At 34.6% G+C, this 72,089-nt stretch overlaps 4 protein-coding genes and 2 long non-coding RNA genes across 10 annotated transcripts; 2 read left to right on the top strand and 4 right to left on the bottom strand.

The window, feature by feature from the left end:
- Nucleotides 1-12,182: 12,182 nt before the first annotated feature.
- Nucleotides 12,183-22,831, bottom strand: LOC148625084 (carboxylesterase 1D-like). Of its 2 annotated transcripts, XM_088568359.1 has the most exons (4): nt 22,673-22,822; nt 22,400-22,438; nt 14,089-15,646; nt 12,183-13,230 (listed from the first exon to the last, which is right to left on the bottom strand). In XM_088568359.1, exons 3-4 carry the CDS (start codon nt 15,642-15,644, stop codon nt 13,041-13,043), a joined length of 1,746 nt encoding a protein of 581 aa, XP_088424485.1. In that variant the 5' UTR covers nt 15,645-15,646; nt 22,400-22,438; nt 22,673-22,822; the 3' UTR covers nt 12,183-13,040. The 2 variants fall into 2 exon arrangements, with proteins under 2 accessions (XP_088424485.1, XP_088424484.1); XM_088568358.1 differs by lacking the exon at nt 22,400-22,438 and having other exon boundaries at nt 22,673-22,831.
- A 298-nt stretch (nt 22,832-23,129) lies between these two features.
- On the bottom strand, nt 23,130-27,274 carry LOC148625085 (uncharacterized). Its single transcript, XR_015919853.1, has 4 exons — nt 27,171-27,274; nt 24,302-24,368; nt 23,541-23,614; nt 23,130-23,205 (listed from the first exon to the last, which is right to left on the bottom strand). It is a non-coding gene; the product is annotated as an uncharacterized LOC148625085 (long non-coding RNA).
- Nucleotides 27,275-28,403: 1,129 nt separating this feature from the next.
- On the top strand, nt 28,404-32,677 carry LOC148625086 (uncharacterized). The gene is made up of 4 exons (XR_015919850.1): nt 28,404-28,672; nt 29,049-29,157; nt 29,653-29,756; nt 30,328-32,677. It is a non-coding gene; the product is annotated as an uncharacterized LOC148625086 (long non-coding RNA).
- Nucleotides 32,678-39,571: 6,894 nt separating this feature from the next.
- On the bottom strand, nt 39,572-47,414 carry LOC148625087 (fatty acyl-CoA hydrolase precursor, medium chain-like). Of its 3 annotated transcripts, none has more exons than XM_088568351.1 (3): nt 47,260-47,414; nt 41,446-43,005; nt 39,572-40,581 (listed from the first exon to the last, which is right to left on the bottom strand). In XM_088568351.1, the coding sequence occupies exons 2-3, from the start codon at nt 42,999-43,001 to the stop codon at nt 40,398-40,400; spliced, it is 1,740 nt and encodes a 579-aa protein (XP_088424477.1). In that variant the 5' UTR covers nt 43,002-43,005; nt 47,260-47,414; the 3' UTR covers nt 39,572-40,397. The 3 variants fall into 3 exon arrangements, with proteins under 3 accessions (XP_088424477.1, XP_088424476.1, XP_088424478.1); XM_088568350.1 differs by lacking the exon at nt 47,260-47,414 and adding an exon at nt 46,683-46,786; XM_088568352.1 differs by lacking the exon at nt 47,260-47,414 and adding an exon at nt 46,485-46,630.
- Nucleotides 47,415-53,800: 6,386 nt separating this feature from the next.
- On the bottom strand, nt 53,801-58,984 carry LOC148625088 (fatty acyl-CoA hydrolase precursor, medium chain-like). 2 transcript variants are annotated; one of them, XM_088568363.1, is made up of 3 exons: nt 58,832-58,984; nt 55,401-56,960; nt 53,801-54,536 (listed from the first exon to the last, which is right to left on the bottom strand). In XM_088568363.1, the coding sequence occupies exons 2-3, from the start codon at nt 56,954-56,956 to the stop codon at nt 54,353-54,355; spliced, it is 1,740 nt and encodes a 579-aa protein (XP_088424489.1). In that variant the 5' UTR covers nt 56,957-56,960; nt 58,832-58,984; the 3' UTR covers nt 53,801-54,352. The 2 variants fall into 2 exon arrangements, with proteins under 2 accessions (XP_088424489.1, XP_088424488.1); XM_088568362.1 differs by having other exon boundaries at nt 58,822-58,977.
- An 8,589-nt stretch (nt 58,985-67,573) lies between these two features.
- On the top strand, nt 67,574-71,428 carry LOC148625089 (neo-calmodulin-like). Its single transcript, XM_088568367.1, has 5 exons — nt 67,574-67,625; nt 68,380-68,416; nt 69,281-69,424; nt 70,088-70,330; nt 71,237-71,428. Exons 1-5 carry the CDS (start codon nt 67,623-67,625, stop codon nt 71,260-71,262), a joined length of 453 nt encoding a protein of 150 aa, XP_088424493.1. The 5' UTR covers nt 67,574-67,622; the 3' UTR covers nt 71,263-71,428.
- The last annotated feature ends 661 nt before the right edge of the window (nt 71,429-72,089 follow it).

A 72,089-nucleotide genomic window follows, 5' to 3' on the forward strand; every position in this document is an offset into this window, starting at 1 on the left:
TAAAAGCGAAACATGAAAATAATGTGTGTTAATATCGTTTGTTAAAACCTCTTTTCATTATGATTTAATAAATAAAAAAAAACACATAATACATGCGACTCTGGAAAAAAGATATTGCAACAAGGTTCCATAAGGGTCTGAAAACAGTGTTTTTTCAAGTAACTCAATTACCGTTGCCTTTAGCAAAGTTCTGGCAAAAATATCATTGTAGATTATGAGACGGAGCTATGCAAAAATTTTCAAAACGATTTGTCAAATGATGTAGGAGTTATGGCCCCTGAAACTTCTTTTTTTGGCATTTTTTGCATGTCCAATTTTGAAAATCTTCTGCTCAAAAACCATTGCACAGAGTTCAATGAAAATTGGCATATTTGTCCTTAGGGTATACCCATATATCATACAAAATGACCTTCGGAATTTTGATCCATGAAAGAAATTATAAGGTCAACATAGTCGTTTTTCCTGTTTTTTTTTTGTAACTCAAGAAACATATAGAAATCATATCTTCAGGACTAGAAGCAAAACATGATAAACATATATATAAATATCGTTTGTTAAAATCTGTTTTCATTATGACTTAATAATTAAAAAAAAACATTTAATACATGCGATTCTGGAAAAAAATATATTGCAACAAGGTTCTATATGAAAAAAAAATCAATACAGGACTTAAACTTATTAAAAAAAATAAATTACACTTTTTTCTGTACAGTAACATATCCTTGCGAAAATCGCCTTTATTTTTATCAACATAAGTTGAGTGGTGTTATTGAAAAAAATACGAACTATAAAGAAGAATGAAATAGAAAATAACAAAGCCTTAAGTTCGTAATGAATACTTTGTGTCTGTTTTAGGCATCTGTCGTAACCAAAGCTCCACTATATCGGCACTTGCGTTCTACTTTAATGACATTTCCCAGTTGAAATCCAAATAGTTCCTGTCATTCATTTCAAATTATTTCCATGCCACTGAAACTTCATCTGCGTCAGGTACTCTGTTAATAAGAAGTTTTTAAAACTTAAGGACCAAATGATACGAATTTAAAATGTCAAAATCACTTTTATTCGTGATTCCTGATATCTAAGGCCTTAATAGCTCACCTAAAACTCATTTCCTCGCCTTATAAATATTCTATGATAGAAAGAAAATTCCAGCAATTGAAACCTTTTGAAAATGGCAAATTTATCTTTCAAGGACAATAAAAACTCATACTAAGAGTCTTTCAAATCATGACTTAGCTGAATCTTCTGTAGAGCTGACCATTATGATCAATTCAATAATCGAAGTATTCTTTCCGTCTATTACAAGTTTCACGATATTGGCTGAAAACTGCATTGTAGTCAGATCTTTAAAGGCCTTATCAAAAGGAGCATTAAATATATTAAAACATTGTTTTATCTAAATGTAATATTGAGTTGAAATGAGCAAACATATTTTTTTTGTACTTAAAGCGCAATTTCTGTAACCAAGAGTCGTCCTACGACTCCAATAGAGCCCCTCGGGCCAAAGAAGGCAAGTCTCCTTATTTATTCTATCTCCCATAGATTTTGGTCTCACTAACCACTTCTAACTATTCCATTACTTTACATGTTAAACAAGTAATTTTCAAGTTTCACATTGAAAGAGTAATCAAGGGAACCAAGTTTATAGCGGTAATCAAAAGAATGTAATCCAGGAATTCATCTCAGTTGCATACCATTGGAAAATAAGGCTTTCAAAATAATTATGATAACGGTACAATGATCGTAGAAATTCTTCACAAAATTCACTTGAATAAATAATATTGAAGATCTACATTTTTACTTTTTCTGCTAACTGACAGCATGGAGGCAAATTACTCATACATGTAAATAATGTTCATACACTTTTGTAGTAAATTACGAATATTATTTAAAGGTACACATTCTCAGCTTTATTTTGACTACTTTTGATCTGGATACACACAAATAATGCACTTACAATGCATATTTCTAGGTTCAGTGTGTTTTTGGTGCTAGATAGGGGCGGCCATTTGACACGGAAGTGGTTAGTGAGACCTTTACTCATCTTAAGATGAAAAACAATTTCTTGATGTATCATCATATTCGTTTATATAAGCTAAGACACAAAAAGGTCACATTGCCAAACAAAAGAAAGCAAGACAATTATGTCGCCCATGAAAATGGGAAACAGGATTTCAATCAGAAGGTCTGACATCACAAAAAAAAAAACGAAAAAAAATCAGAGGAATATGACAGCGTTTTCTGCTTTTCTTAAAATCAGTCGAATTGTACAAGTCATATACATAATGGGTTATTGTTCATAAATTCTTGTGCATACGGAAAAAATAGTCTAGACTTATTTTCCAAGTCAAATCTAGTGAGTAACGATTGAAACTTAATATGTCACTAAAGGCGCACTCTGTTTGACGTGGAATATTTGATCACATTTTCTGACAGCCTTTTTTCATCCTCAGAAAACGTACTGGATGACTTATTTAACGAGGGTATGAAAACGCCAATTTCAAACATGAAGTGAAGTTCGTCACCATATCCACATCCTTTAACGTATTTAGGGAGAGGACCAAAGAGACCCATTTCGGATTCCTTTGAGAAGACATATTGGAAAGTTTTTCCTGATGATCCAGAGGAACTATGAAGTGGAAGCATCTTTAGAGCGGGCGAAACAAATACCAAATCATTCATGAAACTAACAGATCGCATGCTTTGCTCGTCCACTGCATCCTCTATAATGCTATAAATACTGCATAGTTTTTCTTTAAGTGCGGACTCATCATTGTACATCCTCTGAACAAACGGTTTAATAATGCCTTCACACAGAAATTCAAAAGGAATGGATTCACTTGAATTAAACTTAAAATATTTCTGTGTCTTTGGAGGAATACCCAACGTAGCTTGAGCCATTTCATTAGATGTATAACCTGTCATAAAATCGAGCGACCGATAAAGCGTCATTCATTCAGTTCTATAAATGGATCATTTTTAAATAGTTCACCATCGACGATGGGCGAGTGCGGTATATTTTGTTTGTTTGTTTGTTGGGGTTTAACGTCCGAGCAGCAATATTTCAGCTATATTCAGACGATGAACATGAAAGTGATGATAAAATGAACATGAAATGATGATGAAATGAAAAAGGGATGGGACACAAGGATAATGGGGGTCAAAAAATTTTTGATTGCCACTGGAAATAGGGAGAGGTGGGTAGGGTCGGGCAATTTAGCCTCCTGTGGCGGAGCCCTATGGTTCCTACTCCGGGAGAATACCACAGTAGAGTTCTTTTACATGCGAGGAACGTGGCACATTTCCCAACACGGTGCACCACTATGGTTTGCGGTCAGATTTTCCGTATTATAGCCTGACAACCCCAGCATGTAACACGCCAGGGGTACCCCATTCCACCACCGGGGGCACACATCCCAGTTGCTCTGTGGGCAGAGCGCCAAGCCCCCGGCTAAGGTTCTGAGCACTATTTAGTCGTCTTTTACGACAAGCTTAGCGCTGCTGCAGGCCTATTCTTTTAACACCCCGACCTGCACGGGGCGCGAGTGCGGTATAAAGATCACATCAAATTTGTTCTTTGGCTTGTTTGCAGTGTCAAACATACTACTTAAAATGTCCTCGTAGTCCAACTGACGGAGACGACTTACAAACTTATTCATGTCATTTACAGGACATTACGTTTCCTTGGCAAAATTGATCAATCGTTCATTAGTAAGTTCCGAGTCAATGACATTTCACTTACTGAACCACTCTGAGCTATAGCTCTGTGAAAAAGACCTTTGTTGGACGGCATAACAGACAACTGGATAACACTCCAACCCCCAGCAGACTCTCCAAAAATTGTAACAATGTTTGGGTCACCCCCAAATGAAGCTATATTGTCTTGAAACCCATTGTAAGGCGTATTTCTGGTCCTAAAGTCCGTAATTACCTACTGCTGCGGGATGATCTAATGCAAGAAGTCCTAAAGCGTCTAGACGGTAATTGATGGTAACAACAATACCATCACTCGAAGTTGCTATTCATGCGCCATCATATTGATGGGAATATCCAATTATTAGACCACCTTCGTGTATCCAAGCCATAACAGTAACCTTTTATTAAAATTTAATGTCTTAGGAACATACACATTCAGAAAAAGGCAATCTTCTGACATCACCTTTGGTTTGAAGTCCTCTAACAAAACAGGTATGTTTTGAGGACATCCAGCACCAAAAGACGTCGCATCGAGTGCGTTAGTCCATTATCTACCGGTATCGGCTTCCGAAATCTTAGACCTTCGACAGCAGGCTTTGCGTATGTAATCCATCGGAATTCATAAACATTTTCCCCAGTTTGCGTGCATTGGAGTTCGAGCCCTTTAATATTTCCCTTTTTCGTTTTAACTATAGGTGATTCTGATCGCACACCTATTGATGCTACCAATAACAATGCTGCGTAGTAAATTACACACTTCATGTCTCTAAAAGAAAAAATGACATCAGATAGCGGAACATCAAAATAGGGGTTTTTAGTGAAAAGTTTAGCTTACTCATGAAAGGGCTTATAGTTACTTATTCCTGTCGTTTCTTGTTTTAAAAGATGAGTTTTGTTTGTTTGTATGGGTTTAACGTCCGAGCAGCAATATTTCCGCTATATTCAGACAATGAACATGAAATGGATGATAAAATGAACATGAAATGAAAAAAAAGGATGGGTCACAAGGATAATAGGGTCGACAAATTTTGATTGCCACTGGAAAAAGGGGGATGGGTAAGGTCGGGCAATTTAGCCTCCTGTGGCGGAGCGCAAAGGTTCCTACTCCTATCGAATACCACAGCAGGGTTCTTTAACGTGCGAGGAACGTGGCATCTTTCCCAACACGGTGCACCACTATGGTTTGCGGTTAGGTTTTCCGTATTATAGCCTGACAACTCCAGCATGTAACACGCCAGGGGTACCCCATTCCACCACCTGGGGCACACATCCCAGTTGCTCTGTGGGCAGAGCGCCTAGCCCCCGGCTAGGTTTCTGAGCACTATTTAGTCGCCTTTTACGACAAGCTTAGCGCTGCTGCAGGCCTATTCTTTTAACACCCGGACCTGCACGGGGCTAAAAGATGAGTAAATCCAGATTAAAGTTTAACGAGGTGTGTATCATTTACGTGTGAAAATGAGTTTTATGCCACTTCCAAATATAATTTATAATGTTCGTTGGTTCTTTAGTGCATAGTGGTATAAAATTTTTGAATTCATCAAAAATTAAAGAAATAGAATTTTTTTAAGAAATTGATACCAGCTTGCACTGCATTATACATTTAAGAACAGAACTATATCTTGATTTTGACAACTGTAGATTTATTCTAAAATATGTAATTTACATTTTTGTGTGCTAATGTTATAAAAAGATATAAAACATTTTGTCCTACGTTTGATTTGTGCTTTATGTTACTTACATATGATGATGCATTTAGCAATGCTTCAGTGCTAAATTTAATGTGTTATTAAAACTATGAATGAAAACATTTCATGTCCTAGATATTGACATAAGCTGCATCATAACTATACATGTCACAACAAATACATCTCGGAATGTGACGACTCTATTCGCAACACTGCTCGATACAGGGGAGACACACGACGGTCTGAAAAATTATCAACGATGTTAGAACTGTCAAATTTACGAAGCAAATTTTAAATCATTCCAAAAATTTGAACGACCAAAAATTTGGGTAAGCATTCAACTGTGATAAATATCTAATCTCTACACACAAGTTCAATAAAGTATTTCTTTCAGTACACAGATCGCTCGTTCCTTTAAGGTAATGCAAATAAACATTACAACTGTAATTAAGAACTGAATCTTTCATTTTTTATATATATTTAGGCGTTTAAAGACTTCAATATGTTATTAACTTCGTTTATTAGACTTTTATATTCACAAATAGAATTATCTTAACGCAAACCATGCTCAATAAAAATTCTCCTAAACCCTAGATTGCAGAAGTATGTCAAAGTTCGCCCATTCATTGCCGCATCTCAGTACTCAGTAGTCTATTATTGAAAATGAACATGCATCAAAAACGGTGTGCATTACAAAGAGTAATCAAGGGAACCAAGGTTATAGCGGTAATCAAAAGAATGCAATCCAGTGACAAAGACCGGATATAGAAAACTGACATACATAGCAAAGAACGTGAAGTAACTAAAATCATACATTACAAAGTAACAAAAGCAAATGAGCAACTCGGACTCCACTAAAAACTGGGAGCATGGACCAGGTGCACCGGTAGGGTAAGCATCAGGGGCGTGTCCAGGATATTTGAAAGGGGGGCGTAGAATAAAATAAAATAAATAAAAAAATTTTTGGACCTTTTTTGGCTTAAAAACATAAAATAATAGAGAATTGCACTAATGTAACGGTTCCTGACTTGGAGCATGTATATTTTATAGTTAAAGTGTCAGGGTGTGACATTTTTTATGCCGAGTTTTCTCCATTAATTGTCTATGGTATATTCTTTATCACATCAACAACAATGGATACTAATCGCAGAGTCGAACACGCCGGACTCCGAGAAACGAAATTTTACGGTTGATGATGACCCATCAAATTGGGGAATCAGTATAAAAAGAAATCAGAGTATGTGTTTAATTAATGAATATGATAAATTGCCATCATTCAATACAATACTAGCAGATTATAACGATAGTTTTTTTTTGTTTTTGTTTTTTTTTTAAAGGGGGGGGGGCGTACGCCCATTACGCCCTTACCTGGACCCGCCCCTGAGCATCCTCTGCTTTTCTAGAAACACACGACAAGTTGCTCATAAAAAGTCAAGTCCGGGGTAGACAAACGAGGAATGGAAAACTATGACCCGTTGAATAAATCAGTTTTCATGGTGTAGATTGATACACCATAAAGAAAAATAAGCTATTATTGCTACTGTGATTAATTGTCTTCGTGGAGACGATTATAAAGAATTGAAAGCAGATAACATGCACGAATAAATTGAAAACCATCATCTCATTGGATAAAAATCTCAAATAACGCAGAAGTGAAGCGCCGATTATTTATGATTGGCTGACAACATAACACACTCTAAAATCAATACGTAGAACCATATGCGCTTACGGTATATTATCATTATTTTAGCATCATATTCAGACTGATACTGGCTAAACGGAAACCGGTCTTAAATCAGAAGAATCGGTAACGATGAAATCCAAAAAAAAAGTGGTACGATATACATTCAATATGGTATTGATATGTAACAATAATTTCAAGAAGGTTTTGATACTATCAATGTTATTTAATATTCGCTACATTATCTATCGCGTATTCCCGTTTGATTTTCGCGGGCTTTTCGCGCATGAATAATTTTGTCGTAAACATAGAAGAAAGTTTGATCATTTATGATTGACTTTGGTTACGTTTTAAGTCAATTTCTAAGAAACTATGTACCCTAGGATGATGTAATGAGTTGTGGGAATATATCTTTGGGAGTCTGTCAGCATCAAGATAGATAATCAATGTAAGAAGCATGAATGTAGAACATTCAAAGCTCTACCTTCCTGCAAAATTTCATCAAAATTCATAAAGTTTGATAGAGCTACAGCTCTTAAACTATACAACATAGATAATCAATATAAGGAGCCATAATGTAGAGCACTGAAAAGTCTACCCACCTGCAAAATTACATCAAAATCCAAAATGTTTTGAAACATTACAGCCCTTAAAAGTTTTATTTTTTACCGAAAATTATTTACCGTATATATTTAAAAAAATATATCTTTTATAATTTTTAGATAAGAAATTAATGACATTCACATATTCTATTTTAACGCTAAGAGACGAGTAGCTTTTTTGAAAAGCTTATACTTGTTAACACCTTCGCAGAATAGATGTGTTCAATGAACTTAACATTCGGATATTAATGATAGTGTATATTCCGAACATTAATTCGTTTATCATTTAAGGTAACGCAAAAAGGTAATAGTTATTTATAGAAAAAGGCAACACCATAAATTAACAGGTAATATCTATATTCCTCGTAAAAACATGACAACGAACAACAAGTGGCAATTTTGTAACATTGACGAGATGCAAGTGAAGCACATATACATTGCAAAATGTATTTCATGGCAAGTAATAAAAACCAACACAAATTTTGTCGACAGCCCGTCGTACGTGATGGGTGCCGCATTTAATTGCAGTTGAAACGAAAAATGTACATACATCATTCAATATTCAGATTCATCTTGAAAACTTATACCAATATTTATCCCTCAACGGTAGGCAGGGCCGACCAAGAAAAAAACCCGAATTTCGAGGAAACCTGTATCCGATGTCAATGCACAAGCCTATCTAAGGACATGGTGTCGGACCTCACCTAAATAAAATAAAATATTACGTCAAAAATCCTTAATATTGACGAAAGTTTGCTGGTTTGATCGACGGCTAGAAAGTGAAATACTTGTCAAACACACCTTACTATTACCGAAACGTACCCGAACCTGATTGGACAATAAAAAAATATCGGAAACACCGAATACTAATATATGCATAACGACAATATATTATTTTCCCGCTATACAATTCGAAACGCGGGAAAATACAATTATCTTCGAGCGGGTGCCTTTATGAATGAAGTTTATTACCATATCTATTAAAAAGTTGTGTATGGCAAGCCAAAGTGGACAAAAATGAGCATTTTTAATAGTTCAATTGAAATTCTAACATCAAAAAACGATTTTTTAATATAAGAAATTGATTTTGTAATATCAAAAAATGTGACTGATTTTGCAATATTGCAAAGTGATTTTTCAATATATTGTATTACAAATTCATTTCCTAATATTACAAATTCAATTTGTAATATTACAAAGCGTGTGATATTTTTTTAATATTACTAAATCAGGAATTTGTAATATTAGAAAATGAATTTTTAAAATTACAAAATGAATTTCTAATATTAAAAAATCTTTTTCTAATATTAACAAATCTTGTCTAATATTAAAAAATGATTTTGTAATATTCATTTTCTAATGTTACAAATTATTGATTTTGTCCACTTTGGCCACTTAGGTCAAACTGGTAAGTAAACACTTCTATTTTTGGTTTTGGTGAAGTTCCAAAATCTAAAATTGAACTATACTCGGCGTCACATAAATAACATACTGTTAAAATTTGAATAAAAATATTTTCTACGACTTTATTGACACCTACCGTCGTTTAAATTGTCTTAAATGACTTGCTCATTCGTTTAGCCAAACGGCTTCTCCCTAAACAAGTCGCTTATTAGCTTAAATCATGCGTAACAAATCCTTACGGGAAAATCCCATACTAGTATCCGCCATGTTGGTTTCTACGGGACGATTTGTTTACAAACGAAGTTCGTAAGTTTCCGTCGAACTCCGGTGACAATCGTCTGCTTGATCAACTTCTCGGTATTGTACGTTGTTCGCGTAAAATAAATCCGAGATATCCGAAATAACGCCGAAATGCATTCCGGGTTCTTCGGTTTTTGGACAAACCATTTAAACGTAAACAACATCTCCTAGCAACCCGATCACTGTAAACATGGCCGACTTTTTACAATGTAAATATTGGCACCGAGAATTAAAATCTGACCGGAATTTAACGATTCAATGTGTAGGGAGAAGCCGTTTGGCTAAACGAATGAGCAAGTCATTTAAGACAATTTAAACGACGGTAGGTGTCAATAAAGTGGTAGAAAATATTTTTATTCATATTTTAACAGTATGTTATTTATGTGACGCCGAGTATAGTTTAAAATGTCTTAGGTGGGTATTTACAGAATTTTTGAAAACAATTAGCTATAATTCACATATAGCCTACCAGTCTGCCAGTTCTCTAGTAACGTAACATTCTTCCAGATTGTGTAACGAAGTAGCAAACTTTTTTGTGATAAGTATACCCATACTCGTACCATTATAGTTGTAAAACAAAAATGCCCCAAGAAGCATGCAGCTGATATTGGAGGGTAACTGAAATTGCTTACAACGTATTCCGCATCTGTATAAAAAATCTCATTTTTAATTTGAAACCAATCCATTTAATAGGAGCCGAGATGGTAAAGGTCGGACAAAGTAAATATATCATCCTGTCGTTGAGCGGGGTTATTTTTCAACAGTAAAACCTTCAAGAACTTATACATTAAATGACCGTTAAGATATCTATAAATCTGAAACCTTCAAAAAGTCGACACATAGTGATTATCGCATGATATAATACTTTCTGGTGTTAAATTAACTGACGTTGTAATTGAACAATACACAGTGCCATGTAGTTACAATTACAATATAATATATAGCGAGCCGTTGTGGAATTTATTACATATTTATTAATATCAATAAATGATTTATTGATATTAAGGATAAATTATTGATATCAATAAATATGACATATTTATTCACACGTTAGTAAATAAATATTGATATCAATAAATGATTTATCAACATGTTAATAAATATTTGGCGACGTGTGTTGTTTCAACACACAATATTCACTCCGATGGGTACTAATTGAACACCTCTGCTAGCATATTATTTATATAAGAAAAATTTTTCCTAAAATTTATTTCAGAAAAACAAAGAAAGTTTATCGAATCTTTAATTTTCAACCTCAAATGAAACTTTATCACTAAGTAAACTTTAATCTAATATTAATTCAGTGTGGATCCTGAAAAATCCGAAAGATTCAAGATTATTATCAGAATATAATATCATTAAATCATTGTATACTTCTATTCCTCATACTCAGTTAAAATCCCGACTCAAAAACATTATATACCGTTTCACCAAAAAAAATATGGTACCCCTAGATATATTTATACAGTTCATGGTAGATATTCCTCGTACTTTGTAATAAATAATTCTAAATCATACAGAAGATCTTTTTAAAATGCTAAAATTTCTGATCGACAACATATTTGTTCAGCGTGGTGGACGTGTTTTTCAACAAACGGTCGCCATTCCAATGGGAACAAATTGTACTCCTCTTCTTGCTGACCTATTCATACACTCTTATGAGGCTGTCTTCATAGCTGATCTGATCCGAAAGAAAGAACATTGTTTAGCTAGATCCTCTAAACTCAGTTTCCGCTATATAGATGACATACTATCGTTAAACAATCCTAGTTTTCGGGACTTGATACATCGCATCTACCACAAACAACTTGAGATAAAGGATACTACAGACACTGTGAAATCAGCCTCATACCTTGACCTACACTTAGAGATCGATGGTAAAGAAAAACTATTGACCAAACTTTCCGACAAACGTGACGACTTTTCATTCAGAATTGTCAACTTTCCTTTCATCTGTATCATATACCTTCAGGACCTGTGTATGGAGTTTTCATATCACAACTCATACTTTTTGTATCGCGCTAGATCTCTACAGAAGTTTTATGGTCGCCATTATGCACTCGTGGATCGTTACGATGTATCCATCTGCACCATTAAAAACTGATTTTTTTCATTGTGTCATAGTTTTCCTTTCGTCTTTCGTCTAGCCCGGAATTGACTTTTTATTAGCAACTCGGTGGGTATTTCTAGAAATGCAGAGGACGCTTACCCTACCGGTGCACCTGGTCCACGATCCCAGTTTTTAGTAGAGGCCGAGTTGTTCATTTGCTTTTACTTTGTATGTATTATTTTAGTTACTTAATGTTTTTGTTGTGTATATTTGTTTTCCATGTTTGGTCTTTGCTTTCTTTTGATTTCCTATAGAAACTTGGTTCCCTTGATTACTCTGCACTCTGTTTATCCCAAAGAGCTTGAAATCAACGACACTACCGACAATCTGAAGAATGCTTCAAGTCTTCTTATTCAGGAAAGCTAACAAATAAAGCCTATGACAAGGACTTTGATTTTCAAATTGACAATTACCAATTCTGTGTAGAAATTTCTTTGACATTAAAGCGTTTGACGAAATTTTAGATTAGCTTTGTTTGACGCGTTGTCATATTCTTTTATACTGCGATAAAAATAAAGTATCATATTTGTTTCGTTTCATAACGTTATTTTTTTAAACTTAACAGTTCTCCTGATTAAGATGATCTTAACTTTTTAGGAGAAGTAAATATTTAATAAACTTAAATGAACGTGGGTAATGTTCACGCAATCAGTGCATTTTATTCAATAAGGACTATAAATACCAAAAACTGAAACATTACGCCAAGTATACATATTTAATTCTGAATATCCGAAGAAAATACTCAATACAAAATACAAAAACATACAAAACGAACAACACACACAACAATCAACATTCATCCCACAGTATTCATCACGAGTAAAGAAGCAATTCAAACAAAGTTAATTGGAGTCTAAAAATCAAAGCAAGTACAGGAATACAAAAAAGTAAAGTGTCTTTTTACACAACAAATATTGTGATTATTCTTTGTCTTAGACCCAAGAGTGTTAAAATTTGGTATTCAGACGATTCGTCGCCTCCTTTGAAGGTGCCATGTTTCCCAATTTGATTGCCAGATCTATGAAATGAAAACAAAAAAGCACCTCCCTTGTCGTTTTTTAAATACGAACGAAAATAAAAATATATCCCTCGTCACGTGGGGGGGAATTGATAGAAAGAATATTTGGGGGGGGGGCAATAAACTGGTAAAAACTGATCAACTTCCAAACAAAGATGCATAAGAGCAAAGACATTATCTTTCAGGAGTATTATTCCAATTCAATTTTTTGTTCATGAAGGTTTTTGTTCCACCTGAGCTTATATTACAACATTCAATATGCAGTAATGTAACGGTAGTAATATATTAAGACTTACCACAATGCAAAACATTAAAAACGTTTGAATAAATATCATTTGTCAAAATACGTTTTTGTATTAATGTATTTAAAACACATTTAATTATCCCGTTTTGAGAAAATATATATTGAATTGTAGTTTTATACGATTGCATTTTCCCCATGTAGCATTCTTTCCTAACAAATTGCATTATTTTTTGCCAAAATATTGTATGCGTTCTTTTTTGAAATATAAAATGAAACAGGAAATAGAAAATATAAAGCCTAAAGCTCATCATAATCCCTTGAATACTTTGGTTTTGTGTCTGTTTCTGCCATCTGTCGTAGCCATAATTCCACTGTATCGGGGTTCGATTTCTGTTTTAATGATATTTCCCAGTTAAAATCCAAATAGCATCTGTCCTTCATATCAAACTCTTTCCACACGACCGACCCTTCACCAGCGTCTGGTACTCTGTTAAAAAGAGATTACATCTTAAGGACCAGAAGATACGAAATTTAAATATGTAATCCGTCTTCTTTAGTGATATCTTTACAGATTCTTACAAAAGCTTCCTAAATTGAGTCATCGTTACAATGTTTAAGGTAGGAAGTAGGTTGAAACAAGTGACTTAAGTGGGTCTGAATACCTCACTTGAAACTCATTTCTTCGCCTTATGCTAGAATATTCCAGCGATTGAAAAATTTCCAAATCTGCTACGTTCTTAAAAAATATACTAAAGTGCTACTAAATTGGTTATTTTTTTACTTTCAAGGGCAGTAAGTCCTAAATAGTATCTTTCATATCACGACTCAGCTCAATCTTTTGTAGGACTGACCATAAGGGTAATTTCAACAGAATTTTCTTTGTATCTATGAGTTTCATGATATTTGCTGAAAGTGTTATGTAGACGTTTGAAAACCTTATAATGAGGAGCATAGCATCGATTATTTTTTTTACCTATATTTGTTTAAAAAAATACAATACTTCAAGGCAATAACTCAATAACAATAAAAAATACAATTTTTGTACAACACTTAAATCCAACGAAGGCATGTCTATTTATATTTTCTATAGCTCATAAGTTTTGAGATATGGCCTAATGTCCCTACATCTTTGAAAGGTGATTTAATCATCTGAGCATAAAAGTAAATTCGTGATGATCCATCACATCTGTTAGACTCAAAACAAGAAAATTATGGAGAAACATGAATAAGTTAGGCAAAAAGCGGTTTTTTTTGCTTTTCTTAAAATACGTAAATTACTGAATGCATTATTGTTCATTCTTGTCTTGTATTTATAGAAAAATAATTATTGTGACAGAAGTCTTACCCTGTTTTGGCAAATGACGTGAAATATTTGATCAGATTATCTGACAGCTTCTTTTCATCATCAGAAAACGTACTGGATGTCTTGTTCAACGAAGGCAACAGAACGCCAAGTTCAAACATAAATTGGAGTTCTTCACCATGTCCACATCCTTTAGCGTATTTAGGGAGAGGACCCATGAGACCCATTCCGGTTTCCTTTGAGAAGACATATTGGAAAGTTTTTCCTGATGATCCAGAGGAGCCATGAAGTTCAAGCATCTTTATAGCGGGCGCAACAAATACCACATCATTCATGAACATTAGAGATCTCATGCTCTGTTCGTCCTCGGTGCCTTCTACTTTATAAATGTTACATAGTTTTTCTTTGAGTGCAGAATCGTCATTATACATTCTCTTAACATATGGTTTTATCATGCCTTCACACAGAAATTCAAAAGGAATAGATTCACTTGAATTAAACTTAAAATATTCCTGCGTTTGTTGAGGAATACCCATAGCAGAACGAGCCATTTCATTAGATGTATAACCTGTCATAAAATCGAGCGACCTGAAGAATTGGGACGTCTCCGATGAAGCGTCATTCAGTTCTTTAAGTGGATCGTTCTTAAACAGTTCACCATCGACAATGGGTGAGTGCGGCAAAAAGACCAATTCATATTTGTCCTTTGGCATGTTTGTATAGTCAAACAAACCAGTTAATAGGTCCTCGTAGTCCAACTGACGGAGACAACTTACGAACTTATTCATGTCATTAACAGGACATTGTTTTCCCTTGGCAAATTTAATCAAACGTTCGTTAGTAACTTTCGAATCCTTTGGAGTCAAGGATATTTCACTTAGTGAACCACTCTGAGCGATAGCTCTGTGGAATAAACCTCTGTTGGAAGGCATAAGAGACAACAGGGTAACACTCCAACCCCCAGCAGACTCTCCAAAAATTGTAACTGAGGTTGGGTCACCTCCAAATGAAGCTATGTTATCTTGAACCCATTGTAAGGCGAGTTTCTGGTCCCAAAGTCCGTAATTACCTATAGCTGCAGGATGATCTAGTGCAAGAAAGCCCAAAGAATCCAAACGGTAATTAATGGAGACAACAACAACATCACTGGAAGTGGCTATCCAGGCGCCATCATATTGATGAGAATATCCAACCACCAGAGCACCTCCATGTATCCAAACCATAACGGGTAACTTCTGATTGGAAATTAATGTCTTAGGAATATAAACGTTTAGGAATAGGCAGTCCTCTGACATCACCTTAGGTTTGAAGTCATCATACCCCTCAGGTATCTTTTGAGGACATCCAGCACCGAAAGACGTTGCATCTAGTATGTCAGTCCATTTATCAACAGGTACCGGTTTCTGGAACCGTAGATCCCCGACCGGTGGCTTCGCGAATGGAATGCCTCGGAATTCATAAACAGTTTCCCCAGTTTGCGCGCATTGGAGTTCGAGCCCTTTAATATTTCCCTTGGGTGTGTTAACTATAGGTGATTTTGCCTGCGCACCTACTGATGCTACCACGAGCAATGCTGTATAATAAAGCACACGCGTCATGTCTGTAAAACAAAAAGACGTCAGATACTAGTAACAAAACATCAAGTGTTACTGTGTGGAATCCGTTATAACCGTTATATGTTAATAGTATATTATAGTATATTATATCCCCAATAGTTTGTATACAATAAGTTTTACCCCAGATAATGGAGGAATAACATTAAAAGACTATTTTCATAAATTAAACAAAGGAGATCTTCGAGGATATTTAGAATAAAGATTTCGATGGTTTTACCCGCGTTACCAACAATAAAAAGGTCCAGAAGCCGCTAGACTAGGGCAGTTCGTCTGTCATGATTAAGGTGTATCTATTTTGTGTTATCTTTTAGGGCCTTGATTAAATCGTGATAGATCTGTTATTTCAAATGTTACATAGGCTATGGTAAGCGCAATAACAAAGAACAAATAAGTGTTCATCATTTTGTGTGTGAATAGTGTATTATAATTAGATTTCATTTTAATGAAACTACAGCTACCTGTATGCTTAGATTAAAAGACTTCCCCTCAGGCCTAAAATATCCTGTTACGCGACCGACCCTACTTTTACTTTTACAACTACATAACAATAAAATGCTTCGCAGAGTGCTGCTGAATACAACCGCAGAGGTTGAACTCTGAACAGTTTGGACAAGTACGCACACAGCATTCAATCTTGATACAGCTATGAACTTTGATTGATACCAAATATTTGTACGCCAACCGACCCATGTCTAGGACTTCAACTTAAAATGTTTCGTGATGCCTTTTGAACAGATAATTATTTAGAGACGTTTTTAGTTGTTCAAATTGTGCTAGAAACATATGATAAAATTGCAAGAATTGCTTCAAAACAATGCAACATGTGCCATCAACTTTCTCCAAAAAGAACTACTCATTACACATCTGCGAAACAACTATTTAGCAGAAAGAAGTAGGGTCTAGGACTAAATGTTGCAGAAGTGTAAAAGCTTTGCAATATAGAATATACCTTCTGCGATTAATTGATGCACTATTTCCGTTAAAAAAAATCGTATAGAACCAAGAAAATATATACTAAATAAGATATTAATAAAATAAACAAAATAAAAGTTTTAGGGAAAACGACCGAACAGTTGGAGCAAGTATGGACACACCTTGCAATTAATTTTGACTTCGATCGAGGTTATGATACAGATTAGAATTTGGTCGAATCGGAGGGGTCCCTTTGTGCCCGTAGTTCTAGAACATATTAAGTCAAAACCTCCAAAATCAAGCTCAGTCATCCTTTGAGGGCTTAGCACCTTGTATAATGTCAAAGTGATACACATATTTTTACTGCAGTTATTATCCACACATCATGAAAATGCTTGCTGTAGACCCCTTTTTGGTTTTGGCACCTCTTACTAACATGATTCATATGACAGCCTCCACAAGCAAATTCAGAGATTCATTCATGATCAAACATACTCAAATAATTGTCTGAAAACCAAGAAAATGCTTGTATTGACCCTTTTTCGGTCTTAATTTCTAATAGGTTCATTTCACCAGCCACAAAACCAAAACCAGTCTTACCAGTTCAACTAACAACGCAAGAAGTTTTTTTTTGTAAACAAGCACATATTTTTAGGTAAAACCAGGATTTCAGGGTATGGGGCATATCTAGGAGAAAATGCCCAGCAAAGCAGTCAAAACAATTTGGGGATAGAATTTGTGAAAAATTTCACGCAAAATCTTTAGATATTTAACTTAAAAATGGAAGTAAAGTGTTTACTTTTCCAGTTTAAGTTCTTAAATTTGCTGAAAGAAGAACAAAAAAAAATGGCGTGGGTTGGGCTATTTGGTGAAGTTGTGGCAAACATAACATAATAAAATAATCAAAATGTGATATATGTGCATTTTTTAAAGAAATGCCTCTTTAGAGCATAAGCTAAATAAATACATGTTTAATTAGATGTAGATGTTTCGGTTAGTAGCCTACGTACTGGGATACATATAAATTCAAAAGCAAAGTCTTATAACATCGTATGGGGGCGACCATTTCATTCTGAGTGATTGCGGCTGACAGTTTTTAGAAATAAATATTCTGGTCCTGAATAGTCGAAGTAAATATTCTGGACTTTCTTCACTTCCCAGAAAAAATACAAATTTGATTACCTAAGTGAAATGATACTGTGAAACGGAAATAAATAATATCTTGCCCGGATGAGGTTGAAAATAAATCTACTTACTCAAGAAAATTTGCAACCCCCTCCCCCAAGAATCAACATGAACAAATTTCACATTCGATCTCCCCATGCATGCATTGCATGTATTGTTCTGAGAACAGCTTATAAATTAAAGTTTATTAAAACGACGCTAGACTGAAGCTAGCGAACAATTGCTAGCGAACAATTATATGGTCATATCTGATAACCAAAAAATCAAAGTAAACCATAACGTACCATCAAATTGTAATTGTTTTAAAACCCATAATATATTTCAATTCAATATAGAAAGGTTATAAAAAATCAACCATTTCACGAAAATATTAATGAAAAGCCAGTCGATGGAAAATTTTCCAACTGTAAAACAGGGGGCATCTCACTTGGACCCAATTTTAAGGGCCTTATTTGAAATAGTGCCAGGAGGTCATGGGATATATCGTTGTAGAGGAGACCCGTACCCACCATTCTACGTCGGAAAAAGTAGGGGTCAAGTTCAATTTAGTGAAGTGCTAGTCGATGGAAAATTTTCCAAATGTAAAACAGGGAGGGGCACCTCACTTGGACCCTATTTTCAAAATGGCCACCAACGCGGTCAAAAATTCAAAATTTCCGATTTAGATGAAAATGGAAAACTAGGTTCTTTAAGCCGCCCTGATTAATAATCTGCGGCTCAATTGTCAATTTGAGTTACGTATCGACCGACATTTTCAAAATGGTCGCCACCGCGGTCGAAATTTCAAAGTTGTCCGATTTTGATAATAATTGAAACTTAAGTTATTTAAGCCGCCCCGATTAAGAATCTACAGCCCAATTGATAATTTGAACTAAGTATCGGCCGCTTTGTTTTAAATGTCCGCCACCGCGGTCAAAAATTCAAAGTTGTTCGATTTCGATTAAATTTGATATTCAAATTCTTTACGCTGTCCCGATTAATAACATGCAGTTCAATGTACGATATATTTCTCAAAATTAGATCCGGAAACGGGAGGCGACTTTTATACGTTTCTTAGAAACGTAAATTTCAATTATCATTATTTTTATCGGCGAGCTTGTCCACACGTTTTCTTGCAAGTGCTTGGGAGATTTAAACGAAACATTTACGGAAGTTAGATCTCATCACATACATGTAAATGTGTTCCCGTAAAAAATTCTACCCCTAAATGATGAAATTGGCGGTGATGAACATTTGCACTGAATAATAAATATGAAATACAATTTCATTCCTGATGATCTCAATCTAATTAAAAGCATAGGTACTTTGGGACAGGACAGGACAGAGTTTCACGGCCCTCCCCCTTTTTTCCCAAAATCTGATTCTGATTTTAGTTATGACACACATATACTATAAATAACATTATTTGTTTATTATTCATTGAAACTCTATATTATCAGTAATCGTTGTCGATAGACTGGTAAGGTTTTTGTCCCTTTGACATAGACATCATACATATTCTCGTTATATTTTATTGAGAGAAGATTGTTTGATACATACAATATCATTATATGTAGTGTTTCTTTGTTTGTTTGTTGGGGTTTAACGTCCGAGCAGCAATATTTCAGCTATATTCAGACAATGAACATGAAATGGATGATAAAATGAACATGAAATGAAGAAAAAAAAAGGATGGGTCACAAGGATAATAGGGTCGACAAATTTTGATTGCCACTGGAAAAAGGGGGGATGGGTAAGGTAGGGCAATTTAGCCTCCTGTGGCGACGGCAAAGGTTCCAACTCCTATCGAATACCACAGCAGGGTTCTTTAACGTGCGAGGAACGTGGCATCTTTCCCAACACGGTGCACCACTATGGTTTGCGGTCAGGTTTTCCGTATTATAGCCTGAAAACCCAAGCATGTAACACGCCAGTGGTACCCCATTCCACCACCTGGGGCACACATCCCAGTTGCTCTGTGGGTAGAGCGCCTAGCCCCCGGCTAGGTTTCTGAGCACTATTTAGTCGCCTTATACGACAAGCTTAGCGCTGCTGCAGGCCTATTCTTTTAACACCCGGACCTGCACGGGGCTTATATATAGTGAAAATCTTCACCAAAACTATATTAATTAATGGTTAATAACGGTCGGTTTTCTAGTATATGGTTTATAAGTCTCGTTCTAGTTTCAGTTTCCCTAATAAGTGTGCGAACTATAAGATATAGTGTACTACACACTCCGATAAGTTATATAGCCGTTATCTCCTGTTTTGGGATGTTCATGCATCGAGATACGGTTTTAAAATCTAAACACGGAAAACTTTTTTTCTTATTTTTTAATTTAAAACTTCATTTGGTATGGAAAAAATACTTGAATTTAAAAGAATTCAGATACAGACAATCGGTCAGTAAAATTATAATGAGTGCATAACCTTTAAGGGTTGAGACAAACTTATATGTAGAATCGATATAAAAGCTCTACAGAGCTTATGTTTTTTGTAATGTGCATCCGACTATAAATAAAAATTTCTGTTTCTGTTCCTCTTTCTGTTTAGATAGATCATTGAGAAAAATGTCAGTATTGTTCATTAGATAAAGTTGAGGATGAAAAAAAAACATATTATAATTGAATGCCCACTATATAAACAAATTTATGATAAAATTATGTTTATATGTAGCTATTTCAGAAATTTGAATTTTAAATTGAATTGAATTTTTTCATCCAAGAAGATTTGAAACTTTAAAAAAATTGGGAACAATATATAGCTCATGATCTAGAATCAAGAAGATCCACAGATAACATTATATCAAACAGTTAAATAGCTCACTGTAATATAAATCCTTATATCATATATATTTAGATCAAAATATAACTTTTTTGTATATGCATTACAAGTGTTTGTTTCAACTCCATATCGTCTACCCTATATCGTATGCCCTGTATCACACCTCTAATCCTATATCGCATACTCTGTGCCGTACCCCTAGACCTATACCGCGGCCCTCACATAACATACTTGGAGTATGGATGTTAAAATCTGTATTACATGCTGTATCAACCCTCGACCTACATCACCGCGGGCCTGTGGCCCTCGGAGTCATATAGCAGTCTCGGGTTGATACGGAGTTTTTTTTTTAAGGAGAACGCATGTGATATTATACTACACACGGCTGGAGCTATCGGCGCGGTAGATCGGTTTCATTAGCATGTGTACATAATTAACAAAAATAAATAATATAATAATAATAATAATAATAATAATAATTATAATAAAATGAGAGACTATGTGTAGAAATATATTTCATTGTGGAACCCTATATCAGGTATTTAATTTTATTTTAATTCAATTATATATTATTTTGTTTTTATTGATAAATGAAGTTAAACCTTATTGTTACATTGCCGCATGACCATTGTTTTTACTACTAAGGGGGTTTTTAACGTCCTTGTCCTTTGTTATTGATGATTGGGAGTTTTTACGGTCAAGACTATCCTTACTGATCTCGCACGACCGCCCCTTACACGGATTCTGTTAGTAATGTCAGTTAGTAGTAGAAGGTAGCGGAGCCCAGCCTTCGGGATACATGACCGAAGAACTCAGAGTATGTCCTACTACCGGCTTGGCTACCCCACGTGGGTCCGAGAGCGTTTCCCCACTCTAACTGTTTGGGAGTACGTCAACGTGTAGAGTGCCATTGTTATTATTTAATATTTTATATTTATAATACTTCATGTCAATTTGCTGAATTTTGATTGGTTCAATCAATACCAGGGTAATATTCTGCTCTATCACATTGCTCAGTGGGCGATAGTTTATTGTCTGTTACCCCCTCGTGAAAAGCTAAATTGTTTCCGGTAAAATATAGGTACAAGTTCATTTTAAGTCAGTTTTTTCTTTGATAGAGAATCAATATGTGCAACGTCCATATCAATAACTGATACAACATCGATTAATAGATATCTATTTTTCTTTACTTATGATGGCGTAATTACTACCAATCTGTACCTATACCTATAGTAAACATTTCTAAATGTATTATAAATTAAAAAGTGACTGAGATTGGAACTGGAAAAGAAAGAGTTCAAATGAGAATTTATGTCATTGTTGTCCATACACTGCATACTTGACTTTTTTTGTTGTTGTTAATTCTGTAAAGACCTATGGTAACAGTTGGATTAAATATACAGGAAAACTTAAAGAAGAAAAAAAAAAAAAAAAAAAAAAAAATATCTTATTGACATTTATGTTTTTGAGCAGGGAAAAGGTCCGCCACCGATACATTGAATAAAGGTCCAAAAAGTTTTCGCTTGCAGTTTCAAATAAATGCAAACTTGAAACAATTTTAATGAAGAAAAAAAAAACAAAAACAAACATACAAAACTGATGTAAGGACTTACTTTGAAAAAGTAACGTATAGTTCAGACGCTGATAGCGAGTTTGTTACCCCTTGAAAATACATTTTCACCCTCGGCTGCGCCTCGGGTTAACAACGATTTTCTGGAAGTAACAAACTGCTCTATCGCCCTCGTAGCTCGATGTTATTTATATACTATCACACTGTGTCCATATGTCTTAATTCACTTAATTGTATGTAATTCTGAATCCATTCTCTATCAAAGGGTTCTTTGGTTGGAATAAATGATCTTTTAATTTATTTTTACCTTTGTCTTCATAGTATGTTTGTCATTACACTATGATAACTGAAAAAAAAGAAATAAAAAAAAATCATATTTGGAACAGATTCGGTCTTGTACCAAAATACCTTTGATTTAAAGCCGATCACGCAGTGATACCGATTTTTTGTTCGCGTGTGAGCACGACGCACATAAAAGAAAACCGGGAGCACTGCGAGATTTACTTAGACTGAAAGATGTAAAAAAAAACAGTTTGAAGATATCTGCAAATATAACAGAGATATTGTTGTGAAAACAAACCCGTTGGCTCTTTGAAATGAGAATCCATCAGTAATCTCAATTTGAAGACAGAACACCAAAGTAGCGTTTCCAGTCACAGCTCATCCACAGAAAAACAATTGTCCTAATTTATAACCTCTTCAAGGGGAGTGAATATCGATCAATACGTTATGTGACGGTATGGAACGCCTAAACTGTCTGATGAGATACACATTTGTTTACGTGTTGTCAATTTTATATTACTTGCTGTGGTTTTATAATTACATGTGGTCATTTTGTATTTACGTTATGTAGAAACATCTTTACATTATGTCGTTTCGTCTTTACGTTCTGTCGTTTTATGATTACGTTATGTCAACATATATTTACGCTATGGATTTATCTTTACGTGCAGTGGTTTTCTTTTACCGTGAGGTCGTTTCATCTTTACGTTATAAAGTATAAATTATAAAAATTCTAATGGAAGTCTAAATTCAGGTCCATAATGAGCTTTTTGGCACTTCTTTTTCTTCTTGGTCAGCTTCAACTCATGAAACATGCTTCATTTCTCGTCTCTGTAGAATAAAACAAGTAAAAATCTTTATGCAAACAAAATATATAAAATATTTGACAATACCATTTTATTTGTAATCAAAGTGATCTTATTTTTTCTTACTTGATATATGTTCATTTCTAATATCAACAGCTGAAATTACTTGCAATCAGACATCTAAAAGATAACATGAACAGACAAACAGACACACAGATAAAGTGCTTTCTATATAAGTTCGTGGCAGCACTTTTGATTTATTGTGCAAAGTATGAAGAACAGATGGACGGACACCAGTATGCCAAAATATGTCCCGTCTCAAAAAGCAGGAGTACAAAAATTCTGGAGAACAGTGTATACCTGATATGATAAGCTATCAAGTTTGCATATACTGAATTAGTCATTCACCATAGAGGCAAGCAGGTGGCTGGTCCCTGAAATGGTGAAAAACAAATCTGCATGATAATACATATTGTACCTTTGAATTTAGTTGAATTAATTTTCATTGCAAGCATCCTTAAAGCAGTTATCTTGTTATGCACATAAGTAACATTCAATGTTAAGTCCAACATGCTGGGGGTAAGTTTAATCAAAATTAATTAAGAGATTGTGGAGAAAGCTGTCGTTGAACTTTCCAAAAAATGTAACAAGTTTAGTGTTGTCTGAGTTGCTCATTTGCTTTTGTTACTTTGTGTGTATGATTTTAGTTACTTTATGTTCTTTGTTGTGTATGTCTGTTTTCCATGTCTCTTTGTCTCTGAATTACATTCCTTTGATTGCCGCTATTACATTGGTTCCCTTGATTACCTTTGAAACACAAGGTGTGTTAGTGGTGCAAAGATAAGAGCTTAAAAAATAATGGTCCAGTTCAACTATAATTTTAGAATAGGACTTGACAAACTCTATTTGCAACTGAATATTCACACAATAAAGATATTTGTTTTTGGCTTAATCATATAACAAAAGCATCTGCATACAAAAAGAGATATCTCCTGATAGCAAGTAATAGTGATTTTTACCAGAACTTAACATCTAGCTAGAGCTTGTTTATCTTGCCTCAGACATAGTTGGTTTAATACTTAATTTTCTTAATTTAATTAAGTTCTTTATATGTCACTCACCTTTTACGAGTCATTACTAAGAATCCTTTCATGCATCCTCTAATCTCTCTTGAGCAACATAGAGCACCTTCAAAACAAAATTATACTTATTATGCATTAATTCAAAATTAGAAAACTTTCAGATTCTGTATATAGACAGTAAAACGGAGTTATAAACATATAACTGAAACAGGGGCTGCACTGGCTTCCAAAATTCTGTCACCAATTTTTTTTAATCAATGTTCAGAAATAAGAGCAAAAAGTGGTGCCAAAAAAAATTCAGGGTTCTCCTAAGTGTTATTTGTACAAATTTGTTGTTGAATTTGTACCAAGTCTGCAAAAATATTTAACAAAACGGACTTATTACAAAAAAATGCCTTACTAGATGTAAACTAAGATAATCATCACATTCCTTGTTTGTTGAAACTGGGGGTTACTATGGTATAGAGATGTCAAATAGATAGTGTGCTTTGTGCACAATGAAAAGTGTCGAGGATGAATTTCATTTTGTATCGAGTTGTGACGCCAGTATGTCTAGCCTTATTATTTTAGAAGCCCCTCCTCTTTCAAAATATAGTACATGCATATATTTCAAAATCACTGGAAATTTCAAGGTGATGCGTAATTTATGTAGGTTCCTTGTCCATGTATTTACAGTCTTAACTTAATTACTTTAATTATGATTGTGTATTTGCATTTGTAACGTATATTAACTTCTGTTCAGGTGTTAGAATACTGGGATATGTACTGTTGTTTGTTGTAACATTGTACTGGTGAGCATGATTGCCTTACTTAACTTATACAGATATTGATTTGAATTGATCTTTACAATGAATTTAAAAAATCAAAATCTGCAGTCAAAATGTATACGTAAAACTCAAATTTTCGTTTATTACGAGAAAATTACTACAGGTATTAACAGCTCGATATTCCGTTTTACTGTTAATTAAGTAATTAATACAGGAAGTGGTCGGTTAAGCTGGGGGCACTTATAATCTAGGTTATAAATACATCTCGTAATATGGCTTCGCACTTGTTTCGTGTGGCAGATCAAGATATTTACAAAATAGGAGCTGACATAGGACCCTAAATTTACCCAAGAAAATTATGAAAATGATATATTCTATTCACTTTTATCGAAAATATGTGAAGCAACTATTTGTTTGATTATTTCTTATACACAAATGTCACATTAAAAAATCAATTTATAAGGGGACCAAGGACAGCCGCCATAAAACCTGGTTTAATTCTCAATGTCCAAAGGAAATGCCTGTACCGAGTGACGATGACCATTGCAATGGTTGCAAACTTTCCGGTTTTACTTTGATAATACCATTTAAATTTTATGCAGACTTTTCATTTTGACTCTTATATAGAGTTTATCACTTCGATAACTTTGTTAATAACCATTCATTTGTTATGGAAAAATATTCATGTTTGTTTCTCACCCTTTGTTTTACGGTAATATTCTACACATAGCACGGAAAGCTCGATACTCGCCCAATAAGTAAACTAAACCGTTGAATAGGCTTATTCGTAAGGGATATAATGTTATGATATTCTTGTCAGATCTTTAAGGATGACATTTTTTTGGTATTTCATTGATTCGCTCATGGAGTCTTTAAATAGAAATTGGACCACTATAGGAGAGTTCGCCAATCTCACTAGTGATGTCATATTCACTAATTTTCATATCATTAAGTGTCAAATTGGTTGGCAAATAAACAACGAAATAAACAATTAGCAAATTCATGATTAGAATACCAATTTTCAAAACTCTATATCCAATTTTGGTTCTGTAAAATGTTTCATTTAGATAAAATAATTCATATTTTATGTGTAAATTTATTACTCTTTTACTTAAAAAATAAATTTGAAATGATATTTATATGTAAACCTCTATTATCATTAAAAATTATTTAAATTTTTTTATGCTCACATAGTCTAATTACTGAATATTTATTTTAAAATTCCGTGGATAAAAAGAGTATTATTGGCAGTGTAGAGAACCAAAAGAATTTTTCAATTACCTTAAAAAACGAAAACGTTATGATGATATAAAGTCGATGCCCCATGCCAATCAAGGGATTTTTTGCCAACCAAATCCAAATCACAGGTAAGTGATGACATCACGAAGAACTCTCCTACATTTTAAAACAGTTTTTGGCACGACATTGGTTGTGTCCTTATTGTATGACGTGTGAAGCACCGTGGCTCAACCGCGCATGGGAAGAATTGAAATTGATTTTACATATGATGGGGACATCCAGACTTGGGACCGGCAAGTTATCCGGGCGGAGTTAATGTCCATTTAAAAGAATTTTCAATACTAGATCCAATACAAGGTAGATCTATTTAGGTGTAGATTACATCTTTTTGGCATTTTTTGGATATATATATTCCTAACTTCTATTTTATTTTCATATTTTTATGAAATATTTGATATCACTGCCTTTTACAGGTAGACTGATACAATTAGTGCCAGTCTTTTTAAGCGCAATTCAACCACGGGGAAATATGTTGGGACAATTAAACTAGTTTTTTATCCAATTGGCGCAAACGTTGAATCGAAAAACGCGCAATGTACACTTTCATTGAACTTCAACGTGTAGACACTTGGTAACCGATATGAACTGTACAAAATAGTATGTTCATTGTACACCAGGTATAGATTGTACATATAGATTCCACCGTATAGTGTTTCGAAAAGTAGAATGGGCGAATCTTATTACACGTACGTACAATACAGTTTAATGCATATCATATAAATTGTAGCTATAACCAGAGGTATGACAGACTTTAGAGCTTCAGTTTCCCTACATGTATGTAGGCGATTTTGAAATTATACAATTAAGGATTTTTACTGTAATGTTGGAATATACTAGTATACCTTTGTCATCATCTCATCTGTAAAAGCTTCTTGTATATAACAGGAACGCACTTTTGTACACTATATACACACGGATGATCAGAACTGTAAGGGTACGAACATCTTCTACTGCAATATTGGACAGATTCTACCGTATAGTGTTTCGAAAAGTTGAATGGGTGAATCTTATTACACGTATGTACAATACAGTTTAATGCATATCATATAAATTGTAGCTATAACCAGAGGTATGACAGACTTTAGAGCTTCAGTTTCCCTACATGTATGTAGGCGATTTTGAAATTATACAATTAAGGATTTTTACTGTAATGTTGGAATATACTAGTATACCTTTGTCATCATCTCATCTGTAAAAGCTTCTTGTATATAACAGGAACGCACTTTTGTACACTATATACACACGGATGATCAGAACTGTAAGGGTACGAACATCTTCTACTGCAATACTGGACAGGTAAATCCTGTCACCTGTTGAGTCACCTGTTCTGTCTGAGCCATAAAACAATTAATTTTTTTAAAATTACCTCAGGGCGATTCTATTCGTCACCTGGCCTGTGTAGTGTCGTACGTAAACTTAACCGAGATTTTGAAAGTGGGTTCTAAAAGGGGTGGGGTCTAGAAAAAAAGGGGTGTGTCATAGTATAATATTTCCTCATTTTCACCAAAATTTTGCATGAAATTATCCACATTAATCCAATTATATCATTTTTAATACTTCTTTTTTGAATATAACAACCAAAGGATTTTGATAGGCTATTATAAAAGTCCTTGTATATAATTATATTTACTGAAAGGATCTGCTTACTAGTGAATGAGTTTTTTTTTCTTTTAATTTATATAAGGTTTTTATAATTTTACTAGCGAATTAAAACCGTACATGTAACAGGGAGTTATAATTAATTACAGGTCTATGCGTGTAACTGTCACCATTGATTTTACAGTCCATGCTTTAATTTACATTACAAAACCGAATTACTGCAGCCCGTGAAAGAGGTTCGCTTGCATGGAAGTTATTTTCTGATATGGCACCATCCTATGGACGAACGGAAATGCCAGCATCTTACGTTAGATCTGGGTATTAAAATGTACACGTACTATGTTTTTATCAAGACAAAGTCCCGAGAAAGTACAGTTTCATTCGTTAGCCTAATGATTTATATTATATATAGCATTTACCTAAAGTTAACTCCTTCGCTAGCTATGAAATAACTTTTTGTACAACTATTTACTACGTTACTGGAATGCTCATCTTGTGCGTTCCTGCATCGATATAACAACAAGTGTTATACGAAAGGATAATTACAGAGGAAACCTCAGATATGTATTGTCAGTCAGTGGCGAAACGGGGTGCCGAAATAACGCATGACACAAGACGCTTTTGTATACGGTTCATTCCCCGCTATGACCTCGTCCCAGCAGCGAGATAAGTGTTGATGCTGCAGTCGTTCAGAAACTAACGAATTCAATACAGCAATGAATGCATACGTCAAGTTCCGACTACAGTAAGTAAGGAGTTGTACTGCTCCAGAAAATCTTCATGATTTGCTCTGACTACTCTGCTCCTGAAACAGTTTCCTCCTTCCACAGTCACAGGTTGGGAACTACAGCTGAATTCTCTTGCTTAGTATGTGTTCCTAATACATGTTAGTTCTTAAAGGTTCTTAAATAGAACTTAAAATAAGATATGCTGTGTGCAAAGATTGAAATATGTTGATTGGCTTTTGTTTTTTGTTTTTTGTTTTTTTTTTGGAGGGGGGAGGGTTCAATACCAACAGAAAATTTTCAACAGAACCATATTGAACTCAATCTTTACACATGTGGCTGGAATTTTAATACTTGTACAACTAAATTTGTCTAGCTGTATTTTTATTTTTTCAGAACTTTAAGTGAAGACTTGTATTTAAAAGAGAGACACTTATACATTTCTTAGAGAAGAATATTGACCAATTAAAAAGGGCGATTATCATTTGACACATTTACTGTAGCAGTAAGTACTTATACATGCAATACTCAGTGATTATTAAATAATTAAACAAATTTTTTTCATCCACAGGTATGCATTTTTTAACATAATCTTGATGACATTGTAAATAGGCAGAAACAGTTTTGCTTTGAATACACAGGAAGCTTTCATGACGCACATTTTAATAGAAAGCTCACTTAAACTCGTAAAATAGAAGTGGAGATGTTTGATTTTGTTTTTCGTTTAACAGACTATCAGAAACTTTCACGCATACTGTTTGAATGATTAAAAAGTCATCTAATTTTTTATATTATTAAAATTGGAAAGTTATGCTTTATGTAAAGATATAATATATTCACTAGACCCATAAAGGGAGATAATTAAACTGATTGGTTTTTAATGTGAAAACCTTGTTAGCACAGCTCCTCCAAAACCACTCAAGGTATTTTAAAAAAAAAATATGTGAAGAAATGCATCAGTAGAGATTCAATGCAGTACTTTTAGCTTTGTATATTGTAGGGACAACCTGATAATACCAGATGACTATTAATACATTGACCAACCTGATGGATTGGGTTTTGGATCCTGTAGTGAGAGCAACATATGATAACTTGTAATTACAGGTATTCCTATATATGCATGGTAAAGCATTACTTGTACATGATTTTGATGTTTTTTTTAGGTAATCAGTTTACTTCAAATTGTTATTAATGTTGTGCACTCTGTTAGTTAATTGAGCACAAGAAGCATATTACTTGTAGTTAGTTTTTCAACTTAGCACATTAAGTTCTGTCTTTATACATGAATGAGTTCCATATAAATCAGAATACATTAATAAGTTATAAATATTTGTAAGAAACCTTTTAGAGTTGAAGACCCACAGATTATGCTTTGCATGGCTTTGAAAAGTGAGGGGGTGGTTGTTGCCTGCTGAAACTGACCAATCACCCTCATAGTAATTAGTCAGCCAGTAACACAAATCATGTTTACATTAGGTTGTTACTTTATTATCTTTCAAGGTAGGTTTTTGATAATTGGCATGTTGTTAAGCATTTTTAAGATGTATAGCCTTCTACATGCTCTAGGGTTAATTACCATTGACCTTGACATCACATTTTTGTGCTTTGTTTGCATTTTTTAAAATTAAAAATCTACCCAATACTATGACATTTTCAGTTCTTAACTATTTTTTAGGTATTATTATTGGTTGGGATTCTATGGTCAGAATAGCTACTGGTATACAGCAAGAAATTCCTGCAAAATTTTAGGAGGATTTTCACATTATATTTAAGAGCAACACTATCATGATCAGATCATCACTACAAAGTGTGCAGTACATAACATGAGCTTTTACTATTATTACCATCAAATGAGAAATTGAGAATCTTCTTTTGGTGATACTGGAGTACAGTTGTAAAGAAATCATCATTGCTACCTAAATATGATACATGTACATACATGTACTTGTGACTGCTAATATTATTCCCACTGAAGCTAAAGTGTTGACATTCAAGAAATAGTTTAGATGTATCAGCCTCATTCACAGAAGGGTAAAATTGGAGGAAACTGTGGGGATTTAGACATAAGCAACAAACATGTAAATTTTGAAATAGGAATGTAGTTACACGTTTATTCATCAGAAGAAATCAATTCATTTTTTCCAAAACCCTACCATTGCAAAAAAGGTTTTAATTTTTTAAAATAATCATTAATAAATGTCTGCTGATTCAGGAAAAACTTAGAACATACATTATTGTACCTTACTATGATTTGATGTGCTGTCATGTGTATCAAGCATTCATTTTCTGTTTAAGTAATTTTATATCTGTTTACATTCATGACAATATTAGGTGTTTTTATTATGTCTATGTTAGCCAAATTGGAATAGTTTATATGAACGGTGGTTCTTGCCCATGATATAAGGTTCAAAATGAGTTAGACTTTGATTCAGACATTTAATTCCTGTCAAATTGCATGGGCATCTATTTCACATCCTTGGAAATTATGAAAGAAGGTTTAGGCGTTAATTTGCTCATTTTTGCCAAAATTTTGCACAAAATCAACCCAATTTTTACACTAAAGGAAGTGTATTAAATAAAGTTGATTTTGCATTTTAACACTTTTTGTTTAAGAATGGACATAAAATGCCAAAAAATACAGATACTTTTGTGTTGAATGTGGATATGGTTATGAATTGTGATGAAAGACTAACCTTTTTGTAGTTTATCAACAATATCAGTACTTTTTGCAATGCAAAAAAAAAAGAACTATATTTTGTTATAAAGCATGTTCAAGAAATAACACTTATCAAGATAATTTAGCTTCAATTCTTTTTTAAGTCGAATAATTAATAACATGCATATTCCTTATAAAATTTAATAAAGTAATAAATATACTTACTAAATGTGAGAATGCATTGGTTATTACTTGCTTATAAATAATAGAGATGTAAAATTATTTAAATTCTATAGCTTTATTCAATCTACACACACATTTGTACTTTCTGGTATCTTATCATAATACCTCTTCATACACATGTACCCATTTTTATATGTTTCTAACTGTATTGATTTACAAACAAAAAATCCTATGGGACAAAAAAAATCCCATGGGACAAAAATAATCCCATGGGAGAAAAAAAATCCCATGGGACACAAAAAAATCCCATGATTTTTAAATTGAAACTATAAGTTTATTTTATCAAAAATTGTAAAATAAAATGCATTTCATTAAATCCCATGCGAATCTGCATCCAATGGTTACTCACATGACATGGTAGGTTGAAGAAAAAGCGGCCCAAGATTTGCAATTCAGTGTTTTGCAAATTTAAATTGTCTTGTGTTTATATATTCTAAACTTAGACAAAAACAACTACGTTACACAGTTTTCAACATGTGATGTTAATTGTAAATATGTGTATATGTATTAAGATGACAAACAATGATATGAATACATCAATTGAAACCTTGTGTTTCATATAGGTGTTCCTGAATCTACATTTTCAATTTCTGAATGAAAGTTGGCAGTTTGTAGCTATCTATCATTTTCATGTAGTGGAGAGCAGCTTAAAATAAAGGTAACTTCAGGGTTTGACAATAACAGTGATCCAGTAGTCCTGTACCTAACTTGCATGTATTTGAGGTAGGACAACCTTGAAATTTAAATGGGAGTCCTTCACATACCATAAATTAATTCTTTTTTTTTAGTTTAGTCCTAAGGAGAGGATCCCAAAACATTTCTATCTATAGAATGCGTCTAAAAATAGAATAACTTGAATATACCCACAGTGAACGACTGATTGCATAGAAATAAACAGGCACTGATAGGAGATTAGAGGTCAACTATTTTTACTTGCATCGTTCTTAATACAAAAGGACAATCCTGATTATATAATTAATCAGCATATTAAGTTCGCAGTAAAAGTTGTTTATTGTTTTTTTTTTTGCGTAAATAACATTGAATTAAATTTGTCAATGATATATCAGAAATACCTGTAAAATGGATATAACTATCTGACCAATTACTGACCACATTTGTGCCACATTATATCACAATACATACATTTCAAAAGGATCCTTGTGTTATATTCGAACTTTTTTTCTTTAACGGCTTAAGTTCTTCGGTCTCCCTTACTACTTCCACTCTGCAATCAGATTTTATTTTTAAAGAATTAACTATTGCAGCACACGCGCGAAAATAAGGTCACCAGAAGTCACACGCATACGGATTTATCTAGCCAAAGGTCGATTTTTTTTGTCTTGCAAGACAAAAATGTATCGACACCTATTTCATGTATTTAATGTATTTTATTTGTGGATATAAAATGAAATTATACAGCAAAAGTACAATTCAGTAGAAATAATTCTATGTTAAGGCATCTATCAACGGAAACAAAAATTTACGAAAATGACAGCTAATGCAGCTTTAATAAGAGGAAAAAATGAGCAAAAACTTCTAGATTTAGTTTCTCACGTGCTAGCCAATGTTTGATCTGCGTCCGGTCAATTCGAAAAAAATAGTACTGCTCGCTGAGTCAAAATTTAAATATATAGCGCATAATCATAGAAATAGTACAGTTCAACAACAAATATTACAAAAAAGCTTTAATATCATAATATTTCCATGTCTTAAGAAAAATAAAACATCACAGTCATATTAAACTGGACATTTGAGTTTGGATTATTGAATGATCGGCGGGGGAGCGATATAGAACGTAAACTTTTCAAGACTGAAATGGGGAGGGTAAAGAAAACAGCCCTCGAAATGATTTGGTGATTCCATGTGGCATTGTCCCACTTCCGATATCACAGTCGCCGATGATCTCTAATCGCCCCACCTCCTATAAAATTTGACGAAAATTGAATATGAAAGGAAAATCAAGGAAACATGAACGGTTATAAAAAAAAGCATAATTCAAGGATAGTGACAGGAAAAATAGTCACACAACAAAGAAATGAAATATCCAATATTAGACGCACAAAGAAACAGAAGCAACCCCGACTCCACTAAAAACTGGGAGCATGGACCACGTGCACCGATTCGGTAGCCATCCTCTATTTCTTATGGAAAGACACACCGAATTTCTCATATTTGATTCTAAGGCCGCCACATTTTACCCCTGACTACGGATATGGCTTGCGCATCTGGGAATAAAGGTAGGGCATTGAGCAGAAAAAGATCCTTCTAGAGTCGTCACATCATATACACAATTCGGCCAGCTAGGCTATAAAAAAGCTTTCGCTGGCCGGGTCAATCCTCCTCATAGGATTAATTTAGGGCTGTAACTTAGTACACGATGTTTTCAGACCCTTTTATTACTCGGAAGTCACGTCAGTGGCTTCGAGTATTGTAAGTATAAGAATGACTAAAGGGCTTCCGGCAAATTACTTCACGGACGGAAATGCTTTCTTAAAATTAATGCGTGATTCTCTTTTAAAATTGAATATTTCACCGATATCCCAAATGAATGATATTTTAAACATTTTAAGTGTTAATTTTCAGCTTAATATTGTCGAACTGGTAAATCGAGAAGCCAAACTATTTTCGCGCTTGGCCGCGTAGTAATTTCAAAGAAGATAGTTAAAAGCCAATACAATTAAATTGGAGTTATCTCTCTTTGGGTGGTGTTGGATTTTAACTATGCCCCGTGGATGGTATTATAATCAAAATCATTTTATCAAGAAGCGTCACAATCAACATCATCAGCTGCCTTTTTTAAAGTTTAAGGTCTCAAAAACGTTAACAAATGCAATAATCTTATTTTCACGATATTTGTGTACATCTTTGTTTTGTTTTGCTGCAGTTTGCAAGGGAAATATGGGTTTAACACCAAAACATTCTCAAACCTTAGTCCATCTCATGACCGGCACTCTAGCACATTGCTTAAAAAATAAACATCGGGAACCTATCTTGCAGGTTGCACGTCAAGCGACTTCCGAGTTTCAGCACCTTCAGTGCTTTGATGCTTACATGACCTTCCCTGCATCAATTTGATCCGATAGAGCAGTGTATCGAATACAGTCGTCACATTCTGAGACGTATGTACATGTATAACATTGATTTATTGTGACACTTATCGTTAATTTTATCCCATATCCTACATAACAACACCTAGATGAACTTCCCATAGCCTAGCTGGCCGAGTTGTCTAGGGCACTGGACTTCGTTCAGGCGGTGTTGTTATAGATGTCACAGCGTTACGAGTTTGAGTCCCGCGGAGAGAACGAAAAAACAATTTAATTAGCACATTCGACAGTTGTAACATCGTTAGGAATTTTTTAGACCCTTCTATACTTATATTATCTTCCATGTATCAATTTAATCCGATGGAGAAGTGTAGCGAATATGAGACGTTTATATAATATTGATGCGACATGTATTGTATGGATTGCACAACGATACCGATAAAAAGTTAACATACACTATAATAATGAGCTAACTTTTCGGTCAACTAATGACCTACTTCGATGCCTTAAACACACTGAGTGTGTAGGAAAACAAATATATATAGGGATCTGAAAAATTCCCAACGATGAAAGAACTGTCAATTTTAAGAAGCAAATTTTTGGTCGTTTCCTCCGCAGGATTCTGTTGATTGATTGATTGATTGATTGATTGATTGTTGGGGCAGCAATATTTCAGCTATATCCAGGCGATGAACAGGAATGGATGATAAAGTGAATAAATCTAGAGTTGTAACTCAATATACGATGTATGGTAGTACGAGACAGCTCATCTATGTGTTGTTATGTAGGATAGAGGGTCATATCAACTTTTAAAAGTTCGGCTAAAGTCAATATATAGGACATTCTTTAATAAAATGTTTTCATTCATAGTAGTTTATAATACATTAAATCTGGCAATGAAACATTGTTAAATACATCTTTATATGTATATTACATACAAGCACAAGTCAATTGAAATTAAGAAATAAATGTTTAATAACTGAAATTCAATGTCTAACATAAACAACAAAATTGTAAATCTACAGCTGACAAACACAAGATTTTAAGTCTAAATTTATATAGTTCTAACTCAAAAGCATTATACATCGTTGTTTATCCACAAAAAGATGGTACACCTAGATACAAATATACAGTTCTTAATAGAGATTCCTCATACTTTGTAAAAAATAATTCCAAATCATCTTCCAAATACACAGAAGATGTTTTCAAAATGCTGGAATTTCTATCGATTTATTCTAAAATATGTTGCACTTTCAACTTTGTTGTTAACATTATATAGAAGTTATGAAACATTTTGTTCCGAAGCACTCAGTCAGAGTATGTCCTACTAGCGACTGGACTGGTCTGTCGGCGCTCTGGCCTACTCCCGGAACCCACGTTGAGGCGCAATGTTTCGCACACCAAGTTATCCCGATCAAATTTTGTAAAACTTAAAATTAAAAGTTGAAATTTGGATATATTGATTAAACGTAGATAAGCATTTATACATAGACAAATGTAATATATGTTATGGTAAACAGGTGTTATTTAATTGAAAAATGGTATCCGGAACGTTTCGGTCCCCTGCCGTATTAGGTTCTCTCCTCAGCATCAGCTGGCTGATTTACAAAATACCTTATTTCGCACGAACTTTAGGGACTAAAATTGTGAGAGAATGAATCGAAAAGGATCTTATTATTTAAACTTTTTTTCCACCTACTCCATGCATGCTTTCATCCTGTGGTAGTTTCTAAGTGCCTGATATTTTATAAAACATAGTATTTGGCTGTTAGTTTTTGGAAGGCACCCCTGATTTGCACTAAAACTCAGTAATATTTTTTTCAGTATGTTACCATGGCTACTGGATTTTATAAGAATAATCACTAAATTACTTATAAATGACTTGAACCTCCACACACCAAGGATTTAGAAAATATGCACTTTTTATGACAAAACACTCGAAATTTCTGTGTGGACTGCCTCCAAACAGCTTTATTTCAACAAAATGAGACCAAATTTTCAGAAATGGCCTAACTGTATTGTACTACCTAACTGTTTGGGAGTACGTCAACGTGTAGAGTGTACGTTCAATGAACTAAAAACTCGACCCAATCAGAACTACTCGCCCATTTGCGCTATACTAAAAATAATTCTTTTGTGTAACTAGAAAGGCTGAAGAGTTCCGATTGATAACCTGGCGTTAAATTGTTTACCATTTAAGGTAACGCAAAAAGGGTAATATGTATTTATAGGTAAAACCCAACACCAAAATTAACAGTTACCTTCGAACGGGTGCCTTTATTAATGAAGTTTATTATAATATCTAGGCATATCTGTTAAAAAATTAGAACGGATCTCTCATTTTGTTAGACAAACAATACAGCGTAAATATATTGTTTTTCATGTAGTACCTCAGAAAAGGAACGAATCAACAATGTTTGTTTATTAAAAAAAAACATTTTGAACACCATATTATGTTGGACTAAAAATAAGGAAACACTCCTTTTTTAATTTGACGAAGTCCTAACATCTAAAATTGATCTAGTTTAAAATGTCCTAAGTGGGTATTTACAGGCTTTTTGAAGATTATCAGCTACTATTCGCATATGGCCGTGTCCGTCCGTCAGTTCTCTAGTAACGTAACATTCTTCAAGATTGTGTAACATTAAGTTGCAAACTTTTGTGCTAAGTATTCCCCTACTCGTACCATCATAATGCAAAACAAAAATGTCGCATGAAGCTGATATTGGAGGGCAACTGAAATTGCTTACAACGTACTTCCCATCTGTATAGAAAACCTCATTTCAAATTTGAAATTTGTCCATTTAATAGGAGCCGAGATGATAAAGATCGGACAAGTAAATATATCATCCGGTCGTTTAATAGGGATTATTTGTTAACAGTAAAACCTGCAATAACTTATACATTAAATGATCGTTAAGGTATCTATAAATCTGTAACTTTTCAAATCCAGTTTATCAACAACCCTCCCCAAAACAAATCCAGCTATCAACCCCCCCGCCAAAGTCGACACAAAGTGATTGTCGCATGATATAATTATTTATACTGTCTGGAGTTGCATTAGCCGACGTTGTAGCAGAACAATACACAGTGGCATGTAGTTACAATGATATAAGTCATGTTGCTACACTACATGTATGTGTGAAGATGATTATGATGTTGATTTAGCCAGGTAATGGTACTAAGTTGTTACTTGGTAGTATTAATGTTGTTGTAAACAATATTTTAATATTTGTGAACACTTGTGAGGATTTTTTTTAAATTAAAAGAATAATAGAGCATCTATTTTTGATCATTGTGAGTACATGAAATTAACTAGCATTTTGATACTGTCATTGCACAAAATTTTTTTTAAGATTACGGGTTGTGTTGACAACTCGTGACTGGATAAAAACATTCGTTTAACAAAACAGCAACATGCAAATAAGGATGATACATAGAAAATCTATCCGCCATTGAGGAAAATATTTGAATGAACAACGTGCATATGACCATCAAGGAAAATCCATCAACCAATGAGAATGACGTCGAGAATATAGCAGTTTCAAACAATTTGATCTGAATGTCGTGACAAAGTTTGTTCAATCACGCCACTGGTCAGTGTGTACATTTGACCTGGACGTCAAGACAAAATAGATTTTACCTCATAACCACCGAATGATTTCCAAAAAACTTTGAAGAAATATAGTTCGATATGAAGATTAAATTATTTCTTCATAATTTAGATAAGCAAAATCGTACACAAATTTCATAAGCTCCGTAACCGTCTATGATTATTTAGACAGTCAGTAGATATGTTGGAGGGATACCGCTAACGTTTCACCCTCTAACAGAATCTGCTGACTTTCTAAATAAACACTGACGGTCACCTGGGAGCTTATAACTTTAAGTAAACGGGCGCGTGACATTAATGTATACAAGGTATTCCATTGGATTGATCGGAAGGTTATTCCCGGTCATCACTTTTACAAGTACAATTATGCTGTATGTGTCCTTTCTAAGTAGAACTCTCGACTGAGAAACATATACCTGTAAGCCTGATTATTTTTTCTTAAAAAATCTACTGAGTATATCACCTTTTGGGGGTCCTATTTCAGAAGATATTCAGAGATTACAATTATTAAGTATGTCATGTAACTATCAGAATATATGTACCGGAAGCAAACACTTCATACCTATTCTCATTTAAACGGGTATTTCAGCGTGACTTCGGTCGGTTTTTATTTCAGTTCTCCGGCGTTTTCTTTGTTTTTCCTTTTGAAACTTACTTCGTCTGGTTTTCCTTGATTTAATCTCTGATTTTGTATGAAACATTACAGTGATCATCGCAAATCGAGTTTATACAGTTTGGGGGACTGGCAGTGTTTCAACACACAATATGCACTCCGATGGGTACTAATTGAACGCCTCTCCTAGCTGATCTTTTTTCATCTATATCAGAAAGATCTTTTCCTGAAATTTATTCTAGAAAAACGAGGAAAGTGTATTTAATCATTAATTTTCAACCTAAAATGAAACTTAATCACTAAGTTACATTTTATGTGATAATTACCTTCACTCTGTTTATCTCAAAGAGCTTGAAATCAAAGACACTACCAACAATCTTAAGAATGATTCAGGTGTTCTTATTCAGGAAAATAACAAATAAAGCCTACATCCATGATAAGGACTTTGGTTTTCAAATTGACAACTACCAATTTCTGTGTAGAAATTTTTTGTCGTTTAAGCGTTAGACGAAATTTTAGGTTATCTTTGTTTGTTATTGTCTTTCTTACAGTGATAAAAATAAGGTCTCATATTTGTTTCATTTCATATCGTTTTTTTTAACTTAACAATTATCTTGATAAAAATGAAATCTTAACTTTTAAGGAGAAGTAAATATTTAATAAACTTAAATGAACGTGGATTGGGTTAACGCAATCGGTGCATTTTATTCAATAAGGACTATAAATACCAAAAACTGAAACATTACGCCAAGTATACATATTTAATGATGAATTTCGAAGAAAATGCAAAATAAAAAATACAAAACGAACAAAACACACATCAATCTACATTCATCCTACAATATTCATCATGAGTAAAGAAAAAATTCAAACAGTCTCAAAAGCAAAGCAAGAACAGGAATACAAAAAAGGAAAAGTGCCTTTTTACACTACAAACATTGTAATAGGTATTCAGGCAATACCTAGTCTCTTTTGAAGGTGCCACCTTTCCTATAATGATTGTCAAATCAACGAAAAGAAAGCGAAAAAAAGCATCTTCCATGTCGTTTTTACATACGAGCGAAAATAAAAATATCTCCCTCGTCACTTTGGGGGGGGGGGAATTGATAAAAAAGATTTTTTTTTGGGGGGGGGGATAAACTGGTAATAAGAAATCATCCGTCCCTCATTGGTTTCCGAACAAAGTTGCATAAGAGCAAAGAAATTATCTTTGAAGAGCCTTATTCTAATTCAAATGTTTGTTCATGTAGGTTTTTGTTCCACCTGAACTTATATTACAACATTCAATATTCAGTAATGTAACGGTAGTAATATATTAGCATTTACGACAATTTCCAACATTTGTAGTTGATATGAATAAAACATTTGTATAAATATTATTTATCAAAAAAAAAAAAAAAACGCTTTTGTTGTATTGTATTAAAAAAAACACATTGATTAATCCCGTTTAAAAATTAAATTGCATTTTATCCGCGTAACATTCTATCCTCAAAATTTGCATTATTTTTTGCCAAAATATTGTATGCGCTCTTATTTGAAAAAATGCAAGCTATAAAATAGAAAATAGCATAGCCTAAAGTTCATCATGATCCCTGGAATATTTTGTGTCTGGTTCAGGCATCTGTCGAAGCCAGAGCTCCACTGTATCTGGGTTCGAGTTCTGTTTTAATGACATTTCCCAGTCAAAATCCAAATAGCATCTGTCCTTCGTGTCAAACTCTTTCCACACGACCGACCCTTTACCTCCGTCTGGTACTCTGTTAAAAAGAAATTAAATTTTAAGAACCAGAAGATACAAAATAAAACTGTTTAACCCGTTTTCTTTAGTGATATCTTTGAAGATTGAAACAAAAGCTTCCGAAATTGAGTCATTATTTCAATGTTAAAGGTAGAAATTAGGTTGAAACTAGTGACTTTAGTGGGCCTGAATAACTAACTTGAAACTCAATCCTTCGCCTTATGCTAGAAACATTTCCAAATCAGCCACGGTTCTTAAAACAAAATAGGCCAAAGTGCTACTAAATTGGCTATTTTTATAAGGGCAGTGAATCCTAAAAGGAGTATTTCATACCACAACTCAGCTGAATCTTTTGTAGGAGTGACCATAATGGTAATTTCAACATCATTTTCTATTTATCTATTATAAGCTTAATGACATTTGCTGAATGTGTTATGTAGACGTTTGAAGGCCTTATAGTGAGGAACATAGCATCGATTAAAAATTTTATTTTATCTTAAATTATTTAAAAAATCCATTACTTCAAGGCAATAACTCTTACAACTTTTGTACAACACTTCAATCCAAAGAAGGTAGTTCTCTTTATCTTTTCTATTGCTTATAAGTTTGGAGATATCGCCTAATGTCCCTGTCTTTGTATTTCAATCATCTGAGCATAAAAAATGAATACGTGATTAACCACCACATTTGTTATACAAAGCTAAGAGACATAAAGACCGCAATGTCAGACTCGAGACAAGAACATTTTGAGAAACATATTGAATCAGTTCGGCAATAAACGTTTTCTGCTTTTCTTAAAATATGTTACTTACAGAATGCATTTTTGTTCATCCTTAAATATCTTGAACGTATAGAATAATAGCTATTGTGACAGAAATCTTACCCTGTTTTAGCAAATGACGTGAAATATTTGATTAGATTTGCTGACAGCTTCTTTTCATCATCAGAAAATGTACTTGACGTCTTGTTCAATGAAGGTAATAGAACGCCAAGTTCGAACATGAATTGAAGTTCGTCACCATGTCCACATCCTTTAACGTATTTAGGGAGAGGACCCATGAGACCCATCTCGGATTCCTTTGAGAAGACATATTGGAAAGTTTTTCCTGATGATCCAGAGGAACTATGAATTTCAAGCATGTTTAAAGCGGGTGCAACAAATACCAAATCATTCATGAACATAAGAGATCTCATGCTCTGTTCGTCCTCGGTGCCTTCAACTTTATAAATGTTACATAATTTTTCTTTGAATGCAGAATCGTCATTATACATCCTCTTAACAAACGGTTTTATCATGCCTTCACACAGAAATTCAAAAGGAATAGATTCACTTGCATTAAACTTAAAATATTCCTGCGTCTGTGGAGGAATACCCATAGCAGCTTGTGCCATTTCATTAGATGTATAACCTGTCATAAAATCGAGCGACCTGAAAAATTGGGACGTCTCCGATGAAGCGTCATTCAGTTCTTTAAGTGGATCATTTTTAAACAGTTCACCATCGACAATGGGTGAGTGAGGCAAAAAGACCAATTCAAATTTGTCCTTTGGCATGTTTGTAGTGTCAAACATACTAGTTAATAGGTCCTCGTAGTCCAACTTGCGGAGACAACTTACAAACTTATTCATGTCGTTTACAGGGCATTGTGTTTCCTTGGCAAAATTTATCAAACGTTCGTTAGTTAGTTTTGAATCCTTTGGAGTCAAGGATATTTCACTTAGTGAACCACTCTGAGCGATTGCTCTGTGGAATAAACCTTTGTTGGAAGGCATAAGAGACAACAGGGTAACACTCCAACCTCCAGCAGACTCTCCAAAAATGGTAACTGTGTTTGGGTCACCTCCAAAAGAAGCAATGTTGTCTTGAACCCATTGTAAGGCGAGTTTCTGGTCCCAAAGTCCGTAATTACCTTTAGCTGCTGGATGATCTAATGCAAGAAAGCCTAAAGAGTCCAAACGGTAATTGATGGAGACAACAACAACATCACTGGAAGTGGCTATCCAGGCGCCATCATATTGATGAGAATACCCAATCATTAGACCACCTCCGTGTATCCAAACCATAACGGGTAACTTCTTATTGGAATTTAATGTCTTAGGAACATACACATTTAGGAAAAGGCAGTTCTCTGACATCACCTTAGGTTTAAAGTCATCAAACCCCATAGGCAGCATTTGAGGACATCCAGCACCGAAAGAAGTTGCATCAAGTGTGTCCGTCCATTTTTCTACAGGTACCGGCTTCCGGAACCGTAGATCCCCAACCGGTGGCTTTGCAAATGGAATACCTCGGAATTCATAAACAGTTTCTCCAGTCTGCATACATTGGAGTTCGAGTCCTTTAATATTTCCCTGCGCTGTGTTAACTATAGGTGATTCTGATTGCGCACCTACTGATGCTACCACGAGCAATGCTGTGTAGTAAAGCACACGCATCATGTCTCTAAAACAAAAACATGACATCAGGTAACAAAACACCAAATTTTATTGTGTGATATCCTTTATAAGAATTATACGTTTTAATCGACCCGTGCGGGTTCGGGTGTCAAAAGAATAGGCCTGCAGCAACGCTAAGCTTGTCGTAAAAGGCGACTAAATAGGGCTCAGAAACCTAGCTGGGGGCTAGGGCGCTCTGCCCACAGAGCAACTGGGATGTGTGCCCCAGGTGGTGAAATGGGGTACCCCTGGTGTGTTACATGCTGGGGTTGTCAGGCTATAATACGGAAAACCTGACCGCAAACCATAGTGGTGCACCGTGTTGGGAAAGATGCCACGTTCCTTGCACGTTAAAGAACCCTGCTGTGGTATTCTCCCGGAGTAGGAACCATAAGGCTCCGCCACAGGAGGCTAAATTGCCCGACCCTACCCACCTCTCCCCATTTCCAGTGGCAACCAAAATTTGTCGAACCCATTGTCCTTGTGTCCCATCCCTTTTTCATTTCATCATCATTTCATGTTCATCGTCTGAATATAGCTGAAATATTGCTGCTCGGACGTTAAACCCCAACAAACAAACAAACAAACAAACGTTTTAATCTATGTACTAGTACATTATATAGATTAGTTTAAACAAAAACAAAATTGATTGGACAAATGTAAATCATATATATTTAGTCCTTTCCTAAATACAATATACAAATATAGAATACATATAGAATAAGAGAGCATGCTTTAACAATATATGAACTATACATTACTGTAATGAGTATACCTAAAAGTCAACTGGAGAGAAAAACAGTTTGGGGAATAGGTGTGTGGTGGTGACGATCTATCACACAGGAAAAACACAAACATATCAGCTTGATTTACAAATTATACAACAAGAAATCTTTTTGACCCTTTTATATAATGAAAACCCTGCTGAAAAATACAAATGTTTTCTACATATATTAATTCAGGGCTCCCAGATAGTAAAATGTTTGCATGAAGTGGATAAATATCACTGGGCCAGCTTAAATTATTAAACAAAGTTTGTCTTTGGACTACATATAAAGGACAATAAAAGAGGTAGTGGTCAACATCTTCCATGTTAGTACCACATCTACATAGCGGACCTGTGATGATATTTACTCGGTGTAGGTCATAATTCAGAAAAGATATCTTAGTTGGGTTATCAGTATATTTAGCTTTCTAGGCCCGTATGAAAATATTTTGGTACAATGAAACGGTCCTTGTTCCTAGTTTAAACCGACTCAAATTTAAACTGAATCAATCTTTGTTATTGTAATGTCGAGATTGTTCCATTCCTTAATATTAGCTGGAAGGAAGGATTCCCTTGTAACAGACAATCTACAACACGGTAATAAAATGTCCTCTCCGTTTCGCAATGGATAGTTGGAAATAGATTGTACCTTAGGTGGAACAAGATTATACAAATACTCAGGGGCATGCTTTTGTTCGATATTATAGAGCATTTATAATTTTCTGCGTTTTCGACGTTCTTTTAGTGTCTCCCAATTTTCTTCTTCATATATGCTTTCAATTTTTGCAAATACCGGTAACCCAGTTACAATTCTTGCCGCCTCCGTCTGGATTTGCTCTAGTTTTCCAGTGACTGAAGCATTACAGTGGTCCCATACTTCAGGGGCAAATTCTAATAATAGTCGAATATAAAATATAGTTTTTTTTCTAATTTTCTAAAATATTACGATTCAGTACACCAGATAATAAAGGAATAAGATTAAAAGACTATTTTCATAAATTAATCAAAGCAGATCTTCAAGAAGATTTATAAAAACAAAAAATTCGAGATCTCCGATTTCGATGATTTTACCCGCATCACCAACTGTAAAATGGGTCTAGTAGCGCGCTCGACTAGAGCGGTCCGTCTGTCACGATTAAGGTGTATCTATTTTGTGTAATTTTTTAACCAATATTAAAAAATCAAAACTGTTTTATAAAGACATTGAAAATATTCACGAAACGTAGGTGTCTTACATGTATATATCTTTGCGGCACCTTATGCATACTTGTAACTGCTTAAAATTGTAACGCACAAACAGGAATGATAATCCATTTTATTAACAATACTCTTGCACGGACGAAAATGCCTTTAATTTTAACAGAAAATCGATTGAAATATAGTTTACTGTGAAAAAAAAAACGAAATCAAGCGGAGGGTCGAGCATTATTTCCATCATTTCATATATAAAATATATAAAATATAACTGCATATTCACGGTGTTTATAAAATAATCAAGGAAGGATCTGGTTCAGATTAATCAATCATTCGGTGACCTTGAACACTTCATTCGAAAAGTTCCCGGTTTAGATAAAAAGAGAGACCCGGTTCAGATAAAAGAAAGAACTTTTTTCATTAAATTTGAGATCATTGAAAATAGTTGAATTCAGTCGAAAATGTCAGGATGTACGAAAAAAATCGGTAGTACATCCACAAACTTTATATCTCTTCTAATATTATGACTTCCAAGACAATGAGGTTTTTTTCTTAAACGGGTTGTACGTGTAATTTTATTGTTCGGATCGCCGATCCAGTCTTGCGAACGAGGGTTCGATTCCCTCCCTGGGCTTTCAGATTTCAAATGCTGGTGCAAAAGTGGGCAGATTAGCTTGTATTCTCTTTTAGGAAAACTTTTAGAACCCCGGGTTAGCACCCTCATTTTTTGTAAATCTCTCACCAACTCTTGTTGGTATATTCGACATTAATGAGATCCGACAAGGTTGTTTAAAATTTATCCCATCACCTTTGTACAATTCTAAGGGGAAACTATCGAGGAGAAGAAAGTTAAATTTTAAAATTTGAACTAGGCAAGAATGTTAAATGACTAGTTTTACAAGACATGACAATTTTAACTAATTTCAAGGCTGGGATAAATCTCCACAAACAAAGAAACAATGGTCATATTGAATGTCCTAGATATTGATAAGTGAAATGTTTACTTTTCCAGTTCAAGTTCCTAAATTTGCTGAAAGAAGAAGAAAAAAATACGAGATCATAATTATGGCGTGGCTTGAGCTTGTTAGTGTGAAGTTACGGCAAATAAACATAATCAAATTCGCCAGTGTGAACCTCTTTGCTTTTAATATATAATTTCTTGACATACAATGTAGGTGAGTAAAACGAAAGTTTTTTTTTGTCAAATTGTGCGTGAATGTAAGTCGTATAACTAGAAATTTCATAACTAGAAATTTACTATTAAACGGATATTCACCAACCTCCCAAGTCAGGGTTTTCAGTCCATCTTCGCTCACTCAAACCCTGACTTAGTAGGATGGATATTTACCATCCTCCAAAGTCGATCATGGTTTTGAGTCCACCTTCGCTCCCTAGGTGGACTCAAAACCCTGACTTGGTAGGATGGATATTCACGGAAATCGATGCAAATTTGGCTTATTAACAACTAAATCAAATTGTGTGTAGTTATGGCAAGGTAACGTGGATAATTTTAACTGATATCTTACCTTTATTTACAAATTCAATGAATAAGCTAGCTTATATGACCTAACTTCTTTCAGTACACAGTTTAAAGTAACCCCATTTAAGGTAATGCAAATATATACACCATATAAGAGTAATAGTTATCTATAGACAGAAAATCCGACCCCCAAACTAACATTGGCGGTGATGAACAGTTGCACTAAATAATAAATGTCAATTACGATTTAGTTCCTGATGATCTCAATCTACTTGAAAGCATAGGCACTTCAGGACAGGACCGAGTTTCACTACCCTCCCCCTTTTTCAACATCTGATTCTGATTCACGTATACTATATAAATAACATTATTTGTTTACTATCAATCTCAACTCTAAATTATAAGTAACGTACATACACTACTAGTATGTTATCTGGAGAAGATTGTTTGATACATAAAATTAAAATCTTCACCAAAGCAATACTATTAATTCATGGGTTTCTAGTATTGAATTTATTCCTAAAAAGTTTAAAATAAGTGTGCGAACCATTAAATATAGTGTACAACAATTTACAAAAGTGAACAGATAAGTTATATAGCCGTTATCTTCTGTTTTCGGATGATCAAGCATTAATATTGAGTACAACACAGAAATTGTTGTGTAAACAAACTAGGCCTGTTGGCTCTTTGAAATGAGAATCTATTACATGTAGTAATCTCAATTTGAAGACAGAACACCTGAGCGTTTCCATTCACAGCTCATCCACAAAAAATATCGATTTACTGCTACTATTAGTGTGTCAGTAATTATTTTTCCTTACCTCGACCAAAGCAGCTGTCCTAATTTATAACCTCTTCAAGGATAGTGAATATTGATCAATACGTAATTTTACCGGTTTACACACTTTAGTATTTTAAATGTTTTGCTTGTATTGGCACTGCAAAACATCCAGTTATATGAAGAAATTCTGTAACACGATTGAAAGAGAGAAATATATGTGTATTAATGCGAATGCAAGCGACATGAAACATGTTTTTATCACAGTCGTTTGAATTTTAGTGACAAATAGCAAGAAAAGAGAGTCAAATATTGCTAGATATACATATAATATGGGCCCATCAAAATGATACAAAGAAAATACGTAAACGTATAGAAAGTTCTGAAACATTCCCAACGATGTTAGAACTGTCAAATTTGCGATACAGATTTTTGGTCGTTCCCTCTGCGGGACTCGAACTCGTACCGTTGTGACATCTATGGCAACAGTGCCTGCACAAAGTCCAGTAGGCTAGGGCGCTGGACCTTGTGCAGGCGGTATATATATAAAGGTCTGAAAAATCCCATATATATTTGTATATATTTGACTCTCTTTTCTTGCTATTTGTCACTAAAACTGTGTTTTTATATAAATAACTCATAGCTAAAGAGCGTGCGGGTCCGGATGTCAAAAGAATAGGCCTGCAGCGCCGCTAAGCTTGTCGTAAAAGGCGACTAAATAGTGCTCAGAAGTCTGGCCTGGGGCTAGGACGCTCTGCCCACAGAGCAACTGGGTTGTGTGCCCCAAGTGTTGGAATAGGGTATCCCTGGCGTGTTACATGCTGGGGTTGTCAGGCTATAATACGGAAAACCTGACCGCAGACCATAGTGATGCACCGTGTTGGGAAAGATGCCACGTTCCTTGCACGTTAAAGAACCCTGCTGTGGTATTCGATAGGAGTAGGAACCTTTGCGCCTCGCCACAGGAGGCTAAATTGCCCGACCCTGCCCTTCCCACCATTTTTCGATCCGTGCAGGTCCGGGTGTTAAAAGAATAGGCCTGCAGCAGCGCTAAGCTTGTCTTAAAAGGCGACTAAATAGTGCTCAGAAACCTAGCTGGGGGCTAGGCGCTCTGCCCACAGAGCAACTGGGATATGTGCCGCAGGTGGTGGAATGGAGTACCCCTGGCGTGTTACATGCTGGGGTTGTCAGGCTATAATACGGAAAACCTGACCGCAAACCATAGTGGTGCACCGTGTTGGGAAAGATGTCACGTTCCTCGCACGTTAAAGAACCCTGCTGTGGTATTTGAAAGGAGTAGGAACCTTTACGTTCCGCCACAGGAGGTGAAATTTCCCGACCCTACCCATCCCTTTCTTTTTCTTGTGGCAATCAGAATTTGTCGACCCTATTATCCTTGTGTCCCATCCCATTTTTTTCACTATGATCATTTCATTTTCATTTTATCATCCATTTCATGTTCATTGTCTGAATATAGCTGAAATATTGCTACTCGGACGTTAAATCTCAACAATCAATCAATCAACCCTCCCTGCCTTTTTCTAGTGGCAATCAAAATTTGTCGACCTTATTATCCTGTGTCCCATCTTTTTTTTTCATTTTATCGTCGTTTCATGGTCATTTTATCATCCATTTCATGTTCATCGCCTGAATGTTGCTGAAATATTGCTGCTCGGACGTTAAACCCCAACAATCAATCAATGAGAGCAGTTTGTTACCCCGAGAGGGTCGTCAGTTATCACCCCAAGGTGTATATTTTCAAGGGGTAACAAACTCTCTATCTCCCTCTAAGCTATATGTTATTTATTTTATAAAACTGGATGTTTCATTGCCATTAATTTTCAAATTAAACCATAACAATCAGTTTTGCAAGTTTGTCTTTCGTCTTTTTCCCCATTATTATAGTATTGTTTTATTTTCTTTCAAGTTTGCAATTATTTGAAACTGTAAACGTCCACTGTGGATGATCTCCTTTTTGTGACCTTTATTCGATGTACCGGTGGTAGACTTTTTCGTGCTCACAATCAAATGTCTTTATGATTATTGGGATAACACTGGTCTTCTTACATGTACACATACTTACGTAGGGTACGACCACATCTTATATTTATTATTTTAAGAATCGAGCAGAAATTAATCGTTGTCGTCGAGAACTAGCCAGCTAGCCAATGCGAATTTTTCCAATGAGAGTTTTAGCATAAATCATTTCAAACATATCTATTGCTCTATGCTTTGTGTGTGTTTAAAAGGGTAGATCAAATTATGCTGACTAAGATACATTATCTTAATTCTGGATCTTAACCCACCTTAAGTCCATAATATCGAAAATCGATAATATATAATGCGGTTTAACTAAGAAAATTTCCCCCAATGTTTTTGTTCATTGCAATCTGCTGTATAAAGGAGTGTTTAATAGGACGCAAGTTAAAGGTACTTGATAAACTAAATGATACACAGATATGTTATATATACTAGGTGTTCTATCCTCAGATGCTCTTATGTAATTTTTGGCGTGCCCTTGTCGTATAATTCTGGGTTCGGCCGGATACAGAATGTTAACATTTTGGGTCCACCCTGGTATCAATAGTTATTAGTTTTATTCATTCATTTATTTATTCATTCAAACAAATCTTTTTTATACGCAAAATTATTTGATATAAATATATTTGTTTTACTGTTTTATGGGAAAATATCCGAAATTCTACTTACGTCACTGTGACATTTATGTTTTAATGCCACCACGTCTAGATTATTGTTTTTTCGTTAAATATTTTCTTTCTTTTCTGTTTAGTAATTATCGTACCGAGTTGTTACTTTTATATATTTCATAACTAGCCAGTTTATTACGCAGGCAGAAGTAAACTATTTTAAAAGCAGAGATAACTCTTGAATTTTCTCGTAATTGCGTAAATATTTGTTAAATGTTAAGTTCTTGTTCCTTACTTTTATTTAATGAAGGTGCTGGTCGCATGTTATAAGTTCGTTTTGTTTAATTCGTATGCCTCTGAAATGTATAAAACATTTCTGTCATATACCCCGGATGGACATGTTAATATTTGGGGTCTGCCTTATTAAACTGGTATTTGATGAAAATGCGGGGTTTAAAGGGAAATCCACGGAACCAGAGTGCGAAGGGTAATCACTGACAACAGAATATTATACAAGGCTAACAACCAGACAGGTAAAAAGACGCACACATCAAAGAACATAAAATAACCCTGTTCCAGTTCGTAATGCCTATTAAAGTCAATAATGGGACAAAATGATGTTTTAAATTTTGCGGCGCTTCTCCACGCCTACTTTCCAGGTTTGAGGTTCCATTCGTATATACTGTTCTTTCAACATCGCAAGCTAGCAAGTTATCCGAGAATAATGACCCTATTTGACTGTAAGCATGTACATGCATTCTGTTTCCTTAAATTGACTTGAAATACTTCGAATATTTATTACTTCGAGTCAATGATAGGAAAGACATTATATATGCAGTGTACCAGATGAAAGCCAGTTTGAGCTATTAGATTTAGGATTTAGAAAATATGCACTTTTTTATGACAAAACACTCGAAATTTCTGTGTGGACTGCCTCCAAACATTTCAACAAAATGAGACCAAATTTTCAGAAATGGCCTAACTGTATTGTACTACCTAACTGTTTGGGAGTACGTCAACGTGTAGAGTGTAGAGTGTACGTTCAATGAACTAAAAACTCGACCCAATCAGAACTACTCGCCCATTTGCGCTATACTAAAAATAATTCTTTTGTGTAACTAGAAAGGCTGAAGAGTTCCGATTGATAACCTGGCGTTAAATTGTTTACCATTTAAGGTAACGCAAAAAGGGTAATATGTATTTATAGGTAAAACCCAACACCAAAATTAACAGTTACCTTCGAACGGGTGCCTTTATTAATGAAGTTTATTATAATATCTAGGCATATCTGTTAAAAATTAGAACGGATCTCTCATTTTGTTAGACAAACAATACAGCGTAAATATATTGTTTTTCATGTAGTACCTCAGAAAAGGAACGAATCAACAATGTTTGTTTATTAAAAAAAAAAAAAACATTTTGAACACCATATTATGTTGGACTAAAAATAAGGAAATACTCCTTTTTTAATTTGACGAAGTCCTAACATCTAAAATTGATCTAGTTTAAAATGTCCTAAGTGGGTATTTACAGGCTTTTTGAAGATTATCAGCTACTATTCGCATATGGCCGTATCCGTCCGTCAGTTCTCTAGTAACGTAACATTCTTCAAGATTGTGTAACATTAAGTTGCAAACTTTTGTGCTAAGTATTCCCCTACTCGTACCATCATAATGCAAAACAAAAATGTCGCATGAAGCTGATATTGGAGGGCAACTGAAATTGCTTACAACGTACTTCCCATCTGTATAGAAAACCTCATTTCAAATTTGAAAGAGCCGAGATGATAAAGGTCGGACAAGTAAATATATCATCCGGTCGTTTAATAGGGGTTATTTGTTAACAGTAAAACCTGCAATAACTTATACATTAAATGATCGTTAAGGTATCTATAAATCTGTAACTTTTCAAATCCAGTTTATCAACAACCCTCCCCAAAACAAATCCAGTTTATCAACCCCCCCCCAAAGTCGACACAAAGTGATTGTCGCATGATATAAGTATGTATACTGTCTGGAGTTGCATTAGCCGACGTTGTAGCAGAACAATACACAGTAGCATGTAGTTACAATGATATAAGTCATGTTGCTACACTACATGTATGTGTGAAGATGATTATGATGTTGATTTAGCCAGGTAATGGTACTAAGTTGTTACTTGGTAGTATTAATGTTGTTGTAAACAATATTTTAATATTTGAGAACACTTGTGAGGATTTTTTTTTAAATTAAAAGAATAATAGAGCATCTATTTTTGATCATTGTCAGTACATGAAATTAACTAGCATTTTGATACTGTCATTGCACAAATTTGTTTTTAAGATTACGTGTTGTGTTGACCACTCGTGACTGGATAAAAACATTCGTTTAACAAAACAGCAACATGCAAATAAGGATGATACATAGAAAATCTATCCGCCATTGAGGAAAATATTTGAATGAACAACGTGCAAATGACCATCAAGGAAAATCCATCAACCAGTGAGAATGACGTCGAGAATATAGCAGTTTCAAACAATTTGATCTGAATGTCGTGACAAAGTTTGTTCAATCATGCCACTGGCCAGTGTGTACATTTGACCTGGACGTCAAGACAAAATAGATTTTACCTAATAACCACCGAATGATTTCCAAAAAACTTTGAAGAAATATAGTTCGATATGAAGATTAAATTATTTCCCCATAATTTAGATAAGCAAAATCGTACACAAATTTTTTAAGCTCCGTAACCGTCTATGATTATTTAGACAGTCAGTAGATATGTTGGAGGGATACCGCTAACGTTTCACCCTCTAACAGAATCCGCTGACTTTCTAAATAAACACTGACGGTCACCTGGGAGCTTATAACTTTAAGTAAACGGGCGCGTGACATTAATGTATACAAGGTATTCCATTGGATTGATCGGAAGGTTATTCCCGGTCATCACTTTTACAAGTACAATTATGCTGTACGTGTCCTTTCTAAGTAGAACTCTCGACTGAGAAACATATACCTGTATGCTTGATTATTTTTTCTTAAAAAATCTACTGAGTATATCACCTTTTGGGGGTCCTATTTCAGAAGATATTCAGAGATTACAATTATTAAGTACGTCATGTAACTATCAGAATATATGTACCGGAAGCACACACTTCATACCTATATTCATTTAATCGGGTATTTCAGCGTGACTTCGGTCGGTTTTTATTTCAGTTCTCCGGCGTTTTCTTTGTTTTTCCTTTTGAAATTTACTTCGTCTGGTTTTCCTTGATTTAATCTCTGATTTTGTATGAAACATTACAGTGATCATCGCAAATCGAGTTTGTACAGTTTGGCGGACTGGCGGTGTTTCAACACACAATATGCACTCCGATGGGTACTAATTGAACACCTCTCCTAGCTGATCTTTTTTCATCTATATCAGAAAGATTTTTTCCTGAAATTTATTCTAGAAAAACGAGGAAAGTTTATTTAATCATTAATTTTCAACCTAAAATGAAACTTTATCACTAAGTTACCTTTTATGTAATAATTACCTTCACTCTGTTTATCTCAAAGAGCTTGAAATCAAAGACACTACCAACAATCTTAAGAATGATTCAGGTGTTCTTATTCAGGAAAATAACAAATAAAGCCTACATGCATGATAAGGACTTTGGTTTTCAAATTGACAACTACCAATTTCTGTGTAGAAATTTCTTTGTCGTTTAAGCATTAGACGAAATTTTAGGTTATCTTTATCATTGTCTTTCTTACCGTGATAAAAATAAGGTCTCATATTTGTTTCATTTCATATCGTTTTTTTTTAACTTAACAATTATCTTGATGAAAATGAAATCTTAACTTTTAAGGAGAAGTAAATATTTAATAAACTTAAATGAACGTGGATTGTGTTAACGCAATCGGTGCATTTTATTCAATAAGGACTATAAATACCAAAAACTGAAACATTACGCCATGTATACATATTTAATGATGAATTTCGAAGAAAATGCAAAATAAAAAATACAAAACGAGGGGGGGAATTGATAAAAAAGATTTATTTTTTTTGGGGGGGGAATAAACTGGTAATAAGAAATCATCCGTCCCTCATTGGTTTCCGAACAAAGTTGCATAAGAGCAAAGAAATTATCTTTGAAGAGCCTTATTCTAATTCAAATTTTGTTCATGTAGGTTTTTGTTCCACCTGAACTTATATTACAACATTCAATATTCAGTAATGTAACGGTAGTAATATATTAGCATTTACGACAATTTCCAACATTTGTAGTTGATATGAATAAAACATTTGTATAAATATTATTTATAAAAAAAACCCCTTTTGTTGTATTGTATTAAAAAACACATTGATTAATCCCGTTTAAAAATTAAATTGCATTTTATCCGCGTAACATTCTATCCTCAAAATTTGCATTATTTTTTGCCAAAATATTGTATGCGCTCTTTTTTTTTTTTTAAAATGCAAGCTATAAAATAGAATGAAACAGGAAATAGAAAATAGCATAGCCTAAAGTTCATCATGATCCCTGGAATATTTTGTGTCTGGTTCAGGCATCTGTCGAAGCCAGAGCTCCACTGTATCTGGGTTCGAGTTCTGTTTTAATGACATTTCCCAGTCAAAATCCAAATAGCATCTGTCCTTCGTGTCAAACTCTTTCCACACGACCGATCCTTTACCTCCGTCTGGTACTCTGTTAAAAAGAAATTAAATTTTAAGAACCAGAAGATACAAAATAAAACTGTTTAACCCGTTTTCTTTAGTGATATCTTTGAAGATTGAAACAAAAGCTTCCGAAATTGAGTCATTATTTCAATGTTAAAGGTAGAAATTAGGTTGAAACTAGTGACTTTAGTGGGCCTGAATAACTAACTTGAAACTCAATCCTTCGCCTTATGCTAGAAACATTTCCAAATCAGCTACGGTTCTTAAAACAAAATAGGCCAAAGTGCTACTAAATTGGCTATTTTTTTAAGGGCAGTGAATCCTAAAAGGAGTATTTCATACCACAACTCAGCTGAATCTTTTGTAGGAGTGACCATAATGGTAATTTCAACATCATTTTCTATTTATCTATTATAAGCTTAATGACATTTGCTGAATGTGTTACGTAGACGTTTGAAGGCCTTATAGTGAGGAACATAGCATCGATTAAAAATTTTATTTTATCTTAAATTGTTTAAAAAATCCATTACTTCAAGGCAATAACTCTTACAACTTTTGTACAACACTTCAATCCAAAGAAGGTAGTTCTCTTTATCTTTTCTATTGCTTATAAGTTTGGAGATATCGCCTAATGTCCCTGTCTTTGTATTTCAATCATCTGAGCATAAAAAATTAATACGTGATGAACCACCACATTTGTTATACAAAGCTAAGAGACATAAAGACCGCAATGTCAGACTCGAGACAAGAACATTTTGAGAAACATATTGAATCAGTTCGGCAATAAACGTTTTCTGCTTTTCTTAAAATATGTTACTTACAGAATGCATTTTTGTTCATCCTTAAATATGTTGAACGTATAGAATAATAGCTATTGTGACAGAAATCTTACCCTGTTTTAGCAAATGACGTGAAATATTTGATTAGATTTGCTGACAGCTTCTTTTCATCATCAGAAAATGTACTTGACGTCTTGTTCAACGAAGGCAATAGAACGCCAAGTTCAAACATAAATTGGAGTTCGTCACCATGTCCACATCCTTTAACGTATTTAGGGAGAGGACCCATGAGACCCATCTCGGATTCCTTTGAGAAGACATATTGGAAAGTTTTTCCTGATGATCCAGAGGAACTATGAATTTCAAGCATGTTTAAAGCGGCTGCAATAAATACCAAATCATTCATGAACATAAGAGATCTCATGCTCTGTTCGTCCTCGGTGCCTTCAACTTTATAAATGTTACATAATTTTTCTTTGAACGCAGAATCGTCATTATACATCCTCTTAACAAACGGTTTTATCATGCCTTCACACAGAAATTCAAAAGGAATAGATTCACTTGCATTAAACTTAAAATATTCCTGTGTTTGTGGAGGAATACTCATAGCAGTTTGTGCCATTTCATTAGATGTATAACCTGTCATAAAATCGAGCGACCTAAAGAATTGGGACGTCTCCGATGAAGCGTCATTCAATTCTTTAAGTGGATCATTTTTAAACAGTTCACCATCGACAATGGGTGAGTGAGGCAAAAAGACCAATTCAAATTTGTCCTTTGGCATGTTTGTAGTGTCAAACATACTAGTTAATAGGTCCTCGTAGTCCAACTTGCGGAGACAACTTACAAACTTATTCATGTCGTTTACAGGGCATTGTGTTTCCTTGGCAAAATTTATCAAACGTTCGTTAGTTAGTTTTGAATCCTTTGGAGTCAAGGATATTTCACTTACTGAACCACTCTGAGCGATTGCTCTGTGGAATAGACCTTTGTTGGAAGGCATAAGAGACAACAGGGTAACACTCCAACCTCCAGCAGACTCTCCAAAAATGGTAACTGTGTTTGGGTCACCTCCAAAAGAAGCAATGTTGTCTTGAACCCAATGTAAGGCGAGGTTCTGGTCCCAAAGTCCGTAATTACCTTTAGCTGCTGGATGATCTAATGCAAGAAAGCCTAAAGAGTCCAAACGGTAATTGATGGAGACAACAACAACATCACTGGAAGTGGCTATCCAGGCGCCATCATATTGATGAGAATATCCAATCATTAGAGCACCTCCGTGTATCCAAACCATAACGGGTAACTTCTTATTGGAATTTAATGTCTTAGGAACATACACATTTAGGAAAAGGCAGTCCTCTGACATCACCTTAGGTTTAAAGTCATCAAACCCCATAGGCAGCATTTGAGGACATCCAGCACCGAAAGAAGTTGCATCAAGTGTGTCCGTCCATTTTTCTACAGGTACCGGCTTCCGGAACCGTAGATCCCCAACCGGTGGCTTTGCAAATGGAATACCTCGGAATTCATAAACAGTTTCTCCAGTCTGCGTACATCGGAGTTCGAGTCCTTTAATATTTCCCTGCGCTGTGTTAACTATAGGTGATTCTGACTGCGCACCTACTGATGCTACCACGAACAATGCTGTGTAGTAAAGCACACGCATCATGTCTCTAAAACAAAAACATGACATCAGATAACAAAACACCAAATTTTATTGTGTGATATCCTTTATAAGAATTATACGTTTTAATCGACCCGTGCAGGTTCGGGTGTCAAAAGAATAGGCCTGCAGCAGCGCTAAGCTTGTCGTAAAAGGCGACTAAATAGGGCTCAGAACCCTAGCTGGGGGCTAGGGCGCTCTGTCCACAGAGCAACTGGGATGTGTGCCCCATGTGGTGAAATGGGGTACCCCTGGCGTGTTACATGCTGGGGTTGTCAGGCTATAATACGGAAAACCTGACCGCAAACCATAGTGGTGCACCGTGTTGGGAAAGATGCCACGTTCCTTGCACGTTAAAGAACTCTGCTGTGGTATTCTCCCGGAGTAGGAACCATAGGGCTCCGCCAGAGGAGGCTAAATTGCCCGACCCTACCCACCTCTCCCTATTTCCAGTGGCAATCAAAAGATGTCGACCCCATTGTCCTTGTGTCCCATCCATTTTTCATTTCATCATCATTTCATGTTCATTTTATCATCAATTTCATGTTCATCGTCTGAATATAGCTGAAATATTGCTGCTCGGACGTTAAACCCCAACAAACAACAAACAAACAAACGGTGTTTATAAAATAATCAAGGAAGGATCTGGTTCAGATTAATCAATCATTCGGTGACCTTGAACACTTCATTCGAAAAGTTCCCGGTTTAGATAAAAAGAGAGACCCGGTTCAGATAAAAGAAAGAACTTTTTTCATTAAATTTGAGATCATTGAAAATAGTTGAATTCAGTCGAAAATGTCAGGATGTCGACATTTTCCCCCATGTGTGTCTAGGTACGAAAAAAATCGGTAGTACATCCACAAACTTTATATCTCTTCTAATATTATGACTTCCAAGACAATGAGGTTTTTTTCTTAAACGGGTAGTACGTGTAATTTTATTGTTCGGATCGCCGATCCAGTCTTGCGAACGAGGGTTCGATTCCCTCCCTGGGCTTTCAGATTTCAAATGCTGGTGCAAAAGTGGGCAGATTAGCTTGTATTCTCTTTTAGGAAAACTTTTAGGACCCCGGGTTAGCACCCTCATTTTGTAAATCTCCCGCCAACTCTTGTTGGTATATTCGACATTAATGAGACCCGACAAGGTTGTTTAAAATTTATCCCATCGCCTTTGTACAATTCTAAGGGGAAACTATCGAGGAGAAGAAAGTTAAATTTTAAAATTTGAACTAGGCAAGAATGTTAAATGACTAGTTTTACAAGACATGACAATTTTAACTAATTTCAGGGCTGGGATAAATCTCCACAAACAAAGAAACAATGGTCATATTGAATGTCCTAGATACTGATATGTGAAATGTTTACTTTTCCAGTTCAAGTTCTTAAATTTGCTGAAAGAAGAAGAATAAAATACGAGATCATAATTATGGCGTGGCTTGAGCTTATTAGTGTGAAGTTACGGCAAATAAACATAATCAAATTCGCCAGTGTGAACCTCTTTGCTTTTAATATATAATTTCTTGACATACAATGTAGGTGAGTAGAACGAAAGTTTTTTTTTGTCAAATTGTGCGTGAATGTAAGTCGCATAACTAGAAATTTACTGTTAAACGGATATTCACCAACCTCCCAAGTCAGGGTTTTCAGTCCATCTTCGCTCCCTCAAACCCTGACTTAGTAGGATGGATATTTACCATCCTCCAAAGTCGATCATGGTTTTGAGTCCACCTTCGCTCCCTAGGTGGACTCAAAACCCTGACTTGGGAGGATGGATATTCACGTAAATCGATGCAAATTTGGCTTATTAACAACTAAATCAAATTGTGTGTAGTTATGGCAAGGTAACGTGGATAATTTTAACTGACATCTTACCTTTACTTACAAATTCAATGAATAAGCTAGCTTAGATGACCTAACTTCTTTCAGTACACAGTTTAAAGTAACCCCATTTAAGGTAATGCAAATATATACACCATATAAGAGTAATAGTTATTTATAGACAGAAAATCCGACCCCCAAACTAACATTGGCGATGATGAACAGTTGCACTAAATAATAAATGTCAATTACGATTTAGTTCCTGATGATCTCAATCTACTTGAAAGCATAGGCACTTCAGGACAGGACCGAGTTTCACTACCCTCCCCCTTTTTCAACATCTGATTCTGATTCACGTATACTATATAAATAACATTATTTGTTTACTATCAATCTCAACGCTATATTATAAGTAACGTACATACACTACTAGTATGTTATCTGGAGAAGATTGTTTGATACATAAAATTAAAATCTTCACCAAAGCAATATTATTAATTCATGGGTTTCTAGTATTGAATTTATTCCTAAAAAGTTTAAAATAAGTGTGCGAACCATTAAATGTAGTGTACAGCAATTTACAAAAGTGAACAGATAAGTTATATAGCCGTTATCTTCTGTTTTCGGATGAACAAGCATTAATATTGAGTTCAGGTTTTAAAATCTTAACACAGAAAGCTTTTTTACGTATTTTTCGTTTGAAACTTCATTAGGTATGGAAAGTACTTGAATTTAAAAGAATTCAGATACAGACAATCAACCTGTAGAATTAGAATAAGTGTTCACCATTCAAGGGTTAAGACAGACTTGTAATAGATAGACCGTTCAGAAAAGACAGTATTGTTCATTAGATAAAGTTGAGGATGAAAAAAACTCTTTAAACTTGAATGCTTACTACATTAGGACTGACCATTATTATAAAATTATGTATATATGTAGCAATTTCAGAAATTTGAATTTTAAATTCAACGGATTTTTTTTATCCAGGAAGATTTGAAACTTTAAAAAAGGAACAGTATAAAACTAATTAACTAGAATTAAGAAGATCCTCAGATAAATTTAAAATAGTGTTTATATGTATGATCAATTACACTGGCTTTGCCCCAGTCCTTAATCACACTGTGTTCATATGTCTTCATGTATGCAATTCTATAGGGTTATTAAATGGTTATTTTCATATTAATCCTGTATTATGTCCAAGTACAGTCGTATTGGGTTGAGATCACTTGTATTGGCCCGAGGCGATCGAAAGAGAGAAATACATGTGTATTAATGCGAATGCAAGCGACATGAAACATGTTTTTATCACAGTCGTTTGAATTTTAGTGACAAATAGCAAGAAAAGAGAGTCAAATATTGCTAGATATACGTATAATATGGGCCCATCAAAATGATACAAGGAAAATACGTAAACGTATAGAAAGGTCTGAAACATTCCCAACGATGTTAGAACTGTCAAATTTGCGATGCAGATTTTTGGTCGTTCCCTCCGCAGGACTCGAACTCGTACCGTTGTGACATCTATGGCAACAGCGCCTGCACAAAGTCCAGCGCGGTATATATATAAAGGTCTGAAAAATCCCATATATATTTGTATATATTTGACTCTCTTTTCTTGCTATTTGTCACTAAAATTCAAACGACTGTGTTTTTATATAAATAACACATAGCTAAAGAGCGTGCGGGTCCGGATGTCAAAAGAATAGGCCTGCAGCGCCGCTAAGCTTGTCGTAAAAGGCGACTAAATAGTGCTCAGAAGTCTGGCCTGGGCTAGGACTCTCTGCCCACAGAGCAACTGGGTTGTGTGCCCCAAGTGTTGGAATAGGGTATCCCTGGCGTGTTACATGCTGGGGTTGTCAGGCTATAATACGGAGAACCTGACCGCAGACCATAGTGATGCACCGTGTTGGGAAAGATGCCACGTTCCTCGCACGTTAAATAACCCTGCTGTGGTATTCGATAGGAGTAGGAACCTTTGCGCCTCGCCACAGGAGGATAAATTGCCCGACCCTGCCCTTCCCACCATTTTCCGCCCCGTGCAGGTCCGGGTGTTAAAAGAATAGGCCTGCAGCAGCGCTAAGCTTGTCTTAAAAGGCGACTAAATAGTGCTCAGAAACCTAGCTGGGGGCTAGGCGCTCTGCCCACAGAGCAACTGGGATGTGTGCCGCAGGTGGTGGAATGGAGTACCCCTGGCGTGTTACATGCTGGGGTTGTCAGGCTATAATACGGAAAACCTGACCGCAGACCATAGTGATGCACCGTGTTGGGAAAGATGTCACGTTCCTCGCACGTTAAAGAACCCTGCTGTGGTAATCGATAAGAGTAGGAACCTTTACGTTCCGCCACAGGAGGTGAAATTTCCCGACCCTACCCATCCCTTTCTTTTTCTTGTGGCAATCAGAATTTGTCGACCCTATTATCCTTGTGTCCCATCCCATTTTTTTTCACCATTATCATTTCATTTTCATTTTATCATTCATTTCATGTTCATTGTCTGAATATAGCTGAAATATTGCCTCTCGGACGTTAAATCTCAACAATCAATCAATCAACCCTCCCTGCCTTTTTCTAGTGGCAATCAAAATTTGTCGACCTTATTATCCTGTGTCCCATCTTTTTTTTTCATTTTATCGTCGTTTCATGGTCATTTTATCATCCATTTCATGTTCATCGCCTGAATGTTGCTGAAATATTGCTGCTCGGACGTTAAACCCCAACAATCAATCAATCAGTCAATCAATCAATCAGAGCAGTTTGTTACCCCGAGAGGGTCGTCAGTTATCACCCCAAGGTGTATATTTTCAAGGGGTAACAAACTCTCTATCTCCCTCTAAGCTATATGTTATTTATTTTATAAAACTGGATGTTTCATTGCCATTAATTTTCAAATTAAACCATAACAATCACTTTTGCAAGTTTGTCTTTCGTCTTTTCCCCCATTATTATAGTATTGTTTTTTTTTTCTTTCAAGTTTGCAATTATTTGAAACTGTAAACGTCCACTGTGGATGATCTCCTTTTTGTGACCTTTATTCGATGTACCGGTGGTAGATTTTTTCGTGCTCACAATCAAATGTCTTTTTCTTGTTTATAGTTAATAAGTAATCCATTAATAAGACTGTTTAACATGTTATGACAACAAATGTGGACATGGATGGACTGAACCTGTACCCAGTATTTACCGGATCCAGTTTAGCTTTTCACGAAACTCTGAGACCTCGTATTAAACCAATCAAAATTCAGTAAATTGACATGAAGTATATTGAAATGTTCAAGGTTTACAAATTAATAATGTTGCTCTTCACCGTATTGAATTAGATCTAATCATAGTATCTTGCGGATCGACAGGACCGAGTTTCTCGCCCCCCCCCCCCTTTTTCCAAATCTAGATTATTTGAAAATTGTCTACTGATTTCAGATATTATATAGTGTTAATTTCTGTTACAATGACATGTGTACATGTATAATATAAACAGCACTTGTTTAAAACTGTCCACAGTGAATACTGGTAATATATTGTTTGGGCGGATCTAGGGAGGGGTGCTCGGACTCGCTTCTGCTAAAAAGGATTGTTTTTTTTTATATTAAAGATTGCATGAAATCACTGGAATAGGTTTCTATTTGATTAATTGACGCCCTCCTCCTTTTCGGAATTTCTGGATCCGCACGGATTCGTTGTGGAGGAATTGCTGCCAACGAGCCTACACCATGCACACATTGATCGATATATCCCTTAGAGATTGTTGGGATAACACTGGTCTTCTTACATGTACATGTACTTACGTAGGGTACGACCACATCTTATATTTATCATTTTAAGAATCGAGCAGAAATTAATCGTTGTCGTCGAGAACTAGCCAGCTAGCCAATGCGAATTTTTCCAATGAGAGTTTTAGAATAAATTATTTCAAACATATCTATTGCTCTATGCTTTGTGTGTGTTTAAAGGGGTAGATCAAATTATGCTGACTAAGATACATTATCTTAATTCTGGATCTTAACCCACCTTGTCAGAGTCCAAAATGTCGGAAATCGATAATATATAATGCGGTTTAACTAAGAAAATTCCCCCCAATGTTTTTGTTCATTGTAATCTGCTGTATAAAGGAGTGTTTAATAGGACGGTTCGACGCAAGTTAAAGGTACTTGATAAACTAAATGATACACAGATATGTTATATATACTAGGTGTTCTATCCTCAGATGCTCTTATGTAATTTTTGGCGTGCCCTTGTCGTATAATTATGGGTTCGGCCGGATACAGAATGTTAACATTTTGGGTCCGCCTCTGCCTATAATTTTTGGTCCACCCTGGTATCAATAGTTATTAGTTTTATTCATTCATTTATTTATTCATTCAAACAAATCTTTTTTATACGCAAAATTATTTGATATTAATATATTTGTTTTACTGTTTTATGGGAAAATATCCGAAATTCTACTTACGTCACTGTGATATTTATATTTTAATGTCACCACGTCTAGATTATTGTTTTTTCGTTAAATATTTTCTTTCTTTTCTGTTTAGTAATTATCGTACCGAGTTGTTACTTTTATATATTTCATAACTAGCCAGTTTATTACGCAGGCAGAAGTAAACTATTTTAAAAGCAGAGATAACTCTTGAATTTTCTCGTAATTGCGTAAATATTTGTTAAATGTTAAGTTCTTGTTCCTTACTTTTATTTAATGAAGGTGCTGGTCGCATGTTATAAGTTCGTTTTGTTTAATTCGTATGCCTCTGAAATATATAAAACATTTCTGTCATATACCCCGGATGGACATGTTAATATTTGGGGTCTGCCTTATTAAACTGGTATTTGATGAAAATGCGGGGTTTAAAGGGAAATCCACGGAACCAGAGTGCGAAGGGTAATCACTGACAACAGAATATTATACAAGGCTAACAACCAGACAGGTAAAAAGACGCACACATCAAAGAACATAAAATAACCCTGTTCCAGTTCGTAATGCCTATTAAAGTCAATAATGGGACAAAATGATGTTTTAAATTTTGCGGCGCTTCTCCACGCCTACTTTCCAGGTTTGAGTTTCCCATTCGTATATACTGTTCTTTCAACATCGCAAGCTAGCAAGTTATCCGAGAATAATGACCCTATTTGACTGTAAGCATGTACATGCATTCTGTTTCCTTAAATTGACTTGAAATACTTCGAATATTTATTACTTCGAGTCAATGATAGGAAAGACATTATATATGCAGTGTATCAGATGAAAGCCAGTTTGAGCTATTATAGTATTGAAAGAAAATGACAATAGAACAAGGTCTGAAATTCTGAAAAATACTTTTTTTGGAGGTTATGTAATATTTTAACACTTAAACGAACAACTCAGCACCAGTTATGTATTATATATCGTTATCTTAATTTAATTCTAAATGTCCAAACTTTAGGTTTCACAGTGTAAGTATTTTGTGAATTAGCATTTTCTTTTGTACTAACTAGCATGCTAGTTTTATTTTGTGATTCGTACGCTTGTTTTGGCGTGCCATCAGCATGCTGCAGCCTTTATTACGTGTACGCAGGTTTTGGCGTGCCATCAGTCTGCAACATGTATATACAGCCTGAAATAATGTGATTCCGGACACACGATTTGACCACAGATCGCCTACAGCTGAATTAAGGTTATCCTGTGCTTACAATTTTAGTGTGACGCCCACTGTGACTTGAGGTTACCAGTTAAATCCATTGAATGAGCAAATTTTGTATAAACATTCTGTTTTAAAGATTTTTACAGTTTACTATCCATGACCATATAGTGTATATCTAACTCATGAACGCAAGTCCCAGTGGTGACGACATGCGCACACTTTCACCTATTAAAAGATAGCAATCATCTGGATTTATGACAAAGTTTAATTATTCGGAAATTCAAGTTTAAACATATTTTATTTGTCGAATAACGTACAAAAGGGATTAGACACAAGTACATCTTTCTTATGATGTCTTTTCCCGTCAAAGAATATACAATATTCTTATGAGCATGCGCATACAGAAATATATTTTTTGAAAATAAATCATATAAAACAGATGAAGACAGGGAGAAAAAAGCTTTAAAAAGTTAAATATGGAAGAGAAAAGATAAACAAAATAAGACGTGTACGTTTGTGTCATGGTGTGCCTGTTCAACGGAAGTAATAGAAACTTAAGCAACAAGGAATCTCTTTGAGTTTTTTATGTATTGAAAAACAGACTTCCATGATATATGTAATAGGTTTTGTTCGTTGGATAGTTCCTCATGTCCGTGGAAAAAATACTTCAATATTAATTGGCAAATTTCCCGGTAACCACGCAAGATTATTCATTCATTTCTGTATTAAGAGACTGTATAAATGACATTCGGAAAATAGTGGTATTGAGTTTCTACTTTGAATCCACATCTGCCAGTCATTTGGTAGTCGGGTCCGAATAAAGAAAACCGAGACTATGATTGAAATAAGATTTAGCAAATAAATCCCCACATATACATCCACTTGTTGGTAAAGTTACTTATAAACCTAATTATCCCGTTTTAATAACAATATTGTCGATAGAACTATTTTCCGCGGAGTGTAATATAACAAATTAATTCAAAAATTTCTCTCAGCTCGGGCGTCTGATCTGAAAGGACGAAAATGATACTGTAAATGTATGCTATTTTTCTTCTTTTGTCATTCTGGTGGAAGTTGAAATTCAGAAGACAAGTAAGATAACTCCATTTAAAATAATAAATTCCTGGAGAATTTTTTTTTCAATTCAGATTGAAAATCGGATTGACATAGTAGTCACAAGACAAGGGACGAGGTAATCGTAATCATTATCGTAATCGTCTGTAATCGATTAATAGACACAAATATATTTTCACAAGTAATCACGTGTAATCAATGAATTTGAAAAGTGGTGTAAAACTGATTACTTTTTGATTACTTTGTGATTACATTCCCCCCAAAATTATATTAAGAGTTGACAATTAAGGAGTATTTTCACTGTTTACATTATTTACATGTATCAAACTTGACATTTTAATTGAATTAAGCAACTGAAAATTGAGATTGACTATTATTTTACTTTATTTAATAGAGTACCATTCCAATTAGATTTCATTTCCCTTTTGTTTTGTTTCATGCTACATGCTTACAAAAGCAAATAGGCATGTACAATAGAAAATGATTTTTCAATAAGTTTTTGTAATACTTTATTTGAAAACCTCCATGCATCATAAGGCCATAAAACATTGTGAAACAATTAGTGAATATACATCATTTTGTCTTGATTTTAAATTCTTTTTGTTATGACTTGATTCAATGTTTATGAAGAAATCAAGTTGAAATTTGGAATTCTATACTAAAAACTATAATCATAATCATTTTTATTCTATTTTAGAGAAACAACATTTTCCCAATAAAACCAAAAAGTTATATATTTGTAAAAATCATAATTTAATTAAAAGATTCTCCCATAGAGAAGTCATCAACTGTTATCCATAAGTCCTCGAAACGACCCTTTACAAGAATCAAAGTAGTTACTGGTTCCTCTATATTCCAGAAAGATCGTTCCAATAATGAACACCCAACTTGTAATTAATTACATTTGTGATTCGGCACTTTCTGTTTGATTGTAAAGTTCTAGAATTATACAGATTTATATCCAACGTACTTTACTCGTCAAATCTTGAAGATAGATTTTTAAAAATCTATGCCGACATGATAAGGCGCAACTGTTGTTTGACTACTCAGATATATCGTTCCCTATAAAGATAGGATCAAAAGCTCTGGTGGACTTAAAAATACTTACTAGGTACATGGAGCTAAGTTTTGCTCTGCACACAAATAGATACAGTTCCTTAGAGATAAGTAACTCAGCAGTAAAAAAGGTGTGGATTAATCTACGCCTACATGCTTACAAATATGAATATACAGTGATCATATTCAAAGTAAGGGTACATTCTATGATAAAAGTATATTTCTTTCATTTTTTCCAATATGCTCCCATGTACATTTTAAGTTTATAAGGTCATTATAGCAATATGCTCATTGATAGACACAATAATTTCAAAATTATAAAATGTGTGACTTACACTGTCTGGTTAAACTAACATGTTCATATTTTGTTGGTATGGGTCGCTCAACATGTATAAAGCAGATACTACTGTAACACTCATTTTGAAGGTACCATCCTAAATCTAGCTTTTATTGTTTTAGGAGTCTACAATATATATAATAAATCTCTTGTACTTGACATAAACGAAATGTACTATTTTTTGTGGAAGCACCTGCATACTCGCTTTCGTCTAAATACGTACGTGCCTAAAAAAAACTTTTTGAATATACATGGGTAGCAAGAGTTGTCTAACTTTGATCGTGTTTCAACCGAGAACTTTTTGGTATAACTTAAGTAAAATTAATTACACCAGACTTTGAAATCCGATTGGTTGAAAACCAACGTATTTTATATATATTTTTTAAGATTTCGGTCATTTTCACTACTGCCGGGGTATATGCATAAAAAATATGCCCTATTTTCCCTTAGCCGTGGTGTTTACCAAAACCTTCGCAAGAATTAACACATTAAATTGATTTTCGGTGTAATTAAACAATGAGGGATATTCGCAAAATGTAGTATTGTACCAGTCTCGAGTATAAAACTTCCCTCGTCTGATACCCCGCCCTGTCATAATATATCTGTTCAATATAAAATAATATTAAATGACGCCATTTAAAGATGGTATATTCCCAGGTACTATTGTTTTGTCTTTGTTCTTTGCTCGTAATGAATTTAAAATCCTAAACCTCTAATTCAAATATTAATTAAATCCCTGAGACACTGGTTACATACATGAATATACACATGTCACCAATATGGTAAGTTCCGTTTTTATTTAAGCAAAAATGAACAGTCCACGAATCAATGAATGTATGTACATGTACCTTAACGCAAATTTAATCCAAAGGCGCACCAAAGCCTTTGTAAAGTCTGTTTAATAATCATCTTCACCTGCTTGTAGAAATTCAGCACAAAAATACGACTATACGATTAATGCGTTGAATATTGAATTTTCATTTATATTCATTACCATATAGTAAATTTATATTCCGATTCCATTTCACTCAATCCAAACATTCCAGAGCTGACCGGTTTTACAGAGTTTGTGTTACAGTGCTTATCTTTTACATACAGAAGCCCATTAGTGCCAAGTGTTGTTATATTTTTAAGTCGTTTTAACAAGATACTAAATCGTTAGATCAAGTTAGCTAAGTCGTTATAACGAGTTGTTCTATTATTTAGCCGTTATAACGAAAATCTAAGTCGTTATAACAAGATAATAAGTCGTCGTTTTAACGAAATACTTTATACGACTTAGACATAAAACAAACACCTTGTACTAATGGGGTTCCGTACTTACAGGGACTTGCCGATCTATAATAATTTCTACATTTACATTTCGTCTTAATAAAGTAGCTCGTTGATAAGTCCAGAAAAAAGACCAAGGATACTTGCCATAACAGTGCATAAGGTTAATCTGCTTTGAGTTTTTATTTCATTTTCAATTCATACTTAGTTTTTGGGTGTTTTTCTTAAGATTTTCATATGATTTGATGGTACATTTTTATTCAGGCTGGGATTGACCAACTTACAGATGAACAGATAACGGGTAAGGTTCTATGGGTTAAACGAATGAATTTCCTTAGTTTCATACAAATGTATGTATTCTTTTCATTTAAGTAGAAGTCTTGTGCATGAACGACTGAGAAACATAGCCAAAATTAAGTATCAGCTTTTTTTGTTAGGGTTATAATCTTTTATCGTTCTGTTCTTTCTGTCTCGAGTTTATAACCATGTGATTCTTATTTCGAAGGAATGAAATTAATGCACATCTTTGATTTTTTTTATAATGAAACTGGTATGTTATTTTTAAGTATGAGCATAGCCCTATAATGATCAATAGCAGAGACCTAAAGTATAGGATAAACTTTGTTGAAGTAAGATGCTGATATATAGTAATGCTACTACGGGGCGCACAATGGGACTCTTGTGGTTTTGTACTCAAAATTCAATTGTGTACAGACAAAAGTGAATTTTGTTCAACAAAAATGAAATCAGATTTAAGTGAACAAAATTTGTAACATACTACAAATTTTTCAATATGTGTCACAAAATTCAGTTTTGTGAGACAAAAGTTTATTTTGTGATTTTGTGTCAAAAAATTCAATTTTGTGCAACAAAATTGAATTTTGCCACAAAAGCCAATTTTGTATGCAAATAAGTTTACAGAATCCTTTGGATATGCAAATGAATTCAAAATGTGCAATATCGAATTGAATTTTGTCTCACAGAACTGAATTTTGTGTCACAGAATTGACTTTTGTGACACAAAATTGAATTTAGTCTCTCAAAATATACTTTTGTCTCAAAAAATTGATTTTTGTGACATAAAATTGATTTTGATTACAAAAAGACCAAGTCCCATTCGGCTCCCCGTAGCTACTTGTGAGTTTACCTTTTCTCTTGTTTCTAGAATTCAAAGAGGCTTTTAGCCTATTTGACAGAGATGGAAACGGGACCATAACTGGAAAGGAACTCGGTGTCGCTATGAGATCTCTCGGAATGAATCCATCCGAGGTGGAGTTGTCAGACATGATAAATGAAATTGACGCCGATGGTAATATCAGATGTTTAATCTTTCAACTTTAATCGGTTGAACAATATTAGTTACTCATTGTTTAATTCCATGAAGTATAAGAAAGAGTAATCAAGGGAACCAAGGTTATAGCGGTAATCAAAAGAATGTAATCCAGAGACAAAGACCCGACATAGAACCTATAGATTGTATAACAATGATATCTATGTTTTACGAAGGTAAAGGATTTGTAAATGTTTGTCATAGAAGCACATTTTGTATAGCTTGCACTATTTCTGGAATCTATATTGCATGTAGAAACATGATACAACTACTTATTTTACAATAATAATAACATTCTAGTAATTTATTCAAATAAACCATAGCAATACATCACCAAATTGTAAATGTATTTTTAGAATGTTAAAATGTATACGAAAAGAAATTGTTTCCAGTAAAGTAGAGCCACTTGTTATACCCCAGCTTTGGATCGTGTCCGTCCGTCCACAGCTTCTTTGACGAGTTTTACTGTAACTACTTATCACTGTCACTTTATAGGTCTACAGAAATATGTTATATCATACCGTGTCGTGGGATTGACCTTCAACATAAGTGATATCACCTTCCTGTTTGACGACTTTTAACATGTGGAGCGGGAGGGGTATCCTTTAGTTAGCTTTGCTAACAGTTTTTTCTAGTTTTTAGGTAATGGGCAGGTTGATTTCCCTGAATTTCTTACGTTAATGGCTAAAAAGATGAAAGACGGGGATGCTGAAGAGGAGATAAAAGAAGCATTCCGACTTTTTGACAAAGATGGTAATGGGTTTATCAGTGCTGCCGAATTACGCCACGTGATGACATGTATCGGCGAGAAGTTGACGGATGAGGAGGTTGATGATATGCTCAATGAAGCTGACCTAGACGGGGATGGTATGGTTAACTATCAAGGTAAAAGAAAATTGAATGTCGTTATCCTGGTCATATGAAAACAACAGTAAAAACAGTAAATCACTGAACAAAGTGTACATGTACATAAACAAGCGAGCAGATTAGTATTGTACCGCTTCTGTCAAAATATGATGATCAGCAATTCAAAGACAATATTCCCCTCTCTACGTCCTCTCACACTCGAGAATTGTCCTCTCACAATCGGGATTTATTTCCGTCTCCGCGTCCTCTCGCACCCGATATTTGTTCCTGTTTCTTCATGCTCTCACACTCGGGATTTATTCCTATATCTACGGCCTCTCACACTTGGGTGTTTTTTTGTATATACGCGTCCTTTCACACTCGAGATTCGAGCCTATATCTACATATATGTCCTCTCACACGGGGGACTTACTTCAGTCTCTATGTCCTCTCACACTCGGGGCTTGTTCTTGTCTCCACGTCCTCTCACACTCAATACTTGTTTCTGTTTCTTTGTTCTCTTGCACCTGATATTTGTTCCTTCTTCTTCATTCTCCCATACCGGGTTTTGTCCAGTCGCTCAGTCCTAGTACAATCTTGAGTTGTTCCTTTCTTGGCGTTAACTCACAATCTAAATGTATTACAGTGTATTCATCCCTTCACACTGGGGTCGGGATATTTTATTTTTTTTCGACCTCTCACACGAAGGATGCATTCCATACCTCCTCTAACACTCGGGATTGGCTCCAGTCTCTTCTTCATCTTTCGTCCCCTCACTCTCTGAAATGTTATACTTTTTTACAGCTTTGTTAGTTTTTTTGAGCATATACGGATTTACGTATAAGATGCTAACATTTAATTAGACAGCAATTTGTGTCACACACACCTTAGTACTATGTATAATTTAATACTATGTAAAATTTAATGCATGTCGCTCTTTTTCAGAATTTGTTGCTCTGATGTTGAAATAAATCAAGTTTCTACTCTCACGGAACTTCCTCGAAAACCACACCATATCACATTCGCTAAATGATCAAAAGTAAAAATTGATGTCAAACATGATAAATTTCCTGTTAAATGTATCATAAAAGTGTTTTTATTTTTATATACTTGTAAACAAATAAATCAATAGCTATATATTTTGTTATGATTGATTAAGGCTTGCTTTTTTATGTGTTTTATTTGGTTGACATTTTTCTTCTTTTGGTGATGATTTCTGTATCATTAAGATGAGTAACTGTCTACGTCCCCGAGTTTTGTTTGGTCCAGAAGCGCTGTTTTAATTTAAAACAAATACTGAGATAAGTTTTTTTGCATGATACTGCCTCATTGTTAGCATTATAGCGTGCTCGGTTCGAGTGGAGAGAGCCTCGCAAACGAATCCGTTTTTCTCCGTCAAGGTGATTGGGAGATAACTCATGTCTGATTATCTCAGAGTCAGAATAATGTGTCTAACTGGGTGTCATGCGTGCAAAATAAAGATCTGACTCAGCGTGTCGGACCAGCACAAAGCAGTGCCTGTTGGATTGACAAACGTTCTTGTCCTAAAATATCTGCCACATAGGATGTAAAATAGCTAAAAATCAATCAAACAAGTTTTTGATGTACCGGCATAGCATCTCCGTTTTAATTTAGTAAAGTAGTCAAAGAGAATATATAGAAACTGTATGCATAGTTTCACTTTTAAAGGACGATGAAGGTTATAATGCTACACAAAATAAGATTAACTGCACCAACATAAATTAAAAAAAAAAACGTTATATACATGAAATGTCAAGCGAGTCATTAATTTTTAATA

Source organism: Perna viridis, chromosome 2 (genome assembly GCF_037379345.1).
Source record: "Perna viridis isolate PV_CMFRI_1.1 ecotype Kerala chromosome 2, ASM3737934v1, whole genome shotgun sequence".
Classification (NCBI taxonomy): Eukaryota; Metazoa; Mollusca; class Bivalvia; order Mytilida; family Mytilidae; genus Perna; species Perna viridis.

Coding starts and splice junctions, on each gene's coding strand:
- LOC148625084 (XM_088568358.1), bottom strand. CDS start 22,700: ATGGATTCTCATTTCAAAGAGCCAACGG. Junction 15,647..22,672: donor TCATTTCAAAGAGCCAACGG/GTTTGTTTTCAC, acceptor TTTGTTTTACAG/ACATGACGCGTGTGCTTTAT. Junction 13,231..14,088: donor ACGTCATTTGCCAAAACAGG/GTAAGACTTCTG, acceptor TCTTTTTAACAG/AGTACCAGACGCTGGTGAAG.
- LOC148625087 (XM_088568350.1), bottom strand. CDS start 46,771: ATGTTGAAAAAGGGGGAGGGTAGTGAAACTCGGTCCTGTCCTGAAGTG. Junction 43,006..46,682: donor AGATCATCAGGAACTAAATC/GTAATTGACATT, acceptor TTTTTGTTTTAG/AGACATGATGCGTGTGCTTT. Junction 40,582..41,445: donor ACGTCATTTGCTAAAACAGG/GTAAGATTTCTG, acceptor TCTTTTTAACAG/AGTACCAGACGGAGGTAAAG.
- LOC148625088 (XM_088568363.1), bottom strand. CDS start 56,956: ATGATGCGTGTGCTTTACTACACAGCATTGTTCGTGGTAGCATCAGTA. Junction 54,537..55,400: donor ACGTCATTTGCTAAAACAGG/GTAAGATTTCTG, acceptor TCTTTTTAACAG/AGTACCAGACGGAGGTAAAG.
- LOC148625089 (XM_088568367.1), top strand. Junction 68,417..69,280: donor TACAGATGAACAGATAACGG/GTAAGGTTCTAT, acceptor TCTTGTTTCTAG/AATTCAAAGAGGCTTTTAGC. Junction 69,425..70,087: donor AAATGAAATTGACGCCGATG/GTAATATCAGAT, acceptor TCTAGTTTTTAG/GTAATGGGCAGGTTGATTTC.